At 41.9% G+C, this 72,089-nt stretch overlaps 1 protein-coding gene across 1 annotated transcript; it reads right to left on the bottom strand.

Moving 5' to 3' along the window:
• Positions 1-13,829: 13,829 nt before the first annotated feature.
• Positions 13,830-54,420, bottom strand: gfra3 (GDNF family receptor alpha 3). Its single transcript, XM_070837148.1, has 8 exons — positions 54,379-54,420; positions 36,387-36,683; positions 32,025-32,096; positions 29,767-30,121; positions 28,828-28,937; positions 26,137-26,271; positions 25,157-25,293; positions 13,830-14,088 (listed from the first exon to the last, which is right to left on the bottom strand). The coding sequence occupies exons 1-8, from the start codon at positions 54,416-54,418 to the stop codon at positions 13,873-13,875; spliced, it is 1,362 nt and encodes a 453-aa protein (XP_070693249.1). The 5' UTR covers positions 54,419-54,420; the 3' UTR covers positions 13,830-13,872.
• Between the last annotated feature and the right edge of the window lie 17,669 nt (positions 54,421-72,089).

Below are 72,089 nucleotides of genomic sequence, written 5' to 3'. Positions count from 1 at the left end.
GAAAGTTATGTTTGCATATAGACAATTCATAGACAATTGGCTGTCTTTCTGGGAAAGACCTGGTCTGATTAGAAGAGACAGCATCCATCCCACCTGGGAAGGAACTGTTCTCTTATCTGGAAATCTGGCTGATTTTACTAGTCCCAAAACTTGACAATCCAGAGTCGAGACCAGGAGGCAGAGCTGCAGTCTTACACGCTTCTCTGCTCCTCCATTAGAACAGTCACCCACCCAACATCCCATAGAGACTGTGTCCGTCCCATTCAGATCATTTAAATCTCACAGGAGAGGAGTTCTGCAGAAAAATCTCATCAAAGTTAATACCACCACTGGCAAAGTCCAACAGGACAGGAGAGTTAAATGTGGACTTTTAAACATCAGATCTCTGCCATCCAAAGCTGTTTTAGTAAATGATCTGATATCAGGCCATCATATTGATTTATTGTGTCTGACTGAAACCTGGCTATGCCATGAAGAGTATGTTAGCCTTAATGAAGCCACTCCCCCCAGTCATATTAATACTCACATTCCTCCAGACTCTGGACCAGGAGGTGGAGCTACAGCCATTTTCAACTCTAGCTTATTAATGAAGCCCAGACCTAAACTTAACTATAATTCATTTGAAAGCCTTGTTCTTAGTCTCTCACATCCAACCTGGAATACACTAAAAACCAGTGTTAGTTGTTACAGTGTACCGCCCTCCTGGTCCGTACTCTGAATTCTTAACTGAGTTCTCAGAGTTTTTATCAGATTTAGTCCTCAGTGCAGATAAAGGAATTATAGTAGGTGGCTTTAATATTCACGTGGACGATGATAATGATGGTCTCAGCACTACTTTCATCTCACTATTGGACTCAGTTGGCTTCTCCCAGAGTGTAAATGAACCCACTCACTGCTTTAACCATGTCCTTGACCTTGTTCTGGCTTATGGTGTAGAAACTGAACAGTTAACAGTCTTCCCACAACTCTATTTTATCTGACTATTACCTGATAACTTTTGATTTCCTATTATTAGACTATGCACCATTTGATAAAAATGTCTTAACTAGATGCCTATCTGATAGTGCTGTTGCCAAATTTAAGGAAGTGATTCCATCAGCATTTAAGATAATGTCATGTCTCAATAGAAGACCCCAATGCTAATGTTACCCCCCCCCAAATTGATTATCTGGTTGATAGTGCTTCAGGCTCCCTGCGAATGACTCTAAAAAATTGCCACCAAATTAGAAGAATCCCGCTTAATCTGTCTGAAAAGACAGTCTTAAAACCTATAGAAAGGCCCTCTGTAATGCCAGAGCCGCCTACTACTCCTCACTGATAGAAGAAAACAGCCCTAGATTTCTGCTCAGCACGTTAGCCAGGCTGACAAAGAGCCAGAACTCCACTGATCCTCGTGATCCTTTAGAGCTCAGTAGCAACGACTTCATGAGCTTCTTTAATGATAAAATTCTAACTATTAGAGACAAAATTCATCCCCTCCTGCCCTCAACAGGCTCTGATCCAACTTCAAACTGATGTTGAAACAGCTGTTGGGCTTAATGTGCATTTGGACTGTTTTTCTCCAAATGATCTTCCTGAATTGGCCTCAATAATCTCCTCATCCAAACCGTCAACATGTCTCCTTAGACCCCATTCCTACTGGGCTACTTAAGGAGGTCCTGCCCTTAATTAACACGTCCTTACTGGATATGATCAATCAGTCTTTACTAACAGGCTATGTACCACAGTCCTTCAAAGTAGCAGTAATTAAACCTCTTCTGAAAAAGCCCACTCTTGATTCAGGTGTGTTAGCTAACTATAGACCTTTATCCAACCTTCCCTTTGTCTCAAAGATCCTCGAGGAAGTTGTAGCCAACCAGCTGTGTAATTTTCTAAATTCCAATAGTCTATTTGAGGATTTTCAGTCAGGTTTTAGAGCGAACCATAGCACAGAGACAGCACTGGTGAAGGTTACAAACCACCTCCTTATGGCATCAGACAGAGGACTTCTCTCTGTCCTGGTCTTGTTAGACCTGAGTGCTGCTTTTGATACCATTGACCATCACACCCTGTTACAGAGACTGGAACAGTTCATTGGCATAAAAGGAACCAGATTAAGCTGGTTTAAGTCCTATTTATCAGATCGACTTCAGTTTGTACACGTTAACAATGAGTCCTGTGTCTACACTAAAGACATGGAGTTCCACAAGGTTCCGTGCTTGGACCGATATTATTTACCATATATATGCTTCCTCTGGCTAATATTAACATGAAACACTCATGTCGTTTCTTATGAAGATGATACCATCATATACCATCATATCATATTTATCAATAAAGCCAGAGGGTCCAATCAGTTGACTAAACTCCAAGTCTGCCTTAAGAACATAAAGTCCTGGATGAGCAGCAATTTTCTGCTGCTAAACTCAGACCTAACTGAAGTTATTGTGTTCGGCCCTAAACACCTTAGAGACACATTTTCTAACAACATAACTACTCTGGATGGCATTACTCTGACCTCCAGCTCCACTGTGAGGAATCTGGGAGTTATCTTTGATCAGGATTTGTCCTTTAACTCCCACATTAAACAGATTTCCAGAACTGCCTTTTTCCATCTACGTAATATTACTAAAATCATGTCCATCCTGTCTATGAATGATGCAGAAAAATTAGTCCTCACATTAGTCACTTCCAGGTTGGATTATTTCTGTTCCTTATTATCAGGCTGTCCCAATAAGTCCTTAAAGACTCTCCAGCTGGTCCAGAACACTGCTGCTCGTGTTCTGATGAGAACTAAGAGAAGAGACCATATTTCTCCTGTACTGGCTTCTCTTCATTGGCTTCCAGTAAAACCTAGAATAGAGTTTAAAATCCTTCTCCTCACCTACAAGGTTCTTAATGGTCAGGCTCCATCATATCTTAAAGAACTCATAGTACCGTACTACCCCACTAGAGCACTGTGCTCCCAGACTGCAGGTCTACTGGTGGTTCCTAAAGTCCTCTAAAGTAGTGATGGAGCCAGAGCTTTCAGTTATCAGGCTACTCTCCTGTGGAATCTCCTTCCAGTTTGGGTTGGGGGGGCAGACACCCCCCAGTGTTGTTATTATTCATGTATTAATTATTGTCACGTTTTTCACTGTTACCACATAGCTAATTATTAGTCATATTCCTATTGTCAGTACTATAGTTGCTGTTATCATTTTGGTTGCTGTTTGTTCGTCCCCCATCTCTCTCTCTCTCTCTCTGTCCAACCTCCTCCCAACACAGACCCTGACAGAAAGCCCCCCCCCCCTCTGAGTCTGGCTCTGTTCCAGGTAAAGGGGAGTTCTTCCTCCACTGTTTCCTAATATAATATCTGATGCTGCTCATGTGGGGATTCTTGAATCCTTAATGTTGAATTCCTGAATTCACTCTTGACTCCACAGTTACTCTCAAATCCAATGTGCCGTCGTACAGAGCCATAACAACAACAGAAAGATATGTAAATCTACACTGCAAAATCAATGCGAAGTCTTTGGAGAAGAACAGACACACTGGAAGTCAAGGTAAGGAAATGTCAGCTTGTACATTTATTTTATTATTCACAGGTGAACACAGCAGAGGCATGGAGTGGTTCATATCCCCTTGGGGCACATTCAGTGGGGCAAAATGTCAACGAATAATAAGAATAGAAATATTTCATGCGGGGCCAATTATATGCCCCCCGGAGATACATAGTTTTTCACCAACACAGTTTAAAACCAATCAACCACTGATCTCTATCAACTGGAGTCAATGTTTACTTCTATTTTATTACTTGTGTGGAGGAGACCTGGTTCATGTGTCTGAGAAACGAGTCAAAGTTTCACCAACAGTCCAACAGGCAGAAAGCACAGGACCAAAGGGGCATTAGGATGGGTCACACATTAAAATGAGAGAGTGGGGAAACCCCTGTGGTGACTTGCCTCCCTCACTCAAGCACTGTACACTGACATGCTTTAGATAGGAAGCGGGGCGGTGGAAGGTGGAGGGGTGACGAGAGTCTTTTCAGCCTCGGCCAATGTTCTTTGAATGGAGTACATTTATCTCCACCTGCTTGCCACCCAAGACCGAGCTTTAGTTTGGAATTACCCAAAGGAAAGGTTTACATTGGAGAGAGGGACAGAGAAAGAGAGATCCGTCTATTTTCACACAGAAGGATGAGAGCGGAGCAGAGTTCCCTTCAAGTGACAGCTTAATCCGTGCGGTTGTCTTCCCTTTGGAGAGACAACTTTTCATCAAGTCAGACTGTGCAGCCGCTCACTCATGAAAGCCAGTCTCATTTCCAAGTCCTTCACCGTGTGTGTGTAAGTGTGTGTGTGTGTCTGTGTACGCATGTGCTTGTGTGTGTGTCTGTGTGCAAGTGTCATCGCCTAAATCTCCATGGCGATGATGTCCCATTCAGCCAGGCACCTGCCGGGATAAGAAGTGGGAGAGGAGGGACGGGGGGGGGGGGGGGGGGGGGGGGGGGGGGGGGGGGGGGGTTAAGTCAGTCAGTCAAGCAGGGAGAAAAAAAAAAAAAGCACCAAAATAGCCGCTGCGTCCTCGCCAGGTGTCGGTGTATTGAAAAGAATCACACTTCCGAAGATCATTCAGCTCCATTTACCTTTCGGGATCACCCGTGGTGCAAAAACCTAGGTGAGACCGGGGTAACCATGACAACGTATCCCGATGGTGACAAGCTTGAGCATCTGTGTCGGCTCAAAAAACATTCGGCTTCAGACAGACACACGCATTTGAAACATCATTTCATATCCAGTGGAGTAAAGTGGCTCTCAAAGAGTCCAGTGAGTTTCAGTGAGGGGGATACCTGGGGGATCCGTGGGGAAGCTCCAAAAAGTCCGAAACAATCCATTCACTGCATATTTAATCGTACAGACAAATTCCAGAGTCAGAGTGTACAAGAATGAGACAGTTAGACAACATACTCTCACATGGGCCAAGGAGTTTGGTGAAATTATGTAAAGCAATGCTAATGAGGTGTCAAATGAGAAGACGTTGCACACAATTCCCTTATTACACACATTATGACACAGTTTAACAAATAAAAAGTGCAATGCTGCTTGATAGATACTGCTACTTTAAATGCAGTGCTGCAGAGTAAGAAATGAGAGGTTTGGTGCTTGAGGGGTGGGGGGGTGGCAATATTTAGATTGAGTTATAAAGTGGAGGTGTGGTCTCAGATGTCCAAACCTGCACCGGTGAGACTATTTTACTCTCTAAAGAGGATTCAACACATTCATCCTCAAAACAATGAACTGTTTCATTTGTAAGAAATACACTGCACCTTTGCTCAGTTCAACACCCTCAGGGGTCTTACTGAACACTAGATTTTAGTGTCAAACATTAGCTACTTTTTAACCAAATGTAGATATATTTTGCTGTATAAGTGACATTACTGAGTCAGTAAGAATCAGACTCTTATGCTGATATTACAGTATGTTTTTACGAATATCCCATAAATGTTAGTCTCACTTCAAAGAATTTGACCAGCATGGATTTCAGTGGAGTCTTTGAGTGTCTCACGATAATCAAACATATAGCAACCCCCTTGTTTACCATCTCACCCAGAGTCAGACCAGAAGATGAACACCTTTTGTGTAAAAAGATACAATACAACAGGTGCAGGAGTGTTCAGCTTAGCTTAGTGCAAAGACTGGAAGCTAAAAACACACTCACACTCAGTGATTCCAAAGATAGAGTTTGCACCAGGAGCTGCTCTAATGTCAACTGCTCTTAAAACCACAGTGTCTCACTTTGACATTTCTGTATTCAGTAAACTACACATTTAATGATGATCTGTTATGGAGTAATTCAAAACTGTGTTTTTTTCCACTTTTGATCAAATTTGAAGTCTTTTTCACCAGGCTAGGCTAAACACATCAGTTGGCACAATAATATGAAATTATTAAAAAAGTATACATAGGTCAAAATGAAAAGCGGCTCCTTCCTTCCTAATGAGACACAAAAACTGAATCTGAAATCTTTTAAAGAGTTTTCCAGAATTACCACAAAATAATTAATAAATTCTTGCTTACCTTTATGGTACAATGGGGAATTAGATCAATTGTTAGCAAGACATAGCCGACATTTTAAGAACAATGTCATAAAAATCGTATTATGAAAAAAAACATAGCTATGGTTGTAATCGTCCCTCCACTGTATTAGAGTGAATACGGAAATCCCAAATACCAATATTTCAAAAGAAGAGTACATTAAAGCAAAACCACCTGGATAGATACCACTGGAGCTAAGTGAGAAAATGGATGTTGTTTCTTTCTCTTCTGTAATGTGTGCTTTAATGAAACAGTGAACCCTTCCACCTTCCTATCAGCTCCTCTCTGACCTGACTTGTCTCTTGTGTTTCTCTGGCAGCTTTATCAAAGCTGGTCATTGGTGCAAAATAGGAAGAAGCAGCAAAGTAAATTCATGCCACATCTCCAGAGCTCTTTTAACGTTTTAGAGGGGAGTTTTCCTTTAATGTTTCTTGAACCCAGTTTAACAGATTGAAAGCAATCCAAGAAGCAGAGAGTCAAAAAAAAAAAAAAAAAAGCTACAGGAACTGCAGTTTGTGACTGTGACTGTGTGTTTGTGCATCTTTGTTTATCTGTGTGCATGACTGAGAAATGGCAGCGAACGTGTGTGTGTGTGTGTGTGAATTAGAAATCGAAAAAGCAAGACAGAGCTGGTGTGTCTATGTGTGAGACTGTGTGTGTGTGTGTGTGTGTGTGCGCGCGCGTCTTTGAGCGCCAATGCGTCAGGACCTACAGAGTGTGAAATGGAGCAGGGAGGTTCAGGCTTCAGCGACACACTGCAACACACACATCTCTCTCTCTCTCTCTCTCTCTCTCTCTGTTTCTATCTCTTGCTCTCTCTCGCCCACCCCGCCAGCCCCTCATCCTCCTCGTCTTCCTGCCTTCATATTCCTCATCTTTCCTGCTTTCCCCCACTTCCATTTTCACCCCCTTCCTCCTCTTTTTCTTCTTCTGCTCCTTCCCTACCCTTTTCCTCTTCTTTTTCCATCACTTCAACTTACTCTGTATCTCTCCGTCGGCGCTTTATTCCGCCTCTTTATCTCTCTGGATAAAGCTCTCCCTGCTGTGGAGTTTGTTTTTCCCCCTTGCTCTGCCTTTATCTTCCGTTTGGATGCCGTGTATGTGCGGTAGGATGGAGAGAGAGAGAGAGACATAGATGGAGAGAGAGAGAGAGAGAGAAACAGCATCCCCATGTCAGGCCAATGATGGATTAGAATACTAAAATACTGGAGAGAGAAAGCAGACACACTAGACTCTCAAATCTGACATGGTGTGTGCAAGTGTGTGTGTGTGCGTGCACTTTTGTGTGTGTAAATCTACTGCATGGTAATAGAACAATAAAAAGAACGCATCTTTTCAAGCACACACACACACACACACACACACCTCTCTATTCCTCTCTCACCCTGAAGGCTTTCTTTCTATCTCTCTCTCTCTCTGGCTTGATTTAACGCATGGCTTCTCCGCTTGTTTATTTCAGGACATATTAATGTAAATCGCCGGTGTCCACTCCCCCCGTCCCCCCCGTCCCCCCTCCACTGTCTCTCCTTCTCCCTCTGTCCATCCCTCTTGTCGTCCTGCCACCGGGTGTCGGCCCCGACGATAAAACAGCCGAGACAACAATTAAAATGAACAACGGGGCCTGGTGAAAGGCCGTCGCATCGACCCCCCTGGCCACGTCAGTCAGACACCCGCCCTCCCTGCTGCCCTCAATTAACCCCCACTATTGGATGCTAGGAGGTTGGGGTGGGTGTGGGTGGGTGGGTGGGATTCTGACCTGGCTATCTAATTCTATGTAACGTAGGCGGGGATGGAAGGAGACAGTGACTCTGAGGTCAGAGGGAGCTGCTGATCGCCCACTGAGCTCACTGACTGTATGCTCACTTCAGTCACATTTAGGAGAGAGCAGCCAAGACACACGTTCCAGTATAAGCACACTGTCGCTGCCCATTAGCAAGGCACTGAAATTCACCTCAGACGAGGTTCAACCAGCAAACCCACGTGGATCGGATATATTATGTGAGTGTGGAATATGTGCGGCATTGAGACTGGGGGGTGACGCGTCGTCCGGAGCCTCCAGGTGGATGTCAGGATGGAGGTGTAGCCTTTGAAACGCTGTATGAACGGAAGCAGCAACAAGTGTTGGCACAGCTTTTGGGTGAAGCAGTGAGCCAGCAGGCACGGAGCATCTAAGAGAGGCAGCGAACTTAAGTTTGAATACCTGGAATAGTTTGCAGGCTTGTGTGTGTGGGGGGGGCTTCTCGTCTTGAAATCTTAAAAAAGTAGTAGTAATAAAAAAGTGTTCTTTTGTATCTGTTTCCAATACAAACCAACTTTTTTCGATCACCTTCTACCTTCTCAGAGTCACTTCTGACACATGGGGTGATGCTCTGAATGCGGAATGTGAAACTCATGCGTGCACTCTTATGAAGCAGGCGGTGCTCGACACTTGGTGACTACTCACGGGGCTAGTTACCTCACACCACAGCTGACCTTACGGTTTTCTCCAATCAATCCATCTTCAGTCAGGTCTTTCCCCATTAAAAGAACCACAGTCAAACCCCCTAAGTGAGCCCACATCAAATAAATTCCCAGACAGAGCTTACGCCGTATGACCTCCAGCAAGCTGCACCAGCTGGAATTTCAGCAAACCATTTCTAACAACTTTCCTCAGCTGAGTCATATCTAACCATGTAACCTTAACGCAAAATAAAGGAATAGCAGAGCTCCACAGACAGGGAAGCTGAAAACAGACTGCTGACTTTAGGTATTAAAATGACCCTTTCTATACTGAAAGTTCTCATCTTACAATTTATTACTGAGTTCATTGTATGATGTTTTTTTTTTTTTGTATAACTTACAAGTTTGGAAAGGTTGCAAATTACACGGCAATTATACAAATGCTGTTGCAAATGCAGTTATTTTAGGCTGCGGTAATCATATGGAGCCCACATCCTGGTGTTACTGAGATGACAGGAGAGAGAAATCTGCTGTGGAAAAATGTTACACTATCTCACAGAACTGGCAAAACCCTTTCAGCGAACTCTAGAGTGTGTGTTCATGGTAATGAAGGAAAATGTCACCCGGAGCAACGCCGAGGCTCACTGATGTGTTTTTAATCGTTTTTGGAGGAAGATCTATCAGGCTTCGTACGCACACACACACAATACGTGTTACTAAGATGCATTCGTTGTTGGTTTGGGTCAGCAAATGGGATTTACTGAAGGTAACGCAATTACAGACTGTCACCTTATCCTTTAAATATCTGAATTTGATGCCAAATGGCTGAAGTCGGGTGTCAGAAGGTGCACAAGGTGTTTGTTTAACCTTTGCAGAGCTGCCGTGACCCCCCCCCTCCCCTCTCTCTCTGATGAGGCCTTAATGAAAACATTTGCAGTCATTACAATGAATGAATGTTTGATTGTAATCAGGATCAATCTGTTGCCTGATTGCTGCGTGTGACTTTGGAGAACTCTCCCACAGCACAGCAGCACTTACTGCTCAGCCTGCTGCACGTTGAAAGAAGGATCTGAGGTGAGCTTTCCTCTGTCTCTTATCACTCTTTCACTGATTGACAGATGCTTTGTCTGAAGAGTGTGTTCAGAAAGGACTGTGTGAGTGTGTGTGTGTGTGTGTGTGTGTGTGTGTGTGTGTGCGCGTGAATGTGCATTTCTTAGCAACTGCACGCAGCAGCAGAGCCCGAGGAAAAACAAAGGCAGGTTACACTGCAGTCCTGTCACCTCACTCTCCATCTCTCTCCTCGTCCTTTCGTTCCCTTTTGTAGATTGTTTGTTTGGTGGTTTCCCCAAAACCTCCTCTTCCTCCATCACCCTTCCTCCTCCTTTCTGCCCACCCCCTTCTCCATTCTTTTTCATGTCTTCTTTAACTCCGCTTTCCTTTTCCCTTGCCCTTTCTACCTCTCTAACCTTTGTTTTCTCTTCACCTTGTTTCTGTCGCTCTCCTTCATCCTCCTCTTGAGCTTTGCTTTTCTTCGTTTTCTCCACTCTCTCCTTTGCCCTCTCTGTCTCTTATGCTGTTCTCCCAGTTTCCCCTCTCATTTTTCTTTCCAACTGTTGTTCTTTTTACTCATCTTTTTTAACATCTTTCTTCTTCCATCTTCCTTTTCTCCTCTCCTTTGTTGCTGCCTGTCCTCCCTTCCCTTCATTCCCCCCTTTCTCTTTCTAGGTTAGTCTCCTTTCCATCCTCCTTTCCTACTTTGTCACCTTCCACTCTTTCCTCCTCTGTCCTTCTTCCTATTTTATCTTTACTGTTCTCTTTTTCTTCCTTCTGTCCCCTTATGTCCATGTCTTCTTCCCTCTTTTTCATTCTCTTTGTTCCTTTCAATTACTTCTCTTCGCTTCCTTGCATTTTTTGCTTTTCTCTGATTTCTCCCTGTTTCCTCTTTCCGTTCTTATTTTCTGCTTCTCTTCTGTCCTCCTCCTTTCTTTTCTTTTCTTCTCCTGCTCCCTCCGGCCGACCTCTTTTCCTCGCTGCTTCATCCTTGTTTTTTCCTTCTCTCACTCTTCCCCCTCTTTTCTTTTTCCTCTTCTTTTCCAATGCTCCTCCTCCCCTCATTGCTTTTCTCCACACCTCTCTCACTTCCTCTTTGCCTTGTCCACTTCTTTCTTTCCTCCTTTTCCATGTTTGCCGTTACTCTTTTTTGTTTCTGCTTCTCCTATTTTTTTGTCTCAGTTATTCCTCTCCTTCCCTCTTCCTGCTATCCTTTCTTCCCTTCTACTAACATCTTTTCCTCTCGTCCTTTATCTTCTTCTCCTTGCTCCTGTCTCAATTTCCTCTTCTTCTTCATGCTTTCTCTTGCTGTCTTTCCATTCCCTCTTTCTCGTCTTCTCCCTCCCTTCTCTCCCTTCCCCTTCCGTTTCTCTCTCTCTCTCCCTCCTCCGTCTCCTTGCCCTCCACCATCACTGGCGCCCCTGCAGATGGAAGTTAATTTTACACGCTCCCAAGAAATAGGAAAGGAACGAGGAAAAAAAATTAGTGTCAGCAAAAGATTTATAAGACATAGAAAATCAAGAGCCGGCGATTCTCTCTGCTATGTTTGTGCTCCAGGGTCCTTTCTGCTCTTGCTATAGCACACTATTTCTATCACTGCCTGATACCCCCCCCCCCCAACCCTGCGCCAACACACACGTTCACACACACACACTCCTTCCCCCCAGGAGCCTGTCAGATGATAAAGAGATGTTGTCAGGGACTGATTATCAGCCTCCCAACTAAAAACAAGTAAAACATCAAACGTACAAAGACCACACAGGGACTTGGCCTTATTTTTTCTTCCGTAATTTCTCTTTCATACATCTCTCTCTCCCACTCGTTCTCTAACTCTTTTCATTTTGTCTCTGTGACGTGTCAGAAGTAGCGTGTTTTTCGCCTGCTGGGGAGCTATTTGATTTGTTCTGCCGTTTTAGAGCTCATATTGTTTCTGGTGTACTGTTTTTATTATGATGGCTTTATTCATACCGGCGCCTGTGGCAGCTCAGGTCTCGTCCTGAGTCACTGGGGAGGGAGATGGGGATGGCGATAGAGCAATAAAGCAAGAAAAATCAGCTCAATACATGGCAGACAATATGTGTGCAATATGTGTGTGTGTGTGTATGTGTGAGTGTGAGTGACTGGATACAGTATGTGTGGCTAAGCTGACGTGGGTGGGAACCATCAAGTGCAAGACTCAAATTATAACAAAAAGCTTTACCCAATTTTCTTTGTAGTGTCGCTGCCTGATGCCGGCACGTGCACACAAACACACACATCGCACACTTGGCACTTGATGTTCATTAAACAGTGTGAGACAAGTGTGTAATTTGTCATTCACTATGGCTGTAGAATAGGGACGGCGGCAAGGAGAAGAGGATCGCTCCATCCATCACCGTGATGGAGTTTGACTGATGCGTCGTATATCAACGCCCCTTTCCCCTTCAGTCATTGTTAGGATGACCCATAGACAGACAAGTCGCAAGCAGTGGGACTAATCATCATCAATCAATAAGTTAAAAAACAAAAAAAAAAGTAATAACAACGAGGTCTGACTGCAGCTGTGGGGAATTTCTGTATGTGTGGGGTGTTCACATCCACACACCGCTGAGACCCTTACTTCATCATGTTCCTGGCCAATCGTCCGCGTCGACGTGATCTAAAGTGGACCATCTATTTGTCCGTATCTATTCAGACTTTTGGTTCTTCTTGTTCATTGTTTTGACTGTGTTCCCTAAATTCCCTGATTTTAGAGTTGCCATAAATCAAAATCAATGTATCATATAAAAGTCATGCTTGTCTATACAGCGTTTCCTTAACAATTTAAACATGTTATGTTAATAGCAAAGTTGATGAAGGCAGCTATGTTATGTAGTGGTCATCACTTCAAACTGAGCCCCTTTCACATAGAAAGTAGCTTTTTCTCAAGTGATGACTAAATAATGTAAAAGCTAAACTGAAATAAAAGGTTCCAACAGTATCCAACATCATAAATGATACAAAATCCTAACATTTATTTGGTAACATGTTTGCTGAATGACAATCTATTAGCATGGTAAAGTATGTTACGTTAAAGTGCATTGTTATGAGCTGGAAGAGTTCGAACCTTACCGTAAGATGGCTGCCTCCTCTGCTACCCTACTAGGCCCACCAGACAAATGGACCATATGACCTAGCTAATTAGCTGCATTTTTTTTTGTGTAAGCTCCTTTTTAAATAGTTTAAATAGTTTTTAAATAGTTTCATCAAGTTTAATCTTAATACTATGCATTTTATTTGTGTTCAGAACTGCAATGGTGGCTTTGCAGTCGTTTTGGCACCGGTCTTTTTTTTTTGTGCTGTTATTGCAACACAACAAAGCTCTTTTTTCATGATAACGGGTTCATTTATCTCGTTAGAATATCCATGGTGCTAGCTCTTTAGAAGATTCAGGCAAGTAGTACTGACAAAAAGACACACTGAAACATGAATGCAGACACATCGCTCAGCATACGAGCTGCTGTGCTGCTGTGATGGCTAACCTAAATCCATCTTTGACTATTAAAGCAGTGAGCAGTGACTGGACTGAGTTGTGTTGACTGATGATAGAAGAGGAACACGTGGTATTCCCAGTGATTTTTAACCTTTGGCTCACAAAATAGCCAGGTGGCATTAGTAGCAGGACAACAATGAACTGACTCTTAAGAGTAAAAATAGGCTCATATTTTCCTAAAGGTGCTAAAGTGAGAGGGAATGGGTTCAAGCATGTTAAACATTATAAATAATAATGTGTCATGATAATGGTCTTATCTCAACATACCAAAGCTTGCTATCTTGATTACTCAATAATTAACTTGTGGTCTGGAGATAACATTAAAAAAAAGCAATCGCATCCATTCTCAGCTTCAGTAAATAATGCAACATTACCCACAAGCCAATACTTCACCGTGATAACATACCATGACCTGCTACCATTTGTGTGCTTACAACGGAGCAAGCCACTCAAACTAGCAGAATATTTCTGGAACTAGCCCAGGAGGAGCTACGCTATGCTCATTGGTTGATTTCAGCATGTAAACACCCTTCCACAACCAGGTGCACTCCCAGGACATTAACACCCCACTGCAGCTGCAGACAGACCATGTTGAACAAAGTGCCATTTTTAAAGGAATGGAGGAAGCAAGGATACAAGTAACAAATTAAGGGTATGCTACTGACAAAGTGTGAAGTCCATTTCTTCACTTTGCGTTCTATAATTTTACAGCCATCGGTCCACGATTGTTGGTAGGTCCATTGTATGTGATTGCGAACATGTGTGTGTGTGTGTGTATGTGTGTGTGTGTGTGTGTGTGTCTTCTCTACATCCTCCTTTCTACCCCCAGCTGAAGGAGGCAGGCAGAAGCAGAAGGAGCAGTAGTGTAAGTTTAGGAGGGCCAGTGTTGAGAGATGCAGCCCCCCCAGTGCCAGAGGAGCCCAGGTTGGAGACGGTGGCCCGCTCTGAGTAAAGTGGGATAACATCAAACTGGCCACCTTCATCACTCTCCTCCTCTGTCTGTGTCAGTTCCTCCTCTTCCTCGCTCTCCACCACCTGGCAGGGAGGAGACAGTGTGAGTAAAAGGCTTCACATTTTCACATTTTATAAAGCTCTAAAAACAGCGGCATCTTATTACTGTGGGAAATGTTCATCTAAACTCTCACATGGTAAACACTGAACATTTCTCTTCAATGTCTTTGTTTTATGTGCTTTTAAATTGAATATTGTTAAGTCTTAATCTATATTTTGCAGTTTGAAATTTTGTGGAAGGGTTTGAGTTGTAAATGACTGGAAAGTTGAAATGACAGAGAAAATATTTCTTTTCAGAATCACTGCATCGAAGGATTTAAAAATAACAAACAAGCACCCAACGCATCCTGAACTCTTAATACTTCATGAAGGTTTTGTTCGATGATGTGCGGTGTGAAGCCATTTCCTATGGCCAGCCAACGTCTTTGGGGCCCTAAGCAGAACTGATTTGTCCTACAACATATTAGTATATTAAAATCACTGGAAGAAATAATCATGATAAAAACAAGCAATCAGCAGAGTTTTGCATGTAATCTGTAATTTGCATGGAAAGTGCTTTATGAAAGAAAAGCTTGAATTATAAACAAAGAACTTCTTTGCAGAGGAGATGATGATTATAAGAGGTTTACATGCCAACCTTCAGTGCAGGACATTCAGTCGTACACACTTGCATCAAGGAATAGACCAGTGGTGGCAGATTTGGTGGATAGTGCTCTGTTCTTTGAGGCGGCTCTGCAAGAATCTGAGGAGCTACAAGAATTCTGCCGCCCCCCTCAACAAACACATATAACCGCATTATATCTTAGTTAAATCAACAATATCAAAGGGTCATCACATGAAGAGGGGAGTTGCGTGGGTGAAGGGAGTTGCAGCATCGAACAGCGTTGGCAACGTACCAGTAGAGTCAATGTACAAAATACCCTCTGACAATTGGGATTATCCAGGATTTAACGGTGCCTCGACCTTGCGTGCTTTTCTCACACCAAAGATTCCGAAGTTCTACTGTGAGATCACCTACAAAACAGTGGCCAGCTGGCAGATCTCCAGACTCCTTTTTTAGTCATTTGATTGAAGCTTTTAAGGAATAATAATTTGCATATGTACTTAATGTGCATTAGACATCAGACCCTACCTCTGCCTTTTGCCCAGCTTGCCCTGTAACGACCCCTGCATGTGGGGGGGAGGAGGGAGGGAGGGAGCTCCCTTCCCAATACATGGCAGACATGGCCCATACCCTGGAACCACTTTGCCTTGGGAGACAATACCAGTGGCTATAGCCCCCGACAACACAGCTCCCAGGTTCACAGGGGCGCACACGCCCCCCCACCACAATAAGGTGGCGATTCTATATGGAGGTGGTTTAGGCATCTGGTCAAGATGCGTCCTGAGTGCCTCCCTTCGGGGGTTTACCAAGCATGTCCCACCAGGAGGAAGCCCCGGGCAGACCCAGAACTCACACTGGAGGGATGACATATCTCATCTGGCCTGGGAACGCCTCGGAGTCCCCCAGGAGGATCTGGAAAGCATTACTCGGGAGAAGGAGTTGGGCGTCAGGCCCTGCTTGACCTGTTGCCATCGCGACATGATCCCGGATATGTGGACAATAATGGATGGATGGAGATAATTAGCTACATCTTTTAGACCTGCATAAATATGATTGAATGTTAAATGGTAAATAGTCTGTATTTGTATAGCGCCTTTCTAGTTATTTCAACTACTCAAAGCGCTTTACATGACATCCTCATTCACCCATTCACACATCATTCATACAGGAGGGATCTAATTAGGAGGAGACTATTCTTTCATACTCATTCACACACTGAAGCTGCTTCAGGAGCAAGTTGGGGTTCAGTGTCTTGCCCAAGGACACTTCGACATGTTGACCCATAGGAGCTGGGGATCGAACCCCCGACCTGATTGAGGGACGGCCCACCCTACCACTGAGCCACAGCCGCCCAATGTTACTAGTCAGCTGGTAGCCAAGCAGCTGATGAATGAGCCACTGATGGTGAAGCATCAATGAATCAGCTCATAACAACCAGTATTTTATTATCTTAGGCCCTTTATTTAGCAAAGCATATATGTCTGACCCCGAAAACCCACGGGGACGACTACGTTGCATTCCAGCTGCAGTCCAGTTTTGCCCCATCCTCAGCGCAGTTGTAAAACATCCAACCGTATCCACATTCTGGTCAAATTCAGATCTGTTAATGTCTGGCCTGGATCAGATCAGCTACACGTTACAGTATACAGGATACTGGAGTTCTTGCTCTTCCACAGACCAACAATGAATCTCATTTTCTGGAATCCACCACTATCTTCCTCTAACCTTCACCGTACTGTAGTTGGAAACTGATCTCCAAGAAGAACAACAGCATCAGCAGAGAGGGGAGGTTGTGATGCTGAACATCAGAAATGGACTCATTTCCTGTGTTAAAAATGTTTTTTAAACTATGACCAAGATCATTCCATAACCTTGGCCACATATTCACCATTTTAACCATGACGATAAAGGTTCCCTAACCTTAAACCATGATGTTTCCTTAAACCATACCAAGTGATTTTGTGAGCCTAAATCTAACCTTAACAATAGCATTGACACATCATAGAACTAATTTGAATTTTTCAACACTGAAGTTTTGGAAGGCACAGACAAATGATCAGATCAGAGGCTATGAGTTGTTGTAAAGGGCAGTCAAAAACAACATATTATGTATTATAATGTCGAGGACCTGTTGTGTACAGAAATTTAAAAAAGTTCATTTTAAAAACATAGGTCTGAATGTTAAAAAACATAATTGAATGGAATTCAGGAGGTCTGAGGTCTGAGAAAATGAAATCTGAAATGAAATAACTGAATTTGTGATGCAATTTTGAAATCCAAATTATGTTTTCTAAATATGTTTTGCCGGACTTTCTGCTTTCAGGAGGACACAGCAAGCCACAATACAGAATGAAGACTGTTGTTCAGCACCTGCTTGTACAAAGATCTGCCGATAGAAATCAGATTTTATGCATTTTATAAAATGTAAACAAAAGTTTGAAAACAATGATGTTATGAGACGTGATGTTAAATGTATCACGTGCTCATGTGTGAACACTTTGATCAAAAGAAGTCTTCATTCAAAACTTTGAAGCTGTTGATGAATATGATTCACTGCAGCGTTATGGGTCTTGAGTGTTGAGCATGCCCAGCTGTTCATCCTCAATAATATCTACCAACATCTGGAGGAGCCCAAGGCTGATGGTCTGGTTATTGTGCGCAGATTGTTCTTCTACAGATAATAATATGCTGCTCTGTCATTTCATTGAAATATTGCCCACGATACCTGCTCACGTCAACGTGTTCAGATTTTCTGAAGAGCATTTCTTTAATCATTTTTAACTTTTCCTCATTTTTAACTTTTCAGTGACAGCTGCAAAAGCTGTAAACAGGGCAGTCATCTTGCTCTCCTTCAGGGTACAGAAACGGATCAAAGTTAGATTCTTCTCCATTTTGTAAAGTGATGTTCATTAGTAGTAAAATGGATTCTAATGAAAAGTGTAGAAAGAGTGTGCCATGCTTGACAATCACTGAAGTGATGTTAAAAATGTTAAGCCTGACCAGCAGAGAGAGCATCTTCCTTCTAAGCTTAAACTTCTCTCCAGTCTGCACAGTTATTCTTAGCCACTCTCTTTTATTGCAAGTCTTGTGACCTTTCTTTTGATCTGCTGCTTTTATCGAGCATTTTTGGGGGACAGAAAAAGCCCGAAGAACATTGTTAATATTTCTTTGAAGATAATTGGAGTGAAGAAGACAGACTTGGGTTCTTTTTAGGACCAGCGCACGTCTGAGAAAGTTATAGTAGAAGTATATATAGAGTCGTTTTCTGGAGCCAGTGTGTCCTACACACATAAATGACATAAAATAATTTACTGAGATTTTTCAAATTTGATTACACCAAATGAATCAAAATGAGAAAAAACAAAGTTGCTTTTTTATTCATCATTTTATATACATTCTTTCTGTAAAGATCTTTTGGGCCATGATCCTCCAGTACTGAGTGTGGCCACCTCACCAAAGTCACCTGCCCGCCGCTCTCCCTGGCAGCTTGTTCTGATTACATTAATGCACAAATCTAACTAGATCATACAAAGTGGGGTGTGACCATGTCTAAGGTATTTGCAGCTGTTCCAAACGAGCACACTTGAAGGCAGGGTGAAAATACCTAGTTACCGAAATTGTCGGCCTCAGCGTCAGAATGCTGTTGGATGATCCGACATTCATTTCATTGATTGATACCTTTAGTATGTCAAATGTGTCCGACAGCTTTCTCTGAAATTCTGCTTTTCCGGGCTGCACATAGACAAAGTGGATCTGTCAGATATGTTCAAGCGGCCAAACTTCTTGAAAATGAATATTCCAATAATATTCCCATTCACATGCAGCCGTGCAACACTACAAGGGCAGGAGCCACTTGACCATGTGACTACATCCTCCCTCTTCCATTCCTTCAACCACCTTCTTGAAGAGTCAGATATTTGTGCATATTTTCAAAATGTTTAGAAGCAGATGTGTTTTTCATTCCAAACAGAAGCATGGGCTTTCTTTTGGGCAGCATGTCTGCCTGCAAACTGTTAGCAAGTTGGACTCTTGTCAATGAACAGAGCTGACTGTAAATAGGCAGGAGGCCATTTGCAGCAAAATGTCATTATCCAGATACAGATCACATGTTAACATCAGGCTGGAGTAGAGTTGTACATTAAACCTATGGATTATATGATATGTTATAAAGGTATACCATACAAGACAATCTGTGTCTGTAGATTATGACATTCTTCATGTTTTCCACTATGTCTGGAATGTCCTTTAACTTCTTAACTGTAAATAACTGTAACGGTAAAAGCACTGGACTGTACTTGTATAGCGCCTTTCTAGTCACTTCAACAACTTAAAGCGTGTTTTACACTACATTCACATCCACAGATTCACTCATCATTAATACAGGAGTATGATATGTATTAAGCTGGAGGACACTGTTGTTTCACACACAGTCACACACATTGCCCACGGACAATTCGACATGCAGACTGGAGGACCCCGGATTGGACAACCTTCTCTATTTCTGAGACACAGATAATGTCTTCATTATTATTGTTTTAAAGTCATGTTTCAATACTCAAAATTATGTCATTTTCATATGTATAAATCACATTAAAGTCCCACCTGACTGCATATTTGATTGCATTACTTGTGGAAATGTAACATTTAAAACAAAGAGCAGTTTTCTTCTACTGCAAGAGCAGACACTCAGCTTTTTTAAGTGACACCTTTCAAATCTGGAAAACCACTTTAGAGAAACATGCCAAAGCTCCTCAGAAAGGCGAGACAAGCCACTGAGTGATGGGCGGATGAGGAGATGAGGGGCAGGTATGGATGGAGGGGGGAGAGGTACAGTGACGGATTAAGGATGCAAGTCTGAATAAACTGAGAACAGAAAGAAGAGTGAATGAGTGAAAGATGAAAAGGAGGGAGGAGGATCTGAGGAAAGAATATAAGGAAGGAAAAAAGGAGGGAAGAGGGGCATTTGGGGAAGGAAAAGAAAGAGGGGGGAGACATATGGGCATGAATAAATTCATACTAATGAAGCCTGACTGATGCACTGCTTCCAACCAACACCTCATCTAATCCGCTCACTGGGAGAGAGACACAGATGGACACGGAGTGGGAGAGAGAGAGAGAGCGCGCGAGTGGAGGAGGGCAACCAAGGAACAGAGGGAGAGTTGGAATCCCCTCTTGTCTGGCAGCCCAGATTATCTCTGGCAGCGCGGCATGCTGGGAGCCAGGGAGCCACAGCCACGGCAGATTGTGGTCTGGCCAAGGTTACAGTAGCCAGGACGGCAATTGGATTGGACCACATTTGATGGACAGTGTAGGACAAGGGCAGCCAGGAGCCACGGCGCCTTCAAAACATATGTGTTCCCAGCACATTCAGCAATTTTGTGCGTCTGTTACTGTCTTGCACATTAGTGAGCTGGCACACTCTGACACGATCCAACAGGACTGAAATCAAAACAATTCAGGGCCAAGACTTGTCTGTGAGCCACAGACTGTGGGAAGCCTGATGGTTTGGGAGAGACCAATTAAACGAACACAGTCAGGGCAGTTTAAATCTTTGTTTGGTTGTAGAGTAGGCCTGCCCTGCCTCCTCAGTGCTGACATCACCAGACTAATATGCATTTACGAATTCAGTTCTTTTGCAATTTCCAAGGTGCATCATCAGTGTGCGCAGACCAAAATGCCTCTGGACGTATTTAGATAAACCAATCAGAGCAATGAAAAGGTGTGATGTCATTTATGAGCTTCTCGTAAATTACACTTTTGGACTCAACGAAACATTCAACATTAGTGGCAACCATGTTGGTGCCTCAACAGGTCTCCTCTTCCTCTTCTTGACCATGACTTCTTAACACTGTATTCCCTGGTGGTGGCACATAATGTGTTAAAATGACATGGCACCGCCACGGAAACAATGTCAATGGAAATCAACAACCCATAGTTTAAAATCAGGCTAATGTATTTCAATTGGATTATCTTTCTGTCGGAAAGTGTAAATCTGAAGCTGTCTTCTTATTTCTCCATTAACAGTTGTTTTTAAACCATAACCGCTACATTACTCAATATTTAATCACAAGATTTTCTCCTTGTTTTCCTCTCTTCATTTTAGCAGTCTGCCACAGTCCGGAGGGTCCACTGCCAAAAACCTGTGTTTGATAAGTCAAGCTATGACCATCCATTTTAATTAAAATCTTGTTTTTTGCCAGTATTTAATGCCGGAAGTGGCTCAATCGTTTCTATGGCAGTGAAGATGCACCGCTTTCCTCACTGTCATCACTTCCTCTTAAACATCTGTCAACATGAAAACACAAAAGTATCCTCAACAATACGGCAATATTGTTTAGGCCATCAGTTTGAATTCCTCCTCTAAAAACTCTAAACTGTGACGCTAAACTTCAAGTTAAATGAATTAATTTTCACCCATTTAAAACTCTAAAATCAGTTCAGTATTTACAACTTCCACTTCAAGGGGGAGATTTAAAAAGTCTTTAAAAACTAGAATTCCCTAAAGCCATGCCATGCAATTTGATACAAATTGGGACCACAGTTGTAGTTTTCAGTTTAGGGTTGCATATAGGGTCATAAAAAGATGTATCTACTTATTATATCACATTATATACATAATCATACTGCATCTAAATGATCTATGTTAAAAAGATGCTCTTTATAATATTTTAGAAAATTAGTTTTTTGATAGGCAGTTTGCAATTTTTTCATCAAATATATAAAATATTTAGAATAGCTGCATTAATAATTAGATCATGTCTAGATAATCTAGCCCTGTGATTGATTGGTGACCACTCCAGGGTGTACAGAGTCAGCTGGGATTGGCTCTCACACATTACGTGCCACAACCATGGAATGCAGTGTTAAGAACATATGGATACATCATGTATTTCTGAGAGATCAGGCTCAGACCAGATGTTTCTATCACAGCAAAGACAACATGAGCTCAGATGCGTCTGGTTACCAGGCTAACAAAATTGCTCACCACAGCCAACATCTGATAAGGAATGGGAAAGTCCTCCAAATCTAACAATAAAACATGTTTACCTTTCTCCACACCCTCTAGAACGACATATTATCCCAATATCGACGGGGTTAACATGAGAAGGTGGGAAATCAAATATTAGCCACGTTCCTCTGTAATTTAACAACATTTTAACCATGTTCCTCTGTAATTTAACAACATTTTAACCATGGTAAGGTTACATAAGATGGAGACAGCAGGACAAAACAAAAAGAGGAAGCCAAAAGCCTCCCCACAGAAGCACCGGAGAGCTGAAGGGGAGACAAAGATACCACGTGAGAGGAATTAAATAAAAAAAATTCTCCTTATCAGAGTCGTAACTCAGTGAAATTTTAACACACAGACATGAAGCACATTTTGATATGGTAAATGGTCTGTGTTTGTTCAGCTGCTTTCGAGTCATTTCAACTACTCAAAGCACTTTTACATCACATCCTCATTCACACAGGAGGAATTTAAGTTGGAGGAGGCTATTATTTCACACACATTCACATACTAAAGGCATGGTTTAGTGTCTTGCTCAAGGACACACTGACACGCTGAAGAGCCAGGGATGGAACCACCAACCCTTCGATTTATGGACCACCCTCTCTACCTCTGAGCCACAGACACCCATGCAGAGCGTCTTACACTTCCAAGAGATATCATTATCTCTGACTTCTTTCACACATAAACATCTATAATTCCACTCAGAAATATGAAGAAGTGATAGCACAGCTCTGGTACTAGTGTCAGGGCCAAATACTACAACTACTGACTATAGATATGCTTTGAAAGCTGATGAGACAGAGTTGGGTCAATTTTGTTCCAGTCAGAGTCAACGAATTCTAATAGTTTGCCTTGGGAATCAGTGGCACCCATTCTTCTCATTAAAACTGTTTTAAACATGTTTGATAAAATATGTCCAGAATCCAGACATGACATCACTTATGCAAGCAAAGGAAATGATAAGAAGAATAAAACGTTCTCAGAAAATAGCTAATTGGTACAATGTGCTGTGAGGGGCGGCTGTGGCTCAGCGGTAGAGTGGCTCATCCATCAATGGGAAGTTCGGCGGTGCAAGACACTGAACACTGAACCCCAACTTGAAGCATAGCAGCTCCTGAAGCAGCTTCGGTGTGTGAATGTGTGTGAAAGAGTAGTCTCCTCCAACTTTCAACCAATTTTCAACTGGCTTTGTATCATTACAATGTCGGTATTATATGTAAGTGAACAATTTTCCCTCCACGTAGCCTGCATTTGCCAGCAAAAGACCACTGGATGATGTGTTTGCAGACTCTAGAACTGTTATCCATTTTCTCTCTGCCCACCATGAGGAAATGATTTTCATCGTTTAATGTTGGAATCAGCAGCACAGTGCATTCTGGTTGTTGTAGGTTTTCTACCTTTAGAGCAAAAGATAATACCACAGCCTTTTTCTCTTTTCTCTGGTCATGTAAGACCAATTTAAAACATATTTGTGCATTTCTACTGCATAGTCAGCACAGTTTTATGAAAAGACCATCCTAACTAGAAGTTAGAACATCATCTGTGGATGACCAGTGACCAGAGCTGTTGGCTCTTTACTTGAAATCAACATTTTTTTGAGTAATCTAAGATGGCAAATCACTTTTAAATCAGACATTTTCCACGTTTACAGGTGAATATCTTACATTAGATTTTAGTTCTGAATAACTCAGACTGTATTCATCAGGACTCTCCTGTCATCTGGATCTCAGCAGCCCAACAAACACTGCTCCTGTTGGACACAATCAAGAATCTTTTGAAGGCTTGCCAATATGCTTTGATAACTCCTGCCCCAGAGATACTCCTTTAATCTCGTTCCAAGTGCTGACTCACTATTGTGCCGTACTACCACTGATGAGGGGTTTGACCCTCTCATTAAGATGACAACTGTTAGTGACAGCCCATCTGATCAAACAAAAGCATTACTGAATGCACAACTAAAAAAAAAAATACATTTTACCCTTTAAACGTACAACTACTGTCATAGTATTTCTCATTTTCCTCTGTGCATATTTGGTGGCTTGTACATTAGAACGTACAGAACTTGTAGTGGACAGGAGAGGTGACCGTTCAGAGCTGCCATATTAATCTGCTATAATACTCTAAGGACTTCCTGCAGCTGCTTCACAGTAAAAGCCCTCCAATGGTGCTTCCTTGAAACTGAATAAATATTACGCACTCAATCAATGTGATTAATACAGCAGTGAAACAACTGATCATACCTGATGGACCTTGTGTAGTTATAGCATACTTCATATTTATACTATACCCTCGTCCTAAGGGTGAAAAATGACCCACCTTAGCTATATCCCTAAAATAAAGCAGCTTAATTGTAGGGATGGAAATTGGTAAGATTATATTGATACCAATGCCATCATCGATTCTGCTTATCGGTTTGATTCTTTATCAGTTCCCTTATCTATCCCTTATTAATTTTCTGTGTGGGGAAAAAAAGGCCAACCCAGGTTTTTAGCATCACAGCAACCGTTATTATCATTATTATCATCTATGGGACTGAGCACAACGTCTGACTGTTATCAACTAAAATAGATGACATGAGAAAATATGTGTACAGAATTTGTTTTCATGTAAACATGCTGAACAGCACCTTTCAAGTCCTTTTGACCACTCAAAGCATCACATCACATCACCCATCATTCATTCATTCATCGAAGCCATGCTTCAGGACCAAGGACACTTTGACACAGTTGGGATTGAACCCACTGTACCTCTGAGCCACAGCCGCCCATGTAGGCCTTCTTAGTCAAAACTATCTGCTAAGCCTGCCTGCATAGCTCTAATGTTATCATAATGTAGTATATTTGCCCGCAGTGACGGATGTAGCAGCACTTGTGCTCAGATATATGACATTCTGGGTTTAAGTCTATGTCGCGTAGAATGATGTTTCAGCATATGGCTGGTGTTTGTACAGTTCATTTCTTCTGCTTTTCTTTTCCTCCATCAGGGCTAACCTCACTTCCTGCTAAACTTTACCGATGCCCTGCTTGCATTTACTGTGAATTTCTCTTCCGCTCAGTTTCTCCTCCCTCGCTGCACCACTCTCGCCATGCACACCTTACATACAGCCTTGTCCACACTGTCCACAACAGCACTGTTGTCAGTAGTGTAGACACGAGACTTTAAGTCATTGTTTCAGTAAATGAAACATTTAAACTGTAAAATTTGACCAAAACATCTGTGGACAATCATGTGGACTTCCTCTAGTTAGTCTAAAGCAAGTGAATATGAAATTTTGAGCTTGCCAAAATTAGACGAATAAAGAGTAAAAATAATAAAACCAATAAAAACACCCAGCAAATGAAGATGAAACAAATACAATAAACACACTGTGAGACGTAACATGATGAGCGCGAACCAAAGATTGGCATTGGGATAAAAGACGGAAAGGTAATTCAAAATGTGAAGGCAATGTGTGTGATGAGCTGGAGTCTACTCACAATGTTGTTGTGCTCAGGCAGGTGGTTGTTGCTCAGCAGCTCATCCTCCTGAACCAGCGGGGAGGGTCTGGGAGCAGGAGGGGGGGTGATGTCTGCAGGCAGGGAGCTGGGGCTCCCCATCCAACTGATAGAGTTGCCTGCATGAAGACATAGCCCCATCACTACCTCTGTGTGTGTGTGTGTGTGTGTGTGTGTGTGTGTGTGTGTGTACTCAGCTGGCCTGGGTGGTGCGTTGCTGCATCTGAGTGGGTGTGAGCCTACATATCTATTTGGCAGCTTTATTGTTTGAGCTGTCTGCAGCTTGATAAATCAGTGGGCTTTATGGGAAGTGCATTGATGCATCGATCCAGACTTTAGTGTTTGGACATACAAGCTCAGTGTGTATTGACAGCCTTATTGACAGCTGCTGTGATTGAGTGACACCTGGAGGGCTTTACCCTCTCCTTGCATGTCTCGGGCCCTGCAGAGGCCTAATACTGCAGATACAGACTGTAAGGCTCTTATGAATGCCACAGCTGTAGCATGGAGCTGACATATCAAGAGGCAGAGTTCAGTTCACGCTGTGAAAATCGCTGCAGGAGCTAACCACCCAGAAAGATTCAACAGACATCACGTCAAAGGATTTTTTTCACTTATTCCCTTTGAGTTGTTCCTTTGAGTATGTTTGATAATGACACATTAACTCTGTTTTTATAATTCTGCTTTTATAATCTAGGAAATTTATTTTATTAAATAAATTCCTTGCAACCAATTTGCACAAATGACCTTGGCAACAGAAATGAGGGAAAATACCTTTGAAGTATGGTACAATAATAATAGAAAGCAACTACTAATACTTCTGATACTGCAAAAAATTAAATCAAAATGTCAACATTGAGCCTTTTCAGTTTAAGGGACAGCAGACAAATAATCCCAACCTTTAAATGACCACACAGACCGTAGACAGTATATGGAAAGACTTGTATAGAGTGTAGACTCACGCAGGCAGGTGTTGTGGGTGAACATGCGCTGCAGTCTCAGACAGTCCTGCCACTGGTTGCCACTGCCCTCACAGTTGCACCACAGTGACACATCTGCAGAGCTGTTACTGATGTAGTTGGGTGTCATAATGGTACCTATGGAGAGGGGGGTCAAAGTCAGAGGGGTCAAAGTTGGCGAATGTTAGATATGGAACATGTTTCACTTTAATGTAAAGAAACCACAGTAACACAGAAATGTAAACACATTCATCAGAAACAAAGTAGGGCATGGCCAAAAACACTGAACGTTTGGCCTCGATTATGTGTTTTACTTTGGTAGATTGGGAGGAAATCAGCAAAAATTGCTTTATGGCACAGACAGAGAGAGCATACTGTTCTCTTACTTCAAACAAGGCTGAAACACAGCCTGTAGAAAAACTTGATGGAGACGCTGACTTTCCTCAAAGGAGCCGGAGGGACATTTTGGATCCTGGAGTTGGTGTTTTTCTGCTCAGTGCCATCTTGGCAATTTTTGATCCAGAACAGAATTTTGACAGTAAGCTGAGGTAGTAAATACCATTCGAGTGCTAAACACACTCCAGAAACATTTTGGGAAATACACTGGCTGATTTTCTTTCCAAGAAGGAGATGAGAAAATCAACTACTCCACTATCTGTGCAATAAGTTTGAAGCTGGAGTTCAAACATTTACCTACCAACCTTTAAAGCGTATATTTAGGCCACACCATACCTTTTTGATTGACCACTGATTGCATTTTTCTTTTGTTTGGATCAAAAACAGTAAATTTCATGTGCGAATCAGTGAACTTTAGAGGTTTTGAGCAAGTAGCCTTACTTTTGAGGAAGTGTGGCTAGCCATTTTCCCCTGCTTCAAGTCTTCATGCAAAGCCTGGCTAACTACGTCCTTGCTCCAGCTGTGCATATAGTGCACAGACACAAGATTGATATTGATCTTTTCATCCAACTCTTGTTTGAAAAATAAAACCACATTTTCTCCAAGCTATTAGTTATTTTTAAATTACATATTTAAATTGAATGGGTGGATGGATGGATGGATGGATGGATGGATGGATGGATGGATGGACGGATGGACGGATGGATGGACTGATGGACGGATGGATGGATGGATGGATATTTAAATTACAGCTGACCGTTTGTCAAAGCATACGACCTTTTTCAGATTGGTGAATGCAGTTTTCTAGCCTACGGGCAAACCCTGTTTCCAACCATATATATTCATATGGATTTATATATACTAATTTGTTTTCCCTGTTATGTTGCATCAGACATTGTAACCCATAAGTCAATCCATAACACCAAACCACAGGACTTTGACACCACAGACTGGGGTTCCAATCCTTATTCTCTTGACTAAATTTGGTCAATAAAAGCACATTGGTTAAGATAAGGGAAAGATCATGGCTCAGTTAAATGGCACTAGTAATGGTAAAATGAAAGGTAAACACATCCTGTCTCATTCTTCAAGTCACTGTGAACTTATGTATTATGTATTTTAAATATTTATCTCATCCAGATACATTAGCAGTCAACATGCATCTAATGATCAGTGATGGAAGTGAAGTCACATCGTGTTTCTTCTGTGATCAAATGTTATTTGTATTTGGAACTCCAGTAAAGTGTCTTAAAAAAAGCAATAATTTTTTTTCCTCAGGAAAACAATGCACTGCATTTACTTGTTTGGTTATCTCTGCCAGGCTACTCTTTTGTAATAACATGGATTCTGTGGGTTGTGCCTTTAAGAAAGCTATGAGTCTTACAAAGTCATCCATCATTGTCAGAGCGAGCAGAAAGCCACTCAACGCTTCTCTATCCGCATCTCTTGTCAGCTGTCATGTGCCCTCACTGTCTATCTAGCTTCCTCTTCTCCTTCGCTTCTGCTCCGTCTCATCACCTCATTCACACATTTTCTGCCTCTCCAAACATTACTCTCCTTTCCAGCCATCTATCCTTCCACCCATCCATCCAATGGATTCTGTACAGACGCTTTTATTTTGAATTTTGTACATTGTTAGTTCTGGTTTGGTTCTGGTTGTCAGGACAAAATACTCAACATTATTTTTACTGTTGAGTCACACTACAGCAGCTCATTATGGGCATTATGGGTTAAACAGGGGGTGATATTTTGATGTATATGTAGAAAATATATGCATAATTTGAGTCATAAATTCATGAGAAAAATATGCTCTGAGATTAATGTGGTAAATTTAGGAAGAACAAATCCAAAGTTTAAATTGAAAAGGGAATTGAATATACTCTGAGATTCTAAACTCATAAATTTTCAGTGGTAGCTTTCATCTTAATGAAATTCCATACATAAGATTTAGATTCCAAATGTTTTACAATTCTCTTTTATTCATAATTCGAAAAACATTGGAATGAATTTGGCTAACTGGTAGATGAAGCTTTTCATGGTGCCTAGTGTTAAGATGACAATTGGAAATGAAAATCGCTGCCAAACTCTAATCCATGGTTCAAATGCTTAAGGACTCCCAGTCTTCCAAAATTCAGGGAAATCTCTTTTAAGACTTCTTAATGTCCTAAAGACAGACTCGATAAAGCATCCTCTCCAGGAAGTTATGTCCCGGTGGAGGTGGAATGCAGCCTTCTATTTGAGCTACCCATCATTCCCCTTCTCCGTCCTTTTCCTCCCCCTCCACCCTGCATGTCGTACCGATGAGTCCAGCGTAGGCTCGGAGGCAAAGGCCTGCTGAGTCTTTCAGGCAGCCGCTGGCTGTCAGAGGAGATGGCTGGCAGTTATTAAGGAAATCAGCCAGCCTGGACCTGGCAAGAACACAGACAACAACTCAACATCAAACACAAGAAGTGGGCAAGAAATCCGGGTGTGTATCTTTCAATGATTTAAAAAAAAGCATGTAAGTACTTGTTCATTTAGCCTTTTCTGTGTTTTCATTATTATTATTCATTCATTATTATCATACTATTATTATGCTACAGTTATTATACAACAAATGTTATCCCTCATGTAGAACTGGGGGGGTTATACGATTTGAGGGCCAATACCAGTTTGCTATCGTCACCATCATCATCATCACTATCATTAAGGTGCAGACACACCAAGCATATTAGCCGAGTCGCCTCATCGGCCACTTTGTCAAGTTAAAACACATTTTCTGATGTGACCAGGGACTAACTGTAATAATAATTTAGAGAGGCACCCCTATACTGACTCTGATCCCAAACACTGTTCACATGAAACTATGGTTAAATTCACTCAGTGCCTAGATGGTGTTAACAAGATCGAACAGCTTAATATATATATTATATATTGTACACCAACAATGTGATCCTATTTGACTGTTAACGTTAATTACCTACTATTAGGCCACAGTGTTGGGGATTATTTTTGGCCAGCACCATCATTCAGAGACAACAGCACTCCCAATAGCACCAAGGGGTTATTTTGTATATATTACAATATATATATTGTACACACTGTACTGTATATGACCAATGTGACATAGCATTGATTTTAATTCTACAATATATGTGTAATCAAACTGCTCCATAAAATGCCATTTCATAGCCAGTTTATAACTGACAAACAGTTTCAGCCCAATACATTTGCTGGGTTAGGGGCTTTACGTCTCACCTGCAGAGGTCATCTCGTCGGCAGAAGCTCTGCTGGTGGAGGCAGTTTGGTTGGAAACCCTCCATCTCCTGGTAGGAGCAAGAGGGTACGATGGTTTTCCTCCTCCTCTCACCACACAGGGTGTTGGTGCAGGGGCAGAACAGGACACCCAGGCTGTACTCCTCGGGCACTCGCTCAAGGAAGCGCCGCAGAGCCCGGTGGCACTTGTGCTGGTTGCATCGGTTGGTCCCGGTCGCCCGTTTGGTGCAGGCCAGGACGTACTCTGATCGCAGAGAACCACACTTCTCGTACAGGCCGCAGTCCTGTGCTGCCTTCAGGCACTGGTTCTCACCATCCAGTTGCAAGAAAGATGAGGCTGACGGTGTGAAGAAAAGTAGAATCAGCCAAACAGAAAACAAATGTGCGTGCAGAAAGTTGAGAAGAGGGAAAGCGAACGCCAAACCTCATAACAAAAAGTACATCTTATACCTGTTTTTAATCCGTGAGTTGCAGCGGGAGTAGTGATGATATATTTTATGTGTACACAGTGTTTAAGTGAGGAACAAAAACTGCAACAGTAGGAATCCCAGTAGTTAACTGAGGTATCATTTAATGTGGCAAAATTAAGTAAGTCTTCCAGCCCCTGATATCTGGCAGAGTCCTCCAGCATTGAAATCCCAAACACAAGTACATGTCCCACCCCTGCTGCTGAGCATATACTAGTATTGAGGCAGAAAATAGAGTTGAGTTGAATTTGTCTTTCCGATGGTAGTGAAGAACTGGGGTAGTCTACAAAATTAAAATTGGTTAGTCCTCTGGGGTGAATATGGTCAGTACACTTTATGGCAGCCCAATAAGAAAAGGCAAGATTTGACTCAACCTCCTCCTCCTCCCGCAGGTATAATGACACACCGATCAGCGGATCAATGCATCGATCAGCGCTTTTATAGCGACACTTCAGCTAGCCCCCCCCCCCCCCCCCCCCCCCCCCCCAAAATAAATGGCTAAAGGAAAAGTGGACTTTGAAAACAGACTTTCAAAGCAGGTGGGGGGCAGAGTTTTACCTGTTTGCCGATATCGGAGGTGAACCTGTGTGTCTTGTTTGTGGAGCTGATGTGGCCATAATTAAAGAATATAAATATAAGATGACACTACAGCAGGATAAGTACAAAAAAGGACAAAAAAAATTTTAAATTCTATTTATTTGTCTCTTTAAATTCATATTTCTGGATAAAATATATATTATTATATTATATATTATAATAAAAGAGTCACTTTTAGACTCACTTCACTAAATGTTGAGCCCGTTTGGCCTGCGACTTAGACCGAGTTTTAAATTTTGGCCCCTTCTTTGATTGAGTTTGACACCCCTGCTTTAGATGTTTCCCTGCTCTTACACCTTTGATTCAAATGATCAGGTCACTATCAGAGCGTGATTATTTGAATCAAGTGTGTTGGAGCAGGAAAAAATCAAAAAACATGCAGTCCAGGACTAGGGCCCCCAGGACAAGGATTGGGAAACATTGCCTAGAGACTATGGAATATAAGATAAGAAATTATCAGTATATCTATTATAAGAAGTGGAAATTTGAGAATGACGGTTGAGAAAGATCAGGTAGTCAAAATCAATAGATATCATCCTCTGTGTCTGTGAATGTCCATAAATGTATGCGGTAACCTGGCGACTTCCAGTGGAGCCAAAAAAATTTAATGAATGTGATGCTCTATGTTGATAGTTCTTTGTAGCAGCAGTGTGCTTGGTTCAAATCCAGCCCATGGCGTACATCATTTTCCTGTTGCTCTTCTAATCATATCTGCTCCCACAAGCCAAAAATAAGCTAGCTTAACAAATTAACAATTTCAGAAGAAAATGAAGTGGCATGTTGGAAAGTCAGGGAGGTCTACCTGAACTAGCTCAGGTTAATAGCTCATGCTACCCAGCACCAACAATATTAAAGTAGAAGGACAAGGTCTGAGGGTGTAAATTGATGCAGAGAGAGAAAGAAGAGGGGGCAAAAAAAAAAGCATTGTCCTCCACTGGTTACCCGTTACTCTATCTTCATTGATTAACATGTCTGAGGCTTAGTGATTCATCGAGCTGCTATGACTGCTAAGACAGAGCTATAGAACTGTCTGTCATTAAGTACTCCATGGGTGGCAGTGATGGACACTGATTACCTATCATTTCTAATCATAGCAAAGACTGCTCTGTGTGTGCGTGTGTGTGTCTGTGCGTGTGTGTGCGTGTGTGTGTGCGTGTGTGTCAGAGTGTGTTTTACCTGCCACTAAGGAGGCCATGCGAGTATTCATTAGTGTGTCATCATAGGGAGATATTTCCAGCTCCTCCTCCCCTGTAAAAAAGGAAAATATATATATTAAAAAACAACGTGAGTGATCATTTACAAAGTGACCTAGTGTTTAGCAGGTTGGAAGGAACAAATCTATGACAGTGAGGTAAAAATGCAAACAGTAATTGAAAAGCACTAATGAAACTCAATGTGACCTCAAATACACTAGAAGGAGTCATCGATTGGTCGAGGCCACGAATGATCTAAAAAGATGAATACAACAAAAGAAGTTGTGAAAGAATTGTGTTGTGTTACATTGGTCATGTTTAGTATGGCCATGTCCACTCTGAGGTTAGTACATTTGAAAATGCAGATAACATGTGAAAATCTAGTGTCCAAACTACCACTTCAGGTCATTTTTGAAAAGTTACCTGGCCAAAATAATAGGAAAACAGCTACATTTCTTGTTCAGACAGATAAATATGGGCCTACAGTTGAACCCTGAGGCACACCACAAACTATTTACTTTTTTTAAACTAAATTTCAATGGGGAAATGAGATAGCTGGTTAAAAATCTAAAACAGTCTAGAACTGTGATAGAGAACAAAAGCCACAATTCAGAGCCCTAAATAAAGAGATTGTGACTGACTGCATTGAACACAGCAGTGGCCAAGAAGTAACAGTTTGTACGATATGATTTACAACTTTCAACTTTGTGCTATTTCTGGCACAGAAGCTAGATTTTTTTTTTGGAATATAGAATTTGAGCCAGTATAATTTGATAGCCAAAGATAAACCACTCAAGAATGTGTGTGTGGCATGAAGAGTGTTTCAGACGTATGTGTCCACTAAGAACAGCTGAAAAAAAAACAGAAAAATAATGTTTATAAAAAAGCATCAACCACATTAAAGCAGGAAAGGCTACCACTTGTTTTGGCCGTATATCTGACCTGATGCAGTGAAAGTTATCTTGTCTCTGAAATAAAAAGGATCTATGAACAGGCAGGGATTTAGTAAGTATTCAACTGGTGAAAATAAAAGTTTGAAGTTTTAACATTTTATACATGTGTCAGCAAGCATTGACATCGTGGGTGCATGTATGCCGTTGATAACCCAGTTATGCACTTTACAAACTGAACAATCCTGTGATATATCCCATTCTATCTTTAAATGAAGTGTACACTGTATTTCTGACAGTTCACTGTACTGAACTGGCATTTACTTTGCAAAACCTAATTAGAGGAACACAGGCCCCTGCAGTGCAGAATGGTCCCTGAAGCAAAACCACCCTATTCACATTAAAAAGTGAAAGCTTATTTACTTTCCTCTGTTCTTTCTTTAGTGAGGTGTACACACCCCTACCTCCAATGTCTGACACCCTCTACCATCTGCGTAGATACCTAGATGCCCATTGTGCTGTGATTTTCATTAATAGTTCAGCATCTGATTTCAACTTTTGATCACAACATTGGGACTCTAGATAGACTTATGACATGATCAGGCCATATCATGCTTTAATTTAAATTCCCTTGAGAAAGTGTGTTTACATTCTGTCATACTAATACTGTGGAAAGGTTGACTTTCTTTCATTCTCTGCCTTCCAATCATCATGTTTACATTCTTTCATTGGCTGAGATAGAGAGCTGTGATCACAGTGAGGAGGAACTTTGCAGTGGCAATGGCTTTACAGATGACTTTCTTTAAAGTCACAATCTCCAACATCTCTGTTTCGTTCATTGCACCAGCAATAAGTGGTAGTGTTTTTGGACCTTGGCCTTCCCAGAGACAACAGTGTGACATCAGTCACCTGGCAGTTGGTTTACTCACAACTGAGACCAGAAAAAAACAGCTTTACACACAAGTAAGCTGAAGACATGGATGTATTTTAACAATTTATCTCTGTCTACCCTCTCTGGAGGAACAGCCACTGCTGGGTGATGGAAAACACGTCACTAACTGCGCATCACTTATGATTATTCCACCAGATAATCATAATAATTTGAATAATCGAATATGGCCACTGACACCCGCTTCATAATGCTGCGAATGCAACAGCTTTCATCAGTGGGTATCAGCTTCAAATCACCACTGCGTTACTCATCATTCAGCACTAGATAGTGAGTTAACAGACATTTATTTAAAAGCCTTCAAGATTACTTCAACTTGCTATTAAAATCAAAATATAAAATATGACTTCCAACACCTCTTAAGCTCATTCAAAACGCTCAAAGCAAATCAAAGCATCACATATCATTTTGTAATGTTGATAAAACAGACATGGACGAAATGGAAAACTACAGTTCATCATTCTCAAGGAAGTTATGTTGAAGTAACAGCTTTTTGCTGAGCTAAGCTAATCGGCCCATGCCTCCAGCTCTGTAACTTACACACAGACAACTCATCTCACCTTCCAATGCAAATACATATTAACCAAAATGCTAAACTAATTATAAAACCTTTAATTTAAAGACACGAGCTATAAAGAAAGTTTTATAGATGGATCTAATGTTTTGCATTTTCCTTCTCAATGCTCCAATTTTTTGATTTCATTTTCGTAGTTCTAATTAGAGGGCTTTATATGCATGCATCACAACATCTTGAAAACAACCAGAGTAAGCCAATACTACAGTCCCTCTGACACTTCAATCTCATCAAAATGACAAAATGAGGATAAGATAGAAAATAAAAAACGCACACCCGAAGTCATCATGAGCTCATGTCATTGAAGACAACTTTTGTCCAATTGGGAAATACATTAGCAGAGCCTTGATTGACAAGTGGGCGAGCCATTTGTTCCTGCCAATTATTTAAACACACTCCAAAGTACAAACTCAATCAAGAATGTAATGGCATGTAAAGAGTTTATGTATGTAAATCCTATTCTAGGCTATATATTTATGGTAATGACACACTAGAGCAGCCTAGCAGTGTTAGGAACTGAAGAGTGTGTAATTACACTAATGCTCCACTGACTAATAGGCCACAGGGGAGGAGGAGTCCACTGGCTAGTGTTAGCTCTCTTACTGATGCACACATCACACCAGCACTCCTGATATGCTTCTGTTACAGTGTGTGTGTGTGTGTGTGCGTGTGTGTGTGTGTGTATTTACACGTTGATGTCGTTTTGACTGGACCTCACCTCTACATGTGTCTGCTTTGGGATTATACCACATTTCAGTGTCAGTGTTTTACCTACAGTGAATGGGAGTTGGCACACCCTCCCGGTTTGGAGAAGGAGGCAGGAGTCTTGGCATGGAAGCTAAGCAATGTACTGCTGAGGACGGGGGCAGCACAAAAAAAAGAGAGCGTCACCATATTTAGCACATTTTCACCGCTTTACCTTCCTGTTAGACAAAACTTTTGGCACCACATTTTCTCAACCATAGAGTGTCTGTATTCCTACGCATGCCGCGTGCTCTGTAATGCTGCAGATCAGCTATTTGGGTCAGAGTTCAGATGATTATTTTTTAGGTGGGCCTTTTTAGGTGGCTGCCCCCGTCCACAGCAGTACATAGCTTAGCTTCCATGCCCGGTCCCCTGCCTGCTTCTCCACACTGGGGGCGTGCTGACCCCAGAATAAGTTACTCATACAACTCCACTGAAACAATCTGATGGAACAAGGTTTTCTTATTGACAACAAATCTAATCAAAATACCAAAACCAACAATAAATTGATCCCATTAATAAGTACTGGCTGTGTGGTGCCATACAGCTCCATTGCTGTCTGATATCAGTCATGAAATCAGCGAGGGGTCGGTGGGGGTGAAAAAGACAAATGGGAGGCAGATTGTGTTATAATTAGGATCATAAGAGGTTTTAATGACGTTGGAAAATTATTTATAATAAACTGTGCATGAATTTTATTTAAAAGTTTGGGCTCGGGCATTAAAACACACCATTGTGCTTATCTTTGCTGGCTGTACATTCTTTTTCTGTATTATTCACTCCATTTATTTTTGTGTTTCATTCTGTGTCATTATGTGAATGTAAATGTATGTACATTTATAATGTGATGTGGATGTGTTATGCAATGTCAACATAGTATTTCAGTTACTTGTTTTTCATATGGAAAGTCTCCACCATAATCATTCCAAATGAAAAAAAATGTAAACCTACACAAACGTGATCAGAATAAATAAATAAACACAGCAGTGAGCTGCACTGTCACACTGGGCGACATGTTCCTTCATTATCATGAGCACAGTTTTGACTCAATCCTACATAGACCACATGCTGCCCTAAAAACTAGAGCACCAGTTGTGGATTAATTGTGGAAGAAGCATTTTGATTTGCTGTCACACAGACCTGCATGCATGACCCCCAAACCCCAGACAAAACAGAGGCCTGACTGACCTGGCAGCAGACGAACCCTCCAGTATATGTGCAGACACTGCTCCTCCTTGCGGAAGCCACGCTGGCACTTGCAGGCCAACAGAGAGGAGTGTTTGGCCAGCAGAGCGTCCTGTCTCTCCAGGCACTCTGCAGCTGCCTGCTCCCCCAGCGGGGACACCGCTGCGTCGGCCGCACACAGCTCCAAGCCCCGGTACAGTGCCTCGCATCGGGGGTCAGCAGAGCACACCCGATGAGCTTCAACACAGTCGGTGGGGGAGGGAGGGAATGTGAAGATGGGCGCTGCGAATGGCAACACACCTACAGGAGGAGAAAAGTGAAGGGAGGAGGCGTGTTAAATGAGGGATAGAGAAAGAAGGAGGTGTTGGAAGGCGAAAGAGGTCAGATACATCACATCACTGTAGTATGAGCTCTTAATACATTGATTGTAGTGAATGTGGAACCAGGTACAAAAGAAGAAGCTTCATGCTACGAGGAAAACAACACTTCATCAACCTGGCAACATGTCTAGACAACCATGTGTTACAGGGGAGCTTCAGTATTTTAAAACCTGTGCTGGTTCAACATGACTGATAATGACTGTAAAAAAAAAAGTATGGAATTGGTTCAGTAGATCACCTCAGCTGCTATGTAATCTCTTAGGGCAACTGCCCCTGATCACAGTAGGTCCACTAAAAGTGCTTGTTTGACCCACTGACAGGCTCAGAGTGTTATTCTAAGTGTGTGACAGCATTATGAAAAGGATCCCTACAGAGAGAGACCTGGAAGATCCTTCAATTCTTGGATCCAAATTAGCCCTTTAACACCAAAGTAACTCCTGGTCTTTTGTCCATTGTTGTACACTATTTGTATCGATAAAAGGTCAGTAAGCAAACTCGTCAGCTAAGCTCAGCGCGGTCACTAACTGGACAGCAAGTTCACATGGTTTATTCAAAAGATGTATTTGCTGTCATAGCTACTGTCACAACTGTCTGCAAATCATTGCTCACATTAAAGCCTGACAGAGGAGGTCAAGTCAGTAGTGCGACACAGATAATAAGATACAATAGCTTCTTCCATTTTGGACTCTCCGTCCCCTCAAAGGTCAGCACTGTCAAGACGGCTTACTATACTTCAATTTGTTTTGACCCTTCAAGTGAATCCATATATCACTCCAATTCCATTGGAATTGGTTCAGTTTTAAATGCTGATGTGACAGGCTTTAGTAAAGAATGCACAACATCAGATCCTAGTATAACAGTATGTCACTTGGTAATGACTCATTTTCTGGCTTGGCATGTCCATAATATTTTCCTGGAGCTTTTCTTTAATCATGAAGTGAGCCTATGCTACTTTTGTGGCCCTTACGGCCACTTCACAGAGACAGGATAATAGTAGATGCTGCAGGATAGTCTGTGTGTGTTCACGCAGGATGTAGGCAGATTTTTGATGTGACATAATTCCATACAAAGTCAGTGGAAAGATGCGAGCAGAGACAAATTGTCTGTGGGCGCACAAAATAAGGTGAAGACACGTCTGCACATGGTGAAATTGTTGACTGGAACATTGACAAGCGAAATATTTGTACTCATCCTCTGCTTTTGAATCTCTGAATCTTCTTCAACTGTGCAGAGATGGGAGGAGGGGGGGACGGGAGGAAAATAATTAAAGAACTGGACTATATGGTAACATTTTGCTTTGACACTGACACTGACACTGACAAACTGGTATCTAAAGTTTGCTAACTGTAGTCACCATAAGCTATTGGTTGGTAGCAAGTAAGGGTGGAGCAACAAAACCCCCAAGTGCATTGAACTGAGAAAGGGTGCCTTTGATTTGTTAAGAATTGAAAGAAATGAACAGTCGTAATTCTGTTTCTGAGATGATGAATGTAACTTTAAACTATATAATTAGCTTTAAAATAATCTCTTCTTACATTCAGACTTCTCTTTACTTCAGTTTCACTGCAGGATTTAATTTCTTTCTTTCTTTATTTGTTCAAGCCTGAGGTTGAGGGAAGGCTTTACCTGATAAGCCATAGATGTATTATGGGAGGGGGGGAGTTAGGACATTGTGAGAATACACAGCAATTGTTTTCTAATGAGGAAAATGTGTTGATTGCTGTTTTAAGTGGTTTTGTAATTGTAATTGTATCTCGATAAGAACCAGTTAGAGTGACCCAGGGGAGAGCTCTGTTAGCAGCTGCAGCCATTTCTTCTATGTCGCTCAATATCTGCTGTTTGTTGTAGTCTGATTATGAGTCCAAAAGACTTACGTCCATTTAATAGGCGCATGATGTTAGGATTTACTGCTCCACAATGTCACGTGAAGCAGCTATTCCTATTTTGTTCCCATTTTGAGTTCACATGGTTGAACTAAGGATACAAATGATACATCACTGACTTTTAATTCTGATCCACTTCCTGTTCCCAGTGACTCATTAATGAAGTCATATTCACGAAGTCACATGGACTGACAGGTAATTCAATCATTGGACAGATTTCATGATGTCATCTAGTATTGTCCAGGTACCGATGGCTGGAAATCAAATTCTGACAGCAGGTTATGCTGCACTTTGCTGCACCTTACAAATGTGTTTAGTCATTCAGCTAGCCTCTGTGGAGCAGCTTCTGGAACTCACCGCAGCCTCTCGTGCATCAATCTCTGAGGAAATGAAGAACGTTCCTACGGTTTTGTGTCCCTATTATGGCATAAATCAGCTGCTTACTATTCGAAACTGAACTTTCGTGATTATTACAGCAAAAAGTAAAACACCAATGTATTTGTTAGCACGGGAAAAAGTAGTTCAGATCCATAAACATGTCAGTCATTCGCTCATTTTTGAATTTTTTATCTGTGTTCTCTGATGTGTGGACACGTCACCAGCGTCCCCTCCTCTCCGTGCAGCTGATATTACAGACATGTCTGAAAATATCCAACGGCCCCTTAAATCACTCATGGACTTCTCCTGTCAAGCAGTGACGTTCAGCCTGGAAACGTGCAGGGTGTATGGTAGGGATGAGCAGGATCAGTGCTGCAGGGTTGATACTGCAATGCTAACAAGCTCACATGCTAATAAGCATGCAGCTGCACAGTCGCAGATTCCCACATTAATCTTTTGAGAGAATGGTAGAAATGGCACCTATATTTTTAACTACAGGTGCTGCTTTTCACTTGCTGATAGAAATACAGCAAGATGCACTATTTTAGACGAGAAAGAGCAACACAGCAGCAACTCTTCATACATTTAAACAATGAGGCTGAACAAAATCACTTCGGCCCTCCATTAAGATGAACACATTTCTAGCCGACTGTAATATCATTTTACAGAGGAGGTTCATGACATAAGGAGATCACTTCCTTAACTATCAGTTTAGGTAAGAATTCCTGTTGTGACATTCACACTGTCTCCCTTTATTAAAGCTTTCACATCAGCCTCGATGAACCGACCAGACAAAGCAAACGACACAGAGTTTGTTTAAATAACTCACAGGTGTAAAAGCACTCTTACAGGCCTGAGAACACTGTGGACCAGACGTCACGCCAACAGTCACAGATTAAACAAACAGGTTGCTTACACTCATCTAACTTTCGGGGGGAACATCTCACTTTCCGTCTCCTTACAGGCTGTCTACTGCTTTGTGTTTCCTTCTCTTTTTGTAGCAAACTACAGTAGACTCCCTTCAGTCAAAATATTCCTTCCACAGATGGCAGGCATGGATGCCGTTCGAAACTACTTTTCGTTTGTTAAAGAAAGTGTCTGGGTTTTGTTGAACCCAAAGTTTCTCCAAGAGGAACTGTTGTTTTCTGAAGTGTGGCTGCTTCGATTTGCAATAGCAAAAAGAAGAAGCTCCCCTGGTAAAATCCAATAGCTGATATGCAGAGGGGAAGTGCAGGGAAGTTGTCTGAGGACAGCAGAAATGTCATACGGGGAGGAGAAATAGGGGAACAGAAAGATAGATGGAAAAAGGGAAAGGTGGCAGTGAAGGCGAGAGCGAGAGAGATAGAGGAAGGGTGAGCAGAGCGAGCGTACCAATGTGAACCTTGATGGGTTGGACACGCGCACAGTATGAGGCACAATCAGCATGCACCGCCGAAAATGATGTTCTCACACAAAGATCGGCACATATGCGCGCGCGCACACACACACACACACACGCACACACACACACAATTACAAAAAACAACACATAAGCGCACGCGGGCATGGCTGCCCTGAGAAGGACTCTTTTATGTGTGCGTCCTGCTGGGAGGGAGACTGGGAGGCACAGAACCCATCATTACTACCAGAATACAATACTGCACAACCACAGGGGAGGGGGTGGAGGGGGCAAAGCAATCTGTCTAAGAAACGCACACACACACACACGCTGACTTCCACACACACATCTCGGTGTCAGAATAAAGTGGCTGAGAGAGCATAAACAGCTTAACATTCAGTGCCGGATCAGTAGACAGTATGTAAATTGAATACTGAGTGTGCTGATGAAAGACTAACCACATACATAAAACATTGTTGGTTGAACAAACAGCCTTTGTGCAGCGCCGCATCCCGACACTCTGCCACAACTCACTTTGTCCACACATCAGACTAGCCGCTCAGCCCGATCGGCTTGATCCCGACCGGCTCCCTGTCCGACTCCCTGACTGGTTCTCTGACTGGTTCTCTAACCAGCTCCCTGACCAGCTCCCTGACCAGCTCCCTGACCAGCTCTCTAACCAGCTCCCTGACCAGCTCTCTGACCAGCTCTCTGACCAGCTCCCTGACCAGCTCCCTGACCAGCTCCCTGACCAGCTCTCTGACCAGCTCCCTGACCAGCTCTCTGACCAGCTCCCTGACCAGCTCCCTGACCAGCTCTCTGACCAGCTCTCTGACCAGCTCTCTGACCAGCTCCCTGACCAGCTCTCTGACCAGCTCTCTGACCAGCTCTCTGACCAGCTCTCTGACCAGCTCTCTGACCAGTGGCTGTTCAGTCTCACACTAGTCTCACATCATCAAACTGTTACAGACAAATTCATTTCCATCTTTAAACCATGTGATCTTTGTTTTATGTGTAGGCTCAGTGCTGGGTGATAAAACGATCTTGATACAGGGTTGTGATAAAATTTATGTCAACTATAACGATATGGACTTGATACGGACAGATCTAACAGCCACACACACACACACACACACACACAGCAGAGACAAGCACAGCAACAACCAGACAGTCTGCACTTTTTGGTTTGCATGTCAAAGTACACCAATTTCTTATCACAGAGCATTGAGGAAACTACAGGTGAGCTACAGCGGCTGTGGCTCAGTGGTGGGTGAGTGGGTCGTCCCTCAATCAGAAGGTCGGGGGTTTGATCCCCAGCTCCTATGGGTCAACATGTTGAAGTGTCTTTGGGCAAGACACTGAACCCCAACTTGCTCCTGAAGCAGCTTCAGTGTGTGAATGAGTATGAAAGAATAGTCTCCTCCAAATTACATTCCTCCTGTATGAATGATGTGTGAATGGGTGAATGAGGATGTGATGTAAAGCGCTTTGAGTAGTTGAAATAACTAGAAACCCCACCAGTCAAACGGCTAAAACAATAAAAGAAAATATTCATAAAATATATGAGAGATGACAAGATAAGAAACTAGGTTACAAAGAAAACTAACCCAGAAGAAAAGATAAGCAAAACCAACACACTAATTCTTTCATGGACATTTTTCCTCAGTAGATCATGTACATATTTGATATTTATTTTTCTATATCGTGACACTAATCAAAACAGCTTGATTTCGCGCTTTACAAAGAAGAGTGAATCCAGCATATGCAGACGGCTCTGCCTCTGTGTCACTGCTGCAAACAGCCAATACCACATCAAACCCATGGCGCTGTCCTCTGGCCTTCACTCAGCTTTTTATTGGAATATGCAGAAGAACCCTTCACAGCACATTCACTGCAAACAACCGTAACAGCAACTGCTTACCACTTAAGGTGTTGCCCATTAATAGAGTGGATCACACTGCAATAATTCCATATTATACTTCTTATAACTCCATTTTCAACATGTGGCTGTTTCCAATATGGGTGAATACAGAGTATGTGAATACAGCTGCTCGTAGCATCACTTTATTGCTCCAGTATGATCTCAAAAAAGACTACTTTGTTCAGGTTAGGGGAGTTTTGTCATCATGGTAACAACACTGACTGTTGGCGTGACAGGAAATGGAACAAGGGTGCTCTGTGTTAAAGTCCAATGAGCTGTTGACCCATCCATAGTTTATTTTGTTGGTTTAAGACTTTACTACTACTTCGATTACAGAAGCCCTATTTTTAATTTTGTCTTTAAATTGCCTCCATATGGACAATAGCACGGATATGAAACTGCACAGATGGCTTTGTTGTTTGCGTGGCTTGTTGCCACAGGGTGCACGTGAAAAACATAATATCTCAATCAGTGAGTCTAGTTCAAGACTTGTTAAAGTCAAGTGCAGCACACAAAGGATGTGGTTATTACGGGAAATGGCCACCAAATACAGAAATATCCGATTAACAACATTTGATAGTTTTTTTTTTTAAATAAACCATTCTTATCTAGACTAAACCACACAACATCCTTTTTAGTAAGGTCACTTATTGGCATCATTACACACATCACTGTGATTTTTGATGAGGGATCAGCACCCACAAGTTACAGTTTTACATTGTATAATTTTCTCTCCATCTCAGTGCAGGTTGATTGAAGAAGCACATCAACGCTACAGTGGCAAACACAGCACACAGTGCCAACTAGAGCCAGAACTGACTTTTTTGCTGTACAGCTGCCTTTTCAGCCGGATGTCACTGTGACAGGACCTCCCACTGAACCAAAGTATGTAACACAGAATTGAATGAGGAAGCCATTTTTGAGCCTTTTTCCTTCCAGGCACCAAAATGTTGAGTCAGAGGAGGAAAGCTCTTCACTAATTCATCTTTTCCACTGGAAAAGACCAAGGAGTGCATATTGATAAATAAATGTGCTAAATTGGTACGTCCAACCTGTTTGTCATCAGTAGGCAGGAGAAGGGAAGATCAAACTTTAGTTGCCGCACAGTGTCAGCAGGCAGCGAACAGAACTCTCCATCAGTGCGGATGGAGTTTATCACTGTTCTCTCATTGAAAACAATGAACATCCAGTACGCCATCTGCTGCACACCAGCGCTGTGTGAATGCACAGAAGGGTCCGGAGAGAGCTGCTTTGCAGAAGACAATCATTCAGACTGAGCGTGTTATTTTAACATTTACTCAACCCAGAAACCACATGTCACCTTTCTTACCAAGTATTTCAGGTTTAGAGCAGAATGTAGAGCTTTATTTTCTCTAATTCGCCCCCAAGATGAATAAATGTTGGAGCCCACTTGAATAAATTTACTTGCCCAAGGGACAGGGGCAGCTAGTGTTGAACTGATCAGTCTACAGAATACAGACAGAGATTTTGGAGCCAGGTGGCTTTACAGCAGGTGTTCTATCCATTTGTAAATCAAGGTCTATACAAGGATTAGATCAACATCTTATTATCTCTATCTTTCTTTATTGTTTTGCTGCTCGGTGACATTATGCATAGGGTTAGGAAATTTGCGAATTGGTGTAACCAGGTGGTGGTATCAGAAAATACAACAGGCACAGACTGAAATTAACACACAAGCTGCACTCATTTTCACCATTTCCTTATTTTTTTCAATGAACTCCACCGGGTATTATAGGGCAGTGTGCCAGGCGGCCTCACAGTGAGAAGGCTCCAGGAAGTCACAGCGCCCAGCCAAGAATTGCTCTGATGCATAATCCCATTGTGAAACCACAACCTGCCTTTTTAAATGTCAGAATCATGTTAATCAGTGAGGACTTGACAGGTGACAGTGATGTAGATCACAATTTCTTGTAAAATCCCAAAAATGTATGTCGACTCAAATTCACCCTTGGCGAACTGAAGCGAAAGCGTGAGTTAAAAAGTGCTTCAACTTTAGCAAACAATCTGTGCTTATCTTATCACCCTGAAAATAGAAAACAATATAGTGTCATCATAGTTCTCTCAGCACTGTAATATATTTTGCGTCAAGGATGAACGGACAACTAAACATATAAACAAATCAATCACTAGCTGCACTACGTCAGTTAAGTGTGATAGAGCGGTCAATACAACATCACCTGAGGCTGCTTCACCTGTCACAGGTAGGAGCTCATCGTCTAATAATGTTCGGCAGCAATATATCATTAGTACTCCACTTTGGAGGTGGTAATGCAATTACCATAAACAGCACCAGCTCCTCCTGGCCTTTGTGTGGATTTTACGTTGTGTGCCACAGGGTTGGATTGAATCTGAAACATGCTAGATTCGTTTATAGCTAATCCAGTGTGATTCCACTCCTATTATTATGACTGCACAGTCTCACTGGCTTGCCTGGCCAGAGCACATTTTATCATGTACTGTCATGAACTCCTATCCGTCCCTCAGCACAAATATCTCCCTCTTAGATTTGGCACGCAACATTTCAGAGCTCTCTGTGGTGAAGAAACAGGGACAGAAGTGTTTCTCTGGGTGAAAGTATTCCCACCACTGTGTTTAGTGCTTAGCATCAAAGGGTCAACTTTGTGGGGACTAAAGTCATCAGTACATGAGTACAGTTTATTTTTTCTTTGAAATTTAAATCACCATTTCAATGTAAAAATAAATCCATATCTATAAGCAGAACGGGCTGTGGCCTCTGCTCCTGGAGGAGATGCTTTCAACCTTATCACACAGTTTCATCAGTAGTTTCAGTCAAAGACACTGTATTACTTCACAAGTTAAATATCACATATTGCATATCATTTTGTTCCTGAGCTTGGAAATACATTGGAGCTCTATTTACCACCTTTTCTTACAGTTTTCAACCTTTTTCTTTCTATAACTGCATCGCGCGGTCTTCATCGGCAGACATCGTTTTCTCACTCGTCATCAGCCACCGCAAATTGTGCCACGGCAAATTTTAAGTCGCCTGTTCTTTCGTCACTCAAGTGAGTCAGCGCTGTCTTCCTCAGGATAAAGAGAGTGGAGTTCAAAGCTTTAGAACAAACTAGTAAGTGGACCCAAGTTGGAGCTTGCTATATGGCACCACGTGTTTGACAGCATGATCACCATCAAGAATCTAACACCATCTAGGCCAGCACAGGTTACAACAAGCAGCAGTGGAACAGCTTTCGTTGAAGGGGTTCATTCAGAGTAAAGACTGACTGTGGGTTTGCAGCCTGTGATTGGAGGACATCTGAGGGTCGCTGTGTGGACGCCGGTTCTCTATTCTGTGCTTCCTTAGTAAAAGCTTAAGTTGAGAGCCAATAATTGGAGTCTGAGTGACCTTTTGACAGAGCAAAAAACTTCATCATAGTGGTAAAATTAGTTCTACAGCACCAGGGTTAGTCAACCAATCTAATAATAAAAAAAATTGTGGGAGCAAGAGCATGTGGAGCAGTTTGCAGAAAATCAATGATATGAGCTGAGCTTTGGTTCCGGTCTCGGCCACCCTATGCCAGCACCCCAGTGCTCTCCCCTCTCCTACATTAACCAGAATCATCTCTCCAGAAGTCAGTGTGTCACCTGCAACTTTCTAATCACATTTCACAGACACTCCGAGCCTCTGAATCACTAAGCCTCTACATTCTCATTTCCCTTCTCCTCCTTGTTTATGAAAAATGGAGGTAATAGAGGAGCCATAATTAGTGTAATTTGTGATCAAAGAGCAAAATAATGGATATTGTCTGAATGGTTGCAAAGGTCTCAGACAGTGATGAATGCCTCCCATTTTTCTTTACATTGTGCAAAGAAACTGTGCAAAGTGGGGGGGGGGGGGTTGCTGAAAAAGAGTGAGTCAGATGAGGCCTACAGGATAACTGCTGGAGAGTTGTGATGTAAGACAGACAGTAACACCCCATTCACACATAGGAACCGATGCACTGGAGACCAGGGCTGAGCAGATGCTGATGGCTGACTCCTCAAACAACTGAGCCCTCTACCATCGCAACATCATAATCTAAAGGTGCAAAAAACAAAAACTATTTTTAAATCTACTTGCTTTGCACCTGCCGTAGTAAACCAGGAAGGGGAGTCTTCATTTGTATCACAAACCTGAGGTTTAAAACTCACCCACAGAGCCGGACTACCACACCTAACACACCTTAACACGTTGTACTGACCAGAGGAAACCAGAGGATTTATTGTCACTTCCTGGTCGTTAAAATTCTCATTTTTCGCACTGCATATGCAGCGGCCCTAGCTTATAATTAACTTCCACGTAATTAACTACTTTTTTCTTATCAGGTAAGAATAACCATACAATAAAAAGCCATATCCAACATAACATCCTACATTTAAAAAGTATAAAAGAAAGTATGAGCCTTTATAGGAGTAGGCCATAAGACAGTTTTGTGCATCTTAGTGTTACACCAAAAGTAGAGAGGAGAAAACACAGTGGGTTTCCAACATATTTAGGGTCTGAAGACCCAAACTAAATATCTGGCAGAGGTCCTCCTGCCAACAGGGAGGGCAGTCTGTCCGAAAGACTAACTGGGGATTGTGGGTCCAGCCACAGATCTGAAACTAGTCTCTGACACATCTGTCATCATGATAGCAGATGGGCCTGAGGTCAGACCACGGCTGACCTGGGATCAGCCCAGACTCTGACCACAGAGAGCAACGCTACCTTCAGGGACCACTGACTCGTGCCCACCACTGAGTTTGAGTAAGGACACACCAACATACACACACAGCACTCTCTCTAAGGCCCGTTCACACACTTGACACACACACACACGCACACACACTACCACGAAAGCAGAAGCCAACACACCATCTGCCGCCCCCCTGTTTGAGTTCCAAATCCCAGTTATCAACAAAATACACAGACGACCTCCAAACTACCCACTTGGATACACCATTCCCTTTGAGAAGAACCCTATGACACACACACACTCACATATGCACACCACACACACACACACACACACACACACACACACCTCCAAAACCAGATCAGATGGAACCAGGTGGATGGAGGCCAGGTAAGTTGCTCATTTTTCATTAAATGCAACAGCAGAAGGAAGATGGATTTCCTCACCTCCTCTACCAAGTTCATTCACCTCACACACTTCTAATCCTCTTCATTGCTCTTTCTCCCGCCCTCTCTCTTCTCTCTTTCTCTCTCGTTCTCCCTCACCCCTTCTCTCCTCTGACCTGGGATGATCGCCTGTCCTATTCCTAGCAGCTTTTTACACTTATCATCAAAGTAGGTTTATGATGCTCATTTCTCTGGCCTCACTGCTCTTCATTGACGTCATTATCTGTCACTAGAGATCAATACAGATAAGACATTCTCTCTCTCTGTGCCTCTCTCTCTCTCTCTCTCTCTCTCTCTACCTCTTTCTCTGTCTCTCTCTCCCTGCTGGAAGGACTCATATTGTTCAAAGTACACACTCCTGCAGAGTTGTGGAATCATCCATAACTGGTGTGTTAGCACGGTTGTTAGCCTACAGCTCACACTTAGAAACACCGAACACCTGTGTGTGTGTGTGTGTGTGTGTGTGTGTGTGTAAATGGTAATTGGTCTGTATTTGTACAGTTCCTTTCTACTCATTTCAACCACTCAAAGAGCTTTTACATCACATCCTCATTCACACATCATTCATTCAGGAGGAATCTAAGCTGGAGGAGACTGTTCATTCACACTGAAGCTGCTTCAGGAGCAGGTTGGGCTTCAGTGTCTTGCCCAAGGACACTTCGACATGCTGACCCATAGGAGCCGGGGATCGACCTTCCGATTGAGGGACGACCCACTCTACCTCTGAGCCACAGCCGCTGTGTGTGTGTGTGTGTGTGTGGAGCTAATGTCTGCAGTCGGACCATATATAACTTAAACAATATGTGTATCAATATATCAGTTTGCCTATGTTTTTTCTTTTATTCAAAGGGGTGTTCCAGTAATGTTTTTGTTAGTTCACTGGTCATGTAGACTGCTACTCATCCTTTAAAGACAGTAGCACAACATCTTCTGTGGTTCTTTCAGTCTAAAGGATCAGTTTAAAAATGTGGAAATTCAGTCATCCCACAAGGAATCGCTGTGAAGTTTGACCTAAGAATTTGTGCCTACGACCAGCAAGTTGTCTTGACAGTGCTGGCCTCCGAGGGAATGGAGAGCTTGAGAGTCCAAAAATTATGGCACCTTATTACCTGTGTTGCACCGTTCTCTTTTATTTAAGATCTACTGTCAAAGTATGAACAGCTCCACAAAAAAGCAAAAATGTATAGACAGTTTCCAGCTGGCAGTCGATTTTACCTATATTATATTTGTACCATGTATATCTGTTAAATAAACAGTCTGAAGCCCTTTAAACCAGTGAGAGGAAGACAGACAAAACACCACAATCAGTCTGTCTCAATTTAAATAATCAAACCTGTTCTAACTTCTGTATTAATATTGGAGCCCATCACTCAGTAAGAGGCTGGTTAGGAAAACAAGTCCAGGCCTTTAAAGAGAAAGAGTTCAGATTATGATCCGTAAAAATTGTGGGCAGCTTCACTCACAAAGCATCGGTGTCAGTATAGGTCTTCAAAAACTCACAAGTGGCATGTAGGCAAAATGAGCCCTTTCACGCACCCCCCCACCCCTAAAAATACACACAAACATCCACACCTGCCTGCACACCGATAAGACGTCAACCACCGCCGCTCCAAATGTGTTTGCACACCAGCGTCGGTTGACTGCACTTCCTCATTGAACGACTTGAACAATTTATTCTGACGCACCGCTGAATCCGCGGGGGAATTTAGATTGAGATTGAAAAAAAGGAAAATCAGACACGACCTGAAAGCCTTCAGGGAGAGAGGGAAGGGGGAGGGTGGGTGAACCTGAGGCAGAGAGACAGAGAGATATATGAGTCTGTCACTCAACATTACAGTGTCTCTACAAGCTGGACAATCATTAACACAGCTAATGAACACAGCGGGGCCGTGCTGCAGTACTGACCACGCTCACATATAGCCACTGTGTGGGAATTTCATTAGTCCTACTGCAGCCGAAACATAAGCCACTGATTCCCAGCCAAGGGTGCTTGTATGCCACGGGGCTCTTCTGCCGTTACCAAGGGGTACATGGCAGGGCAGCCATCAGCTTATTTAAAAAATTGACTTAATATAACATGTCGGCATACTTTATGTGTGCTGATGAGGAAAATAAAGATTAATGTCAGGCTGATCTTTAGTCTATTGTCACGCGAGCCTACCATGTCGCACCAGTGCAATTTAAAGTGAAACTACAGCAATAAAGGCCACAAAAACAGATCTAAGTAACATTGTAAGGACTCTGTGTCTTGCATGGAATCAAAAACAGCCAGGGGATGAAATTAGCAGGTGTCACCTGCCAAACACACACTGAATGTTGGCCGTGGCAGGTAAAAATTTCAGACATCCTGCCACCATGGCAGATAGGTTTTTCTTATATTAAGAAATGTTATTTTTGAAAAGCAGTTCTTACGTTAAGAATAGTCAGGAATTGAGGTTACATTATATATTCCATTTTTACTTCCATGTACCACTGGCTCAGTGTGAACAATTCTAACTCATTCTGCATAGATTTCAGAAGTGGAAGACATAAACACTGCACACCAAAGAATTCAATTGTTATTTTTTTACCAATTTACAAAATACAGTGAACAAACAAAAGAAAAATCGAAATGAAATCAGTATTTGCTGTGACCAGCCTTTGCCTTCAAAACAGCATCAGCTCTTCAAGTACTCTTGCACACAGTTTCTAAAGGAACTCAATAGGGAGGTTGTTCCAGACATGTTGGAGAACTAACCACAGACCTTCTGTGGATGTATTCTGCCACAGATCCTTCTGTCTCTTCATGTGATCCCAGACAGACTGCATGATGGTGAGATCATCACTTCTTTACGCTGAAGATAGTTCCTAATGACACTGGCTGTATGTGTGGGGTCGTTGTCCTGCTGCAGAATAAATTTGGGGCCAATCAGACCTCCCTGATGGTATTACATGATGGATTAGTATCTGCCTGTGTTTCTCAGCATTGAGGACACCATTAACTCTGACCAAATCCCCAACTCCATTAGCAGAAGTGCAGTCCCAAACTTGCAGAGAACCTCCACCAGCTTCACTGTTGCCTGCAGACACTCATTATTGTACCGGGAACAAACTGCCTTCTGCTACAGCCACATATTTACCATTTAGCTTCATCAGTCCATTTTCCTGCTCCCCAGTTCCTGTGTGTTGATGCACAGTTGAGTCTCTTGGTCATGTTTCCACGTCAGAGGTTTGGCTTTTTGGCCACAATACTTCCATGAAGACCACTTCTGACCAGACTTCTCTGGACAGTAGATGGTGTTCCAGGGTCCCGCTGGTTACTGCTGGTTCAGAGCTGATGACACTGCTGGACATCTTCTGATCTCAAAGGGAAGTAAACACAATGTGTCCTTCATCTGCTGCACTAAGTTTCCTTGGCTGACCGCTGTGTCTACGGTCCTCAGCGTCGCCCGTTTCTTTGTGCTTCTTCAAACAGCACATGTTGAAACCTCAGTCTGCTCTGAAATCTTTGCCTGGCAGAGGCCTTGCTGATGCAGTAGAACCACCTGGTGTCTTGTTGCTGTGCTCAGTCTGAACATGATGACCTGTGACATCAAACTGTCTTCACCAACCTTGGTAGCAGAGTTTGGATGTTCCTCCCCCAGTTTTAATCCTCCAACAGCTTTTTCTGTTTCACTTCATGTTTCAACCTACATATGAAACTGATGGTCATCAGCAGTTGTTTGGTATAACTGGTTCATCATACACCTGAATATGATCCAACAAAATCACTGACTCTGTGCCAGTGTACCTGAAGAATTGATACTGTTTTGAAGGCAAAGGCTGGTCACACCACATACTGATTTGGTTTAAATTTTTCTTCTGTTCGCTCACTTTGCATTTTGTAAATCAATAAAAATAAACAATTAAAATCTATATTTTTGAGAGCATTCTTACTATACAGCATTTCTTCACACCTGCCTAAGACTTTTGCACAGTACTGCATATCCAACTAATGTAGTATAAGAAAAGTAAAGCTTAGAATGATCTCTAGATACCCTACCTTACTGGTTTAACATTATGTATGGATGTACATGAGAATTAAAAATTCGAAAATGTGGCTTAATCACATCACATCTGAAAGTAAGCAAACTAAAACCTGTTAGTCAGCTTTTGTCTTATTAGTCAAACTTAAACCACAGAAAACATCAACTAACAGCCAGAGACAGGCATGCCATGTCGAAGCCTTCTCACATTCTCAGGCACTCTGATCAAATTTGACCAAAGAACCAGGGAAGAGAAAAATGAGACTCATCCTTTCAGATCTCTCCCTGTGTATTCCTGAAGTTTAACATGCACATTGATTAAAAATTAAATCTGTTCCATGCTTTTGTCTCTAACAAACAAGACTTTGTTTCCTCACATTTATTGGCCCTTATTATTTTGGACACAAGTATTTAACAGTTTGTTTTCTTTCTCTCTGTTTTCTCTTCCCTCTGTACATTGGATCCTCCCTGCTATCTGTAGGCTAACACTGCTCCCACCTGTCTGCCACTCTCAGCACATACAGCGTTATATAATTCCACCAAATGGTTGTTTTAACAACACGTCCTCATACCGAAATGATTAAATAGTTCAATTTGCAATTAGTGTTTTCAGTTCTTTCTGTAGGACTGATGGGGACAAGCCACAATCAAGCTAATAACTACAGTTACATCCGTGATGTAAGTTAACATTGTGACAGAGGTGCTGTTTGGTTAGGTTTAGGCACCAAAATGGCATGTTTAGGTTTAGGAAAAAATTATGTTTTGGATTAAAATCAGGATGCTATTTATGAAAGTGAGGATATATAATGTACATGACATAAGCTAAGAATTAAATTATGTACGTTTCAGTTAAAATAAGTCAACATTGATTTCACACGGGCCACAAACAGCAGTCTCCTGAGTAAAAGTCTGGTGTCTGACCCATCAACCACCCCAACATCCTCGCTACATTAACTTTGTTGCTCTTTATAGCACATGACTACCTCATGATAAGGGTAACTTAGTGGTAACTTACATAAAAATGTGTCATTTTAATGACAAAAATGTGTCATTTTAACCCCCTTGAAAAAATGCCCTCTGTTGTCACTTTTGGAATGAGAATGGGCTGTTTTAGGCTTCAACACAACCTTTTACTGCGCTATGAAGAACGCATCAGACATTCTCAAACAGTATGTTCACGGTGCTGTAAAGATGCCTTTTTTCTTTCGATTTGCTTTTCATTTCTAAGCTTTTAGCTCTCACACACTGACTCCAGAGGACATTATCCTACACACAGAGAGAAAAAGGAATAAACTTAACAAGGTCATCATCAAGACAATTTCACATTCATTAATTGCAAAGCAATCACCAAAAAGCCACATTAACTACAATTGGATTGAGACTAAAAACTTTTCCAGACAAGTGTGTCTGTGCATGGATGAGAAGCCAAATTATATTTATGCAACTATTCATGTCATGCAAGTGGTTTCAGCCTTTGAAGCCATGTTTATCATCAATGCTAACATGAGGGAAGAATTAAACAGTCATGAAATAGCCACAACTCTCTCAGGGTGTATAGTCTTCATCAGACACAATCAATGGGGAAAAGAAAGGCATTCTAAAAAGTTCTACTGTAGGTATGAAATGATATTCATTGTAAAGTCATATAAAGAAACGTGTTAGAAATGATCCTCAAAGGTTCTCTATTTACAATAACCAGGACAACACATCTTTGGAGCTGTAAGGAGATCTGTAAGGGCGTACTAACTCAGCACAACAGGAAAACATCCCATATTAAACATCTTTAAAATGTATTTATTGTCATTTAGTAAGTGTATACATCCACGCAAACTACTGATTTCATGCCTAAATCTTTCCTTCAGTCTCCTGGACAAGCTGCTGAAATAAAGTGGTAAATCATTAAATCATTAATCATTAAAACTGAAGGAGGAGCTACATTTGGTCCACAGAGGATCAAATTCTGTTTTGGCCTCTTTTTTTGTCCCATTCTTCCTCTTAATCACACATTTTCCATTCAGATTTACTTCTTTAATATTTATCATGAACATTCTGCTTCAGTTTTCGTTTCTTAATCTTTAAAAAAAAATCTCTTTTTTGTACTTTATTTGCCTTTTCTCGTCTGCAAAAAGCTAAATGTGGCATTAAAAACAGCATTTCAACAGCAGCTCGCTTTAAAACATTGTGCACGTAAAAAAAAAAAAAATTATATTTCATTTTAACGAACTAGAGGACCCTCTGAGTGTCACTACATCCACAAGAAATGATTTTGCTCTATTGCTGGGACCCAGCCCTTAAAATAGCGCCCTGACTTCCTGCGGTTCTAATAGCTGTCAGCATCAGTCAGCATGTGTGTAGGGTCACTCATCATTTTAAAGTTCAGGTCAGGGCTCGGAGCTGGAAGGGCGTAGCCTAGTGGCGTTTAGCACCAGAAAAACAGAGGGGAGATTTATTGCTTCAACTTAGAGCGCAGGAGCACAGGAGCACAGCCAAAACCTGAATCACTGACACACAAACCATACTTGTAGATTTAAAAAGTACCAATGCAATGAAACATATTTCTCTGCAGAAGTTAGGAAGTTGGGAGGAAAAAACACACTTCTTTATATCCCAGTGGCTCCAAGAGCGTGAAATTGACCAAACGTGCCCACCCCCCATCCAAAAAAAAAAAAGAAACCAGCAGCTCAGAATAATAGAAGGAGATGACACAGAGAGGCAAGAATATCTGTCTCTACTTTAAAGCAAAACACGAGCCTGCAAATGAAGTGTGACTCTCCCGCTCCTTCCTCATCCCCATCTAAGTTGGGAGTCCAGGACCATCTAGACAAAGCCGAGATGTTTGTTCAGGTGTTTCACCAGAGTTCTCTCTTCTTTTTTTTTTTTTTTGTTGGAATAATCAAATCACTGGACGTACCTGAGAAGAGCAGAGCGAGGACAGTCCCGAGGAGAATCATGTTTGCTGAGTAAAAGAGGGATGTGGGACGGGACTTGGTGCGTCCTCGGCTGGTCCAGCAGCACCGCTGTGCGCCCCGCAGACTGACGGCCAGCCCGCCGCTACATGCACCGCACCGACACTGTCCGTCCGTCCGTCTGTCTGTCCGCCTTTTGTTCCCTGTTTGCGACGGTAAAGTCCCACAAGTTCCAAATTCCCAGATGGAAGGAAGAGGAAGCCTCGGAGGAGCGTGTCGGAGCAAAGTACGCGCCACAGAGGTTCCTCTGAGAGTGAGTGAGTGAGTGAGTGTGTGTGTGTGTTTGTGTGTGTGTGTATGTGTGTGTGCCAAAGCTCCAGCTTCACGCCGCGCTGCTTGGAGAAATCAACTGCTGGATGGAGGAAATGTCAGGCGTCACCCGGCTGCAGCTCGGCCCGCGGACAGTCATCACGACGCGGCTCCGCTGGTGAAGGGGTCCATTCTGCGATCAGGATGCTGACAGGCGAGGAGGCTGGGGTTATTAGCCGCTCATATCCCTCCCCCTCCTCTCCCTCCTTCCCTCCTCCTCTCTCTCCTCTTCCTCCTCCTCCTCAGATCATTATCATCATCACCTTTAGGGACAGTAAAGAAAGGGAAGACAATAGGCCCACCGGCCGCTGAGGTCATGGAGTAGTCACACACCTTAAGTTGCATTTTTTAATGGATTAATTAATGTTAGTAACAATGCATTCATGTGTGTGTGTGTGTGTGCGCGCGCGTGTAGATCTCTGTGATGTGTGTGTCCATAATTACATGTTGCATTATTTATAAAATATTGGATGGTAAAATTCAGTTTTAAAAATCAGATGCAGACTCTTGGAATAATAGCCAATGGGCTAAAATAGATCCAAATACATTATATATTATACTTTAATTATCAAAAATACTAGAAAAATGTTCGATTAACATGAAAAAAATATTGTCATGGGTTGCACATATTGAAATCATGAAATTTATTTATTTATGCATTGTATACACCGTGTTTCCATTTTCAGTCAATCTAACCTGCTTAAACAGGCCTCACGCCATTGAAGTATAAATTGGCATGTTTTCCTTATCAGTTCTATGTGATTTTCTGATTTCCTCTGAGTACAACTGTGCATTTTTCAAAGCAAATATGGCAATGAGCAGGAAAACACATTTCTTTCACAATTTGCATCTGGTTAAACAATATCGATCAATCAATCAATCATTATTTATAGAGCGCCAATTCATAACAGTGTTATCTCAAGACTCTTTCCATAAAGAGCAGGTCTAGACCAAACTCTTTAATTAGAGAGAGACCCAACGATTCAGGAATTCAACATTAAGGATTCAAGAATCCCCACATGAGCAGCATCAGATATTATATTAGGAAACAGTGGAGGAAGAACTCCCCTTTAACGGGAAGAAACCTGGAACAGAACCAGGCTTGGGTACAACTTCAGCCAGAGCCTCAATTCAAAACACTGTTCAATCTGTTATGGGGTTTTCCTCCTGCATTCATGGAAGGGAAAGGTATGTTTATTTATTTTCAGAAATATACATAGTTCTCGTCAAATGTTTGGACATTCCTTCTCATTCAATGGGTTTTTGTTTATTTTTTTTATCATTTTCTACATTTTAACTTACTACTGAAGATTAAATCTATGAAGGAACATATTATGGATTTATGTAGTAAACAAAAAAGTCTTAAACAAACCAGAACATGTGTTATATTGTAGATTCTTCGGAGTAGCCCCCTCTTTCTTTGATGACAGCTTTACACACTCTTGGCTTTCTCTCATTCAGCGTCATGAGGTCGTCACCTCGATGGTTTTTCCAACAATCTGCTGAGGTGCATCCCAAACCATCTCAGCTGGGTTTAGGTCAGGTGATTGTGGAGGACAGGTCACCTGACGCAGCACTCCATCACTCTCCCTCTTGGTTAAATAGTCCTCACACAGCCTGGAGGAGTGTTTGGGCTCATTGTGCTGTTGGAAAATAAATGATGGTCCCACTAAGCTCAAACCAGATGGGACGGCATGTGGCTGCAGAATGCTGTGGTAGCCATGCTGGTTCAGTGTGCCTTGAATTTTCAATGAATCACCAACAGCATCACCAGCTACTTGAGCTCTGTGAAGCATTTATGTGGCTCTAATCTGCGGTGCTATTAGTTTGTGGTTTCTAAGGCTGATCATTTTAATGAACTTATCCTCTGCAGCAGAGGTAACTCTTGGTCTTCCTTTCCTGGGGGGGTCCTCATGCGAGCCACTTTCATCATAGAGTTTGATGGTTTTCACGACTGCACTTGAGGAAACATTCAAAGTTCTTGAAATTTTCCACATTGACTGACCTTCATGTCTTAAAGCCATGATGGACTGTTGTTTCTCTTTACCTAGTTGAGTGGATCCTGCCATAATGTGGATTAGAACAGTAATCGAATAGGACTATTTACTGTACTGGCCCCTAAATATTACACGCAAAACACACAGTTGTAGTAAACATATTTATTCATTCAACAGATGTTCATCAAGAATTATGGCGTCAGAGTTTAAATCAGAGGTCTCAGAAACATCCTCATGGCACACCGTTTTTCTAAACTGTCAATGAAAAATAGAGGTGGGAGAAATCTGGACAACAGATTTTGACAGAAAAACAACCCAGCCAACACTCAATAGCAGTCATACAATTCAAAATACATCTTTGCACAAATGTCATGAAACATTAAAGGGATAGTATGGATTTTTTGAAGTGGAATTGTATGAAGTACTTATTATACTCATGTATCACCTACAGTTGATAGAAGTTACCACCCTCCCGGTTTGGAGAAGCAGGCAGGAGTCCATGTTAGTTTAAGTCTACACTATATAAAGAATATTGTCCCTGCTTTACCTTGCCATCAGACGGCACTTTTCTTGAGCGCCACATTTGCCCACAAAGAATCACCACCTTATTGTGGTGCCAGGGGAGAAGCCTGACTATGAGCGATTCAAAATGCCCCTGTATGAATTGGAGCCAGAAGTTCAGTGTTCCCTTACCCTGGTTAGGGAAACTGAGGCCCCCTCCTGAAGCCAGGCATGGGAAGGGAGATTGCCGGCGAGCATCTGATGGAATTTACCAATTAATTCATTAAAAATCCTACAATGTGATTTCCTGGATTCTTTCCCCCCATTCTGTCTCTCATAGTTGAGGTATACCTATGATGAAAATTACAGGCCTCTCTCATCTTTTTAAGTGGGAGAACTTGCACAATTGGTGGCTGACTAAATACTTTTTTGCCCCACTGTAGTTGGGCTCACTTCTATGCACAGTGTACACACAGCTCTGGAGCCAAACTCCTGGACTGGGGCTGGACTCTCTCCTTTTCCAGAGTTGTCCAGGGTTAGAGACAAGCCCCTGGCTGAGTGCCACTGTGTTGCAGTTCTCCTCGGTGAGCGAGAGGGCCGCCTCCATACAACTATGGGTCGCTGGTGGAAAGGCTCTGACTGTTGTGTGTGCTTATGCACCAAAAAGCAGTTCAGAGTATCCGGCCTTCTTGAAGTCTCTGGATGACATCCTTTAAGGGGTGGTTGTGACTCAGAGGTAGAGTGGGTCGTCCCTCAATCAGAAGGTCGGTGGTTTGATCCCCAGCTCCTATGGGTCAGCATGTTGAAGTGTCCTTGGGCGAGACACTGAACCCCAAGTATCTCCAATGTGTGAAAGAATAGTCTCCTCCAACTTAGATTCCTCCTGTGTGAATGGGTGAATGATAATGAGCTTTGAGTAGTTGAATTCCATAGTTCTACTGGGAGACCTCAACGCTCACGTGGGTAATGATGGAGAAACCTGGAGGGGGGTGATTGGTAGGAACCCCCTGTGTACATGGTACCAGACCACTTTAGGCCAATGATCTATGATCGACATTGTGGTCATGGCAAGTCTTGTGGGGGGTATTGTGGGAGTATGGGGTACTGGGTTCATTGCTATGAGCCATCTGGTCTCTGTATGACCAAAGTGAGAGCTGTGTCCACATTCTTGGTACAAAGCCAAACATGTTCTCAGTGGATGTTGGACTCACTCAACCAACCAGTTCCTTGTCACCAATCCTGTTTGTGATATTCATGGACAGGATCTCAAGGCGCAGCCGAGGTGAGGAGAGTGTCTAGACAGAATTGTGTCTCTGCTTTTTGCAGATGATGTGGTTCTGTTGGTTTCTTCAGACGATGAACTTTGGAGCAGAGTGTGAAGAGGTCGGGATAAGAGTCAGCACCTTTAAGTCTGAGGCCATGGTTCTCTGCCGTAAAACGATGGATTGCCCCCTCCAGGTAGGGAGTAGGTTGCTGCACCAAGTGGGGGAGTTTAAGTATCTTGTTCACTAGTGAGAGCGCAAGATGTACAGACAGATTGGTGTAGCATCAGCAGTAATGCGAGTGCTGTATACTCCAGCCAGAAGATGAAGCTCTCGATTTACCAATCGATCTCTCTTCCAAATCTCACCTGTGGTCATGACCTCTGGGTGACGACCGAAAGAACGAGATTGCGGATACAAGCGGCCGAAATGAGTTTCCTCCACAGGGTGTCTAGCCTCAGCCTTAGAGATAAGGTAAGGAGCTCGAATATCCAGGAGGGGCTTGGAATAGAGCTGCTGCTCCTTCGCATCGAAAAGAGCCAGTTGGGGTGGTTTGGGCCTCTGGTCAGGATTCCTCCTGGATGCCTCCCTTTGGAGGTTTACCAGACACGTCCCACCGGGAGGAGACCTGACCCCTAGATGAGAGTGTTGTGCTCAGTACTTTGGGGCACAAATAAATGTAGTCAACAGTACCCTGGGGCGCCAGCAAATGTTGGGGTTTGCACCATTTCTGGGGCAATTTGGCTATCATGAATAATTAATAATTATCTACGATAATTGATAATTATATTGATTAATGGGACTTAGTGTTAAGTCCACCTCGATTGGGGCACCACTTTGATAAACAAAGAAAAAGATAGCCAGTTTAACCGATTCAGTCTCATAAAATACTAAACTATCAATTTGGTATTATGATTAATAATTAACTTAATAACTAAAACCAAAATTACCACATTGATAGTTGAAGGATTTCAGAGTTCTTGACAGAGTAGAGGTTGGCAGTATTCACTCTTGTACAATATTAAAGAAGGCAGCATGTGGATTAAAACATTTATTAGAACAAAATCATACATACAAACAATCTAACTAAGTGTGACTGTGACTAGCTAACAATGTGTGTGTATGTGAGTGAAGGGAGTGTGTACATGTACAGGCAAAAGAATGTAACATGGAGGACTACAAAAGGTGCTAACTCCCTACAAAATGGCCACCAGATCCCCTGGTGTGTGGGTCAGAGGCAGACAAAGGAAGTGCTGTAGCTGTTAGCTTAGCTTTGTCTCTCAGTCGAGGCCTATTTGTATTACTGTACGTGTGAGTGTGTCGATAAAGGTACCAGGTTAGGAGAGGATGGTTAGTTGCATACAAGACCCTGTGTCTGTGTGAGCAAACTAACATCAACTTTATGGTTACACAGTAAACTAGAACACATCACAATAATCAAACTCATTGAACATTAAAGCAAAACCAATACTATATAAGTTAATAATAAAGTAATAAGGTTAAACCATTGCTTAGCCATGTATACAGTAATGCTATGCTATACATGCCCAGTTAGAGTTTGTTACCAGTCCTCAAAAGGGAAGAAGAAGGTCTTTCAGTGTGCTGCTTTCTCAGCCTGTTGATGAACCAGGCTGGAAGAAGGTTGTGGTTCTTTGTCCTTGCTGTCCTGGTTGCAGGCTGGAGGAATCTGGTCGCTCCTTTGTTCCTTGATAGTTAGCAGCTTGTTGCTAACTTGCTGGTGTGCTCCTGTTGCTCTGAAGATCAGCTGCCAGACTTTGGGTCATACCTGCTGATGCTGATAAACTTGGTCACACTGAGGCTGGGGGGCTGCAGGCCTGGAACTTGACTCTCAGGGGTCCAGTTGAAATGAGGTGCAGCGCTGAACTGGTCTCCAGCAGAACCCAGGGTGAAAGAGAGCTGGACCCGCAGAGGTCCAGAGGAGAATTGGAAGAGCTGAGCCGGACCCTCAGGGGTCCAGAGTAGAGGTGTGAGAGAGCTCTGGGATGAGAGCTGAACTCTCCCCAGTCCAGATGAGAGAGCTCAGTGGGGGAGCTGTCAAGCTGGGTCCAGGGGTACGTTTAGGACCTATGTGTGAAAACTTAAGGACTCTGGGAAACTGAGTTCAGAGAGGGAGCCCTTTGTTCAAAAGACAAAGAAACATGTAGTCTCCACCATAAAGGAGCATACCTAACATAGCATACAATTATACTGATATTGATATTTATTTGGTGGGACTTTAAAGTGACTAAAATACATTTCTCTGCTGCTTCATACACAACAGGAGTTGTTGAGGATGATGGCGAAGCGATCATTCATGACACAGAACGACTCCCACCCCATGAAGGACACACTGACAGCACTGGAGAGCTCCTTCAGCGACAGACTCCTCCACCCTCAGTGTGTGAAGGAGCGATATCACAGGTCCTTCCTTCTGGCAGCTGTCAATTTCCCCGTCGTGGGACTAATAAAGAGCTATCTTATCTTACCTTACCTTACCTTAAATACAGCCTATATTTACTTGAAATGAGAAAAGAGCATTTATTTATAATAGGAGTTTAAACTGTATAGAGAGGTGTATATTCAACTGTATCGTCATTGTGGAAGATGTAGTTTGTGGTGCTGTTGAACTGTACTGTGCTAGTCTGGCAGCTGTTTCTATTATTTTGTCCACCTCATTTATATCACTGAGGGTAAGCTAAATAATAGATACATGTCTCTGTATTATACAATACAGTTCAACAGCACCACCCCCTACATCCTTGAATAAACACTTCTCTAAAACAGTTTCTACACATACTGGACATTAGAACCTTCATGAAGAAGGATTTGTTGAAGGGCTGTTGTATTAGACTGTCTTAGCTCTAGATAAATGTTCCTCATAAACTGGCCCTGGCCCTGAATCATAATGCAGGTGGGACATTATGCTGTTCCAGACCTTTGCTTGAGGAGGTTTTCTGTTACTGGACCTTTTTGAATTTTAACTGAATAACCCTGGCCTATTGGAATAGCCAGTGTTTAATGGCTTGGACACTACAGTATAGAATGCCTCATGCTGTAATCGTGCTACTCCAACAAAATTTCTGAATTATGTAATTGCCATCTAGCTTAAAAATATTATTTCACATTTCCTATTGTATAATGGTCATTAATGCATCTACTTTACAGCATTCAGTAAAAGAGAGAACTGAGATTAGCATAGTCATCAATAAAAAACAGAACTCTAATTCAACGGGTCGCAGACAGTAGAATTAGCTAGAGCCTGATAAAATTTGAAGTTAGCCTGGTGACAAATAACTACTAAAAGTGTATTATACTACAGTGAGACCAAATATAGACATCATGATACACACACACTTTACAATTATATGTGGTAATAAAGGCACTAGTAGAAACTTGTGGAAAGAAAATACAGATATTAATAAACACACAGTCTGCAGTTTCCATCAATGAAAGCATTTCACTAGTAACTTTGTAAAAATGTCCAATAATAATAATATTCCCTGAGTGTTTGTATGAGTTAATATTTGAGGGATGGATGTAGATTTTCTCTTTCTCGTGTCAGCACATGTACCTTTAGGCGATGAGCTGTCCTATAATTTCCTACCTTTTGTCTGACTCCTTTTTCTCCTGCAGCACATCCTGTGTAAAATTTAATTCAGTTAAATGTTGCAATGTATTGTGTGGAACAGATGTGATTTAATTTTTGCATATTTACCAGATGCATTTCACCCATTTAGTCAGACAGTGCAGAGATATATTGGAATTCCCCAAAGGAATGTCATCAAAATATACACTGAATACACATACAGTGATATAAGGAGCATTGTAGAGATCGCACTCGGCTGCGGTTGACTATAATGGGGTGGAAACTATAAAAGAAAGTACATTTGGGAGGATTATGCAATATTAGAAAATGTCCCCACATGTAGTCTTCAGAGTTATTTTGTCTCTGGAGAAGTAGATTACAAAGGAGGGTCATTTTGATGGCTGCAGGGGCTCCACCTGTTAAAGCACTGTAGCGTCACTTTCATTTCATTTGCACATAAGGACCACAACAAAATAACAAAAGAATGACACATTTGTTGTCTGCAGTATCAAGATGTTTTACATTAATCATAGTAAAAACAAGCTGTGACTCTGCTCCTTACTCCTTAAAAGCAAGAAAAGACATTTTAGTAAACATGATATCTATTATTTCTTATAACCATTTGTGGTTCTGTATTTTACCTGCACTTTATCAGCAACAGTGCAGTGTCCTACTGTCCCACTGCATATGCATATTTGCATTCTGTAGACATTCAAAAGGCATATAACTGCATTTTGACATCTCTCCTGTCTAAACTGAATCAAACCCAAACAAAGTATTTTTGTACAGAACACAGGATGCAGGGTACAAACCCTGGTCTGTGTTCTCTTGTGTCCTGTATGACAAGCACCCACTGTATGCCCACCTTTGTGTGATGTATGCCGCAAAAAAGTAATACATCATGGATTGGATGGAACATTGCGAGTGAACATAATCTAGATAACAAATACATTTCTTCCAAAAAGTATTAGGCAGGGACACCATATGATCACTGCAATACATGACCAATTTTGACACAATCATGTTTGGATTCAAATTAATGTGTTTCATTTCCCAGTTTGAGCACATTTTTAGCCATTTTGTGCTTATTGCTCTCCTGTAGTTTCAGTCCTGGACATGTCGATGATGACTGGATTCAGTGCAGAGCATGTGTTGAGCATAGCGCCGTGGCTGTGCTGCTCCTCATCCACGGTGCTGTGTTGGGGGCCATTAGGTGCACTGCTGGACTGGATGATTGTATAAATGGAGGAGAGAGGAACTGGAGGAGACACTTTTATGGCTGGCCAACCATAAATAGCAGCAACATAGAGGGACACTGCAAGTACACACTCATATATACAACACAAATACACATGCACACAGTCTACAATGATGTATCACATGCAACTCCTATAACTGGTGCTGAAATGGCACACGGGTTTTTATGGGGGAGCATCTGCAAAATGCTAATGCCTCAAAGTCACAGTTACTCTCACTGGATATCTCACGGGAGAAACAAGATAATAGAATTAGAATTGTAACCTAACCTAATTGCAAGCTATCTGGGTTTGTACGAAATCATAAGCATGACATCAGAACACTATAGACAGCAGAGCAACGGCGAGCGCACCGACACAATGCTAACACAATGCTTTTGTTCCTGTGTTAACTGTAAGCTTCACTTACACATCGTAAACTGTAATCAGTGAGTCCATTTCAATGATCGCACACACACACACACACACACACACATACTCATACACACACAAAAGTGTTCCAACCTTGTCCCATCAAGCAAATTACATGCCTCTCTGTTCACCCCCAGAGGTCGTTCAACCTCATGGTGTGTTGGGCAACAAGCTGTTCAGCTAATCAGTGAAGAGCCTCTTCTCTCCAGGGAGACACATATGGTGAACAGCCCTGTGACATCAAATAACAACAAATAACAACTGCTGTGACATCACAAAAGAGACTGCAGCAGCAACATAGATCTCTTTGTGATCACATCTGGCTCCATTGCGGAGATCCACCGCCAGACTGATTGTAAGGTACTACAAGAAAGGCAAATGTGTGCCGTTGATGGGTATGGCCATGTTAAGGGTATTAAATCATGTCATATCATTTAAAACCCCCACAGCACCCTAGTTAATGCGGCCGTGCTGACATCACTTGCTACGATGCATACCAGAAATGATTTTTTGTTTTATTCCAGTCTTAGTTAAATGGACATTGATTCAAATTATCATAGCAACAGCCCTTGTTTTATTGTGCTGTAAGTTTGCACAATCAGGCAATAAAGCTATTCAAACTTACCCACGATGTATTGTTTGAATTCATGAATTTCTGGGCACAGCACCATGCTGTATGTATTATTTTGGCCATCCATCCTTTCTTTTGTTTTTGCTCTTTCGTGGGTAACACAGGAAAAGAAGTTTTGGAAAAGAGTGTGCAGGTTTAGTTTAACATTTAGTTGCCTGACTAAATCTAAAGTGAAAATGACAATGTAGATATATTCTGCGTTGCTAATTTGGTTTTCTGACACACAGCAAACTGTCTTGTCTTCAGCTAAAGTCTGCTGAAATCCAGTCAGTGCAATCAGTGTAATTGTGCCAGGCTTACCTTCATTATTATGGCCTTTGTTGTGTAGCAGACTCTTTGAAACAACACCTTGGCATGCACGTCGCTTGGCTATCACTCACAGTGTAACAAAGTAACCACTGACACAAAGGATGTAATCATCTGCAATCATTTTAATGCAATTATTTTAATAAATCTGTCCATATTTATGAATGCTGATTATGTTGATGTCCTTAACAAATGTTATATTTAGCTGCCCAGGCTATGGCTGGTACTGAGAGACTTCACAGAATACATCAACTCGCGTCTTGTAACTACTTTTGTAACTTGAATAAACCCGCTATACATAATACTGCTGTCAAATAAATATTCAGATCATATTATATTGATAAATATTAAAAGAAAGCAACGGAACTACAGACATAATTACAGGCAAGTCTAAACAAAGGACATTTTTATTATAGCAAAAGCATGGATGTGAGCTCTCTGATCACTTTAAATTCTTGCACTAATGTTCACCACTCAACATGACAGGGAAGCTCTGAGGGGTCAATTCGTCCCCATTTACCACTGAGCTAATGATGGCAATTATTGAGTGTGTCATTGCTAAGTTTAATTGTTATTGTTGTTATTATGAAAGTCATTCATAGTGTTGCACTCGATTGCTCAAATGAGTGACAGCAATAGATGTGTAAAGAATGAAATAAGAGAACTGGAGATAAAATTACTGTTTTTGTCAATGTAGTCTGGTGTCTTTGAGAAATGGCTGTTTCTGATTTTAACAAAAGGATCTTCCAGGTCTCTCTCTGTAGGGATCCTTTCAGACATTTAGAATAACAATCTGAGCCTGTCAGTGGCAAAAACAAGCACTTTTAGTGGACCTACTTTGATCACATGCCGTTGCCCAGTTGGCGTTGCAGCCCGTTCCATAGCTGCCAGCTGAGGCGATCTGCTGGACCAATTCCAACACTTTTTGTACCTACGAGTATTTCCGGACCCAAAATATGTAAAAAGAAATAGGGCCCAAGTTCTGCTTTAACCCTGAGGTAATCTGACTGACCGTCCAATCCATCATTGTTCATCACTGAGGCTGTTGCTGACAAACAATTGTAACACTTGCTTGCATCAGTCCCATCACAGGATACAGCATAATTAGCTTAAACTGCCAGCTGAATAGAAACCACATTCCATGTGTAACTAAATTCATCCAATTTTCACTTGAAAGCAAACCAAAATGACTTGAATGGGAGAAGAGTGATTCATTGGGCTGGATCCAGGCTATGGCAGCTTGTTTTGGTGAGTGAATCTCTGGACTGCTGTTGGAGTGAATACAACTCAATAAGCCTGAATGGGAAAAATCTGACATCAAATTGAAAATTCTCCACGTCTATAAGGAACCTCAGCGGGGTCACTGAAAGACAAATTCTGTAACTAGTTTTCTAATATTTAGTTATTTCATGTGGTACATCCATAAAACATGCCGCCCTCTCAAAACATCTAAACAATTCCCAACAGGAATCTCCCTCCTCTGCTGTGACATTGCTTCTTGACTTCTTGTTTTCTGCTCCTTGTCAAGCCTTCTGTTTGATGATACTGATCAAATGCATGGTGCTTCTGGTGCAGAGAATCAGCCTGATAGTTATTAACATCAAGTATGCTGTTTTTTCTTTATTTCACATTCATTTTGAAGACTTTGTTTGTTTTTGTCTGAATTGGGAGTCTAATACAGGCCATAAGCAACAATGGGGAAGTTTTGTAAAAAAAAAAAAAAAAAATCACTTTGATGAAGTTTAGTCAAACAAATGTATTTAGACTTTCTGGGTCCAGCAGCACCACCATCAATCTGAACGTGTTCTGTTATATCTTTGATCAAATATTCTGAACTCCAGGTTCACTGAAGCAGCTTTTCCCAAACCTTTCTACCTTATTTCATGACATTCAACAAATTAGTAAATAGTAATATATAGTGTTACTGTAGTATGGACCTTTGGTCAGGTGTTGCCAACTGGTTGTAAAGGCAAGGTTGTAGCTTTTCTGAAGAAGACTATGGGATACGGTTGAATGCAAAAAGATAGTAAAGAAAAAGAAGCTTTTATCACAAAATTAAGAATCTTGAATAATGATTAAACTGTTTCATGTATAAGTACATTATAAGCAGTGACCCAGTTTAGTGGCTGCTTCCTTCCAAGGCTTGTCCTTCAGAGGATGACTGCTTGGCTGAAGCTTCACTTCAAATGAGGCCTCCCAAATGAGATGTTCTCTACAGGTTTCACCACCATCCCTACCTACCCAGACTGACTAACTGACTGTGACAGTCATGTGGTAAATACAACATGGTTATGTGACCATTAATCAAGTGGTCATCTTGCAAGGGACACATTGTACATATTGGTCGATGTCTGCCAGATCAAAGTAGAGGCAGGCTTTGTTTCTCAGGTGTGTTTGTAACAGGCCAGACTCTGGAGACGAATTACGATGTATTCAGCATTTAAATGACGACTTTCAACGAGACCTATAAAGACACAGGTGTGGTCTGCTCAGTTTTAAGCTATTCATTTGGTTTCCATGTTTAGTCTTATCAAAAAGATTTCAAACGGTCAAACAAGCATGTCAGGCCAGTAGGTGGTGATAAAGTTTGCACCAACGTCAAATACCAGAGAAGAGAATAGTGTGTAGTGAGCTTGCTTTATTCAAATACAATGATCCAAAACCATAGTTTCTGGTGCACTTAATTTCATAGTTTCTAGTTAGCAGTGTAAACCAACAGTGGGCATGCAGGTATTGAAGTTATGATGTCATGATTTTCCAAATGCTATAATTTTACATGTCCACACATGTCACAAAAACTGGAGTTTTGAAAAGTCTCTTTTATTTTACCCACTCATGACCTATGATGATCATGATCAGCATCCCTGCTGTAGCAGCTGTTAGGGACACCTCACACATTGGCCCCTCTGGGAGGTGCAACAGGACTCTCTGTTCCAGTAAAAACAGTGTCAATTTAACTCCGTTTCAGATAACATTTGGTCCCACTCGAAATTAAAGTAAAATTTACTCTATGGCCAATGTCAACTTCATCCATCCATTGTCTATACCGCTTATCCGTCAGGGTCGCAGGGGAGCTGGAGCCAATCCCAGCTGACTTCGGAGGTACACCCAGGACTGGTTGCCAGCCAATCACAGGCCTGACATATAGAGACAGACAAACACTCGCTCTCACACTCACACCTACGGGCAATTTAGAGTCACCAATTAACCTGCATGTCTTTGGATTGTGGGAGGAAGCCGGAGTACCTGGAGAGAACCCACGCTAGCATGGGGAGAACATGCAAACTCCACACAGAAAGACCTGGAACCTTTTTGCTGTGAGGCAACAGTGCTAACTACCACACCATTCTATTCTAATTCTAATTCTAATCAATGCAGAGTCAAAATGAACAATGATATGTGTCAAAATATTTAACACTGGGGTTTCTTCACACTGTTCAGAGTAATATGCTTACTCTTCATAGCAGTGTTGCCAACTCCTCAGTAAGGAAAGTAGCTATTGGCTGTCCTAAAAGTCGCTAGATGACGTCACCGCCCTAATTTGCATAATTTGCATGTAATCGTAATGGACGCTGTAGGAGAGGAATAACGTGCGAGAGTAAAAAGTGAGCAAAAGACACCCTAAATATGTTTAGAACTACAAATGAACTTTCTAGTTTGTTTGTTTTTTATTTTGCCACTGAAATAGGCCTTCTCACTTCTCAAAATAACTTCATGACTTAAATGCTTTGTCTAGACCCACATTACATGAATCAATTTTGTCCTGTATTGTTAAATGTTAGAATATCAAATTTAATCAAAAGACTGTTATGTGGGGTGGTATTGCTAGCTCTATGTCCAACCCTCCTCCTTATCCAGGCTTGGGACCAGCAAAGTGACCCAAAAGAGATACTCTGGCAGAGTTACTTAGGTTTTTTTCTTTTCTTTTTTAGTTTTTTGTCTGATCATATGTTCCAGTCTTTATTTCGCCTTGTCAAATCTTGAGCCAATTACACATTTAACTGGTTCTACAGTTTCCCACTTGTCTGATAAAAAAAAATTGATTGATTGTATTCTGAATTAAGAACTGTGAAGGGATTCTCTAACTCCTCAAAACATGCTTCAACTTTGTTGCACATTTCAGTTTCTCCTTCATTACTAAATACATTCTTAATGACAGTTACTTCAGCCTCTAAATTTTCAGGCACCACATCAACATCAGTATTATTACTTGTGTCAAGAACACATTGACAAGGTGAAAAGTCACCTTCTGCAGAGTCAAATGAACCGCTTACGTGGCATTTGTTCAGGTGCTTTCTAAAGCCAGAAAAGCTACCAAAAGAAGATGAGCATCCCACTTGGCCACATTTAAAAAACAGTCCTGCCAGTACAGATATTATGAATTACCTTAAGGTGCTTTACAAGGCTGTTTGGTCTACCATGGTCACTTTTGCAAAGAAAGCACTTCATTAGTTTGATCTCAATGGATACTAACCTACCATTCTTGCTCACTACTCTTTGTTTCCCCAACGTCAATGTTGTAAATGGTTGTTTGCAGAAAAGTAAAAAAGTTGGTTAAGGAATAACTGTATGACGTACCAAAGACATAATGGGCTTTAAATAGTTCGTCAAGGGCTCCCACTGAACCTGTCGCCTTACATGGAAGTGCATGCTTGTGCTTCTTGTGGGTCCCTGATCAAACGGTAAGGCTGACTGCCTTGGGTGATGTTGTCTAGATGCTGCTGTACACTGGTTCTAGCCTACAACAACACATTCAACAGCAGTATTTAGTGACCAATCTCTGACAAGAGATCAGATAACCTCACTGTGCGTGAAATGGAGGTGATGGAAAGTATATTTTAAACAACTTTTTAACATACCTTTAGGAATTTCATTAGGTTTTCGAGACATCTTTCCTGGTCTCTTTCGTCCTTGCGCATATGGTGGTAGCAGCAGCAAGATAGTAGACATGTCACTGTCAGACCACTGTCTCACGGATAGTGTCTTCATCAGCAGAGTCTCAAAACAGCAATAGCTGCTTCCACATCCTCATCTGATAACACTGTCAACTGTGAGGAGTCTGGATCGACCACAGCCTAGCCCAACAACTTAAGAAAAGATACAATTTTATTGACTCCTGCCTACAAATTCCATCACTATCATATGTAAATGATAAGTAAACTTACTTTTGGGAGATTTGCTAACTGAGACATTTCTTTCCTGTGCAGATTTTCTTTGAATGGCCTTCAACTGCCATGCAAGGCATCCCAAACCGCTCTCTGGATCGTAGTAATGTTCCTATGTAATGAAATACATGCAGACTGACTATGTCATCAACATTTCTGAGGGCAATTATGTGTTTAATGTTGCAAAGATCCTTTTACTTACATATCCATGTTGTGAATATGGGTCTTCCACATATGGAAACAGAGCAACTATCCCCTGTGCATAAATCACTCTTACACTTTTAGGGGGAGATGTCCTAATGTATAAATTCACTCAATTGGCATTGGACATCACAATTAAAAATAATCCAATACTAACAATGTTTCTTTATAGCCTTCATGTATGATTATTACCTATGTGTTTCTGTCACCTCAGCAGCAAGTATGTTTATCATCTGTCTTCTGGTTGCATCTGTCAGAGATTTGGTTTTTGTATACTTTTAACATGTGTGTTCACCGCGGGGCTTTGTTGTTAGGATGTTCTCAATCAATTTAAGACTGGAAAATGATTACATAAAAACACTCCACATCAAATGGAACAACATCCAGATTAGACTTAACAACAATGTCCACTACCCACCGCTTTTGCCTCATAGTTTATATGGCCTTTTAGGTTGACTTCCTTCGGCCACGGCTGCTTCTTCAGGACAGTCACACATTGTGAAGTTCAGAATGATAGTATCATCAGATGCTGAGGATGAGGATGATAGAGACACACCTGTGCATTCTTCTTCTTTCGTGTATCATCATCATATGTCCAGCTCTGTGTCGTGCAGCCACGCCCTCGTCTCAGGTCATGCCCCTGTCTGACAAGCCCCATTTTTTCATAGATGATTTGAAGCGGCCGACCCTGGTGCGTAAGCAGTTCCGCAGTGTCCATTGCCGGCGAGGTAGATCTTCTCCTTTAACGCCATCACCAGGGTGCCGAATGTAATGGTGTATCCACATGTGTCCCGCTGACTCCCACTCCTGCTTCCAGGATGCCGCCAGCCATGCTTTTGTAGATAGGTCCTCCGGTATAGAAGAACCTGTGCATTAAGGAATATGAACAAACCAGAAGCATTAAATGGAACTGTTAATGCTCCCATCCCAACCTTTAAGTTTAACATGAACATATGTGTGAATGGTCAGTGATTAAGTTCTTCATTGTTCAGCGTGACTCAGAAGGTTCCAGGTGACTCCTTCACTGTTTCTTCAAAAACCTCTACATCAACTTCTGTGTCAGACTGGTCATACACCTTCAAATCTAGCTGTCTGCCTTCTGGTATGTTACATTTTACGCACACTGAAGTAACAGGAAGGAAAAGGAAAAAAATATAACAGAAATTGTTACAAAATTTGAAAGGCTATGTATTTCCTTCTGATGAGAATCATAGGGTCAACTAAGTAGAGTAAGCCTATGTCTTCACAAAATGAATTTTTCAGTGCATGTCTGCAGAACTTTACACAGACCTTTAACTCTCCTGTTAGATCTGGTTAACTCTCCATAGAGTTGTAAATACTCTATCTTAAAATAAGTTGACTCTGAAATATTGACACTTGACAAACATTTTTTACTGTGTAGCAGGCTGAGGAACAGCTTATTTCCCTTAGCTGTCACCACTCATAGTGCTACTGTATCTTAGCATATTCCTTTCCATTCCCTGTTTTATTTTATTTCTCTCCTCTCATTTAAGAGTCTTCACTTCCTCCCATTGGGTTTGTTCCAACACTGTTGATTGTGTCTCTACCCCTAATTAGTTACACCTGTGTTTTTTACCTGCCTGCCCTTGTGTCTGTGGCTGTGTTCAGAATGGCATACTAACTATTTATACTAAGTATGATGTCAAATTTAGGATGGAGTGTGTGACTCAGTGTGTTTCAGCTGCATCAAATGTGGATTTTGTGTCGGTGAGAAAATCCTAGATGTATACTAGATTAGCAAGAATTTCTAAATATGCACCATGAGCTCACTCATACTCAACCGCCCCAAAATGCATAGTGTGTCCTCAGACTATCTAATGGCAGACCGCAAGGGAGACAGTTCTAGCACCGCAATGTGACTAATGAGAGGCATGGCTGGATAAAATAATTAAGAATGATGGCAAGGAGTGCTGTGCGGATTACGTACACATAAATCATCCACTGCCACCCAGCAGGATGAATTATTTCCTCCAATCTAGAGAATGAATTATTTTGTCCTTTTAAGTTAGC

This window comes from Pempheris klunzingeri, chromosome 9 (assembly GCF_042242105.1).
Source record: "Pempheris klunzingeri isolate RE-2024b chromosome 9, fPemKlu1.hap1, whole genome shotgun sequence".
Classification (NCBI taxonomy): Eukaryota; Metazoa; Chordata; class Actinopteri; order Acropomatiformes; family Pempheridae; genus Pempheris; species Pempheris klunzingeri.
This window is presented reverse-complemented; position numbering and strand designations above follow the sequence as displayed.

Coding starts and splice junctions, on each gene's coding strand:
- gfra3 (XM_070837148.1), bottom strand. CDS start 54,418: ATGATTCTCCTCGGGACTGTCCTCGCTCTGCTCTTCTCAG. Junction 25,294..26,136: donor CACCCACAACACCTGCCTGC/GTGAGTCTACAC, acceptor GTCTTCATGCAG/GCAACTCTATCAGTTGGATG. Junction 14,089..25,156: donor TGCCTGAGCACAACAACATT/GTGAGTAGACTC, acceptor CCTCCCTGCCAG/GTGGTGGAGAGCGAGGAAGA.